Genomic DNA, 72089 nt, shown 5'->3' on the forward strand with positions numbered 1-72089 from the left:
TGATTTAGGGTTGAGATGAAGATGGTGAAGTTTAGGTTAGGTGAATGTGTGAGTGAGAGGAAAGTTCAGGAAACCTCAAGAAAAGAGCTGGTCACTAGCTTATATTTGTGTTAAAACACAATACCCCATCACACACGGGTATTTACCAGTTATCTGATATCTTTCGCACAAGATTAGGTAACCCCAACGAGGTCCAATTAAAATAAACAAACATGTTCTGGGACCCTTGTCACAAGCTGGTCACAACACAATTATAATAAAACACTAATAAAATAATTAAAATAAAAGCACTTAAGACTTGGCACAAACCCTAAGGGCAAAATAGTCCACTTACAACTAGCCCGGGTTTTGGTCTGTTACAAATCCACCCCCCTTAAGGAGATTCCGTCCTCGGAATCTAGTCTTGGTCAAACAAATGAGGGTAGCGGTTTCTCATCAACTCTTCCGTTTCCCACGTAAGATTAGAACCCAAACTGTGTTTCCACTCAATCAACACCATCGGTATCTCTTTATATCTCAACTTAGTCACCTTTCGGTCAACTACACGGACCGGCTCTTCCACCAATTTCTTATTCAAATCGACCCTTAAATCTTCTAAAGGAAGAAGTTGCGTTTCATCATCGACTTTACACTTACGAAGATAACACACGTTAAATGTATTATGAATACCGGCTAACTCTGGCGGAAGATCTAACACCACAGTCTGATCATTCAACACTTCACTGATCTGGAAAGGACCAATAAATCTCGGTGCTAACTTACCACGTTTACCGAATCTGATAACCCCTTTCCACGGCGAAACTTTCAGATACACTCGTTCACCCACATTAAAGGTTACCGGACGTCTACGCGGATCAGCATACATTTTCTGCCTATCTCTAGCGGCTTTCAACTTTTCTCTCGCAATTGCAACTTTTTCGGCTGTCATTTGAACAATTTCGGGACCTGCAAACTGTTTCTCCCCGGCTTCTAACCAACAAGTCGGAGTTCTGCAACGACGACCGTATAACATTTCATAGGGCGGCATCCCTATACTCGAATGATATGAATTATTATACGCGAATTCGACCAACGGTAAATGTATATCCCACGAACCACCGTATTCTAACACACAAGCCCTTAACATATCCTCCAAAGTCTGTATCGATCTTTCACTCTGACCATCTGTCTGAGGATGATAAGCTGTACTTAAATTCACACGTGTACCCAAATTCTGTTGAAGACTGTTCCAAAAATTCGACACAAATCTGGAATCTCTGTCTGAAACGATCGATAATGGCACGCCATGTCGACTAACTATTTCTTTAACATACAATTCGGCTAACTCACTTAACGAAGCTGTTTCACGAGTAGCAAGAAAATGAGCACTTTTAGTTAGACGATCCACTATTACCCAAATCATATCGTGTCGTTTCTGAGTTCTTGGTAGTTTGGTCACAAAATCCATCGTTATATGTTCCCATTTCCACTCTGGAATCTGTAACTGACGTAGCGAACCATAAGGTTTCTGATGTTCTGCCTTCACTTGAGCACATATATGACACTTTTCAACATATCGAGCGATATCTGTTTTCATTGTCGGCCACCAATACACTGCTTTCAAATCATGATACATCTTATTACTACCCGGATGTACTGTCAATCTGGATTTGTGAGCTTCCGTCATGATTAAATCCCTCAAATCTCCAAGCTTAGGCACCCAAACACGATTGTTTAAGGTCTTTAGTCCACGTGAGTCATCAATTAAGTCCACTTTTCGTTTGGTCATTTGTTCAGATTTAATATGTTCGTCCTCTAAAGCACAGGCCTGAATGGTTTTTAAGCTGTTAATCAAATCTGAAGTTATATTCAAACTAAGAAATTTCACATTTTCACTTGACTTTTTACGACTTAGCGCATCTGCAACCACATTTGCCTTACCCGGATGGTATTTAATTTCACAGTCGTAATCTTTGATCAACTCTTACCATCGTCTCTGACGCATATTCAATTCTTTCTGTGAGAAGATATACTGCAAACTCTTGTGATCTGTACATATAACACAATGGGTTCCATACAAATAGTGTCTCCACAGTTTCAAAGCAAACACTACTGCAGCCATTTCAAGATCATGCACTGGATAATTCTTCTCATGAACTTTCAACTGTCGCGAGGCATAGGCGATTACTTTATCTCTTTGCATTAATACACAACCCAACCCGGCATAGGATGCATCACAGTATACCACGAAGTCGTCTGAACCTTCTGGTAAAGCTAACACTGGTGCCTGACACAGTAGCTGTTTCAAAATCTGAAAAGCCTTTTCCTGTTCATCAGTCCATCGAAAGGCTACATCTTTACGAGTCAACTTAGTCAACGGACCCGCTAATTTAGAAAAATCTTTGATAAACCTGCGATAATACCCAGCCAATCCCAGAAAACTCTTAATCTCAGTCGGAGTCTTCGGAGAATTCCAATTCATTACCGCTTCTATCTTTGTCGGATCAACTTTTATACCCTCGGTACAAATCACATGACCCAAAAACTGCACTTCACGTAACCAAAATTCACACTTTGAAAATTTTGCAAATAGTTGCTCACGTTTTAACAAGTTCAAAACCAACCTCAGATGTTCAGCATGTTCACTCTCTGTTTTCGAATACACCAATATGTCATCAATAAACACAATCACAAACTTATCTAAGAATGGACGACACACTCTATTCATTAGATCCATGAAGACTGCTGGCGCATTCGTCAACCCAAAAGGCATGACAAGAAATTCATAATGACCATACCTTGTTCTGAACGCTGTTTTCGGTATATCTGATTCAGCAACACGAACCTGATGATATCCGGATCGTAAGTCTATCTTAGAAAAGAATGAAGCACCCTGTAACTGATCGAACAAATCATCTATTCGAGGTAACGGATACTTATTCTTCACTGTTCTTTTGTTCAATTCACGATAATCAATACACATACGCATTGACCCATCTTTCTTTTTAACAAACAATACTGGAGCACCCCACGGTGAAGAACTCGGTCGGATAAACCCACGATCTAATAGTTCTTGAATCTGTGACATCATTTCACGGATTTCAGATGGCGCTAATCGGTATGGAGCTTTTGCAACTGGAGTTGTTCCAGGAACCAACTCAATCTTATATTCGACTTCCCTTACCGGCGGCAGACCTGGTAACTCATCTGGGAACACTTCGGGAAATTCTGATACTACTGGAATATCGGCCACTGCTTTGTTTTCTTTCTTCGCATCAATCACATATGCAAGAAATGATTCACAACCCTTTGCCATCGACTTTTTCGCTTTCATCATGGTTATCAACGGAAAATTATACCCGCCCCGCTCCCCCCGGGCCACCACACGGGTTCCATCGATCAAACGAAAGGTAATCATTTTCCTATCGCACTTAATATTAGCCCTAAGCGAGCTCAACCAATCCATTCCTAGTACTACATCAAAGCTAGGAATAGGTAACACTAAACAAGTCACCGGGAACGACTTCCCTTCGATCTCTATACAAACCCCAGTCACATAGGTTGTGGCGGGTGTGGTCTTACCATCAGCTACTTCTACACTAACCGGCTTGGGTAACACAGTAGCTGGTAAATTCAACTTAGCACAGAAATCTAGGGACATAAAACACCTATTGGCACCACAATCAAACAATACGCAAGCAGGTATTGAGTTGATTAGAAACATACCGGTGATTACTTCGTCGGTTGCCACATCATTTTCCACCGACATCTGAAAAGCTCTAGCCTCTGCTGTTGGAGGGTTCTTCCTCTTCTGCCCACTCGAGGCAGTTGACCCTCCAGCTGATGCTGAACGCGCCCCTGACCCTGCCCCGGAACTACCACTTTTTGACGGATAACTAACTGCACGATGCCCTGGTTTGTGACAAGTCCAACACACACTATTCGGATACGGACATGCTGAAGACTCATGCCCAACAACACCACACTTTAAACATCTTCTTGTAGCCTCAGAACACTGACCACTATGAGAAGATCGACACGTGTGACACCAATTCCCTTTACCTGATCCAGACCCAGAACTACTCTGACCACTTTTACCCTTCAATTTAAACCCACTAGACTTCTTGAATTTAGATCCTGATTGACCAGATACTTGCCCACCTTGTTGTAGCACATTACCAAACATTCTATTTTTGGCTGCCTGAACATCACTTTCTACCATCTTAGCCATCACAACCACTTGAGACAACGACGTAGCCTTTCTAACAAAAGTTCGGTACTCTGGTAAAATGATATTAACAAAATGTTGTATACGAGACACTTCGTCTGGCACCCACTGTTGTACAAACCTTAGTTTATCCATATACTTTTCTACTACCTCATCGATCGTCATTTGAGGTGTCATCTTCATTTCAAGAAACTCAGTCTTGATTCGGTTCATATCAAACGGATTACAGTACTGTTCACACACCTTTCCATGAAACTGCTCCCAAGTGATCATACTCACTTGTTCTTTCGGTATACTGGAAATCAAGGAATCCCACCAAATCATAGCCCTACCTTTCAACATTCGACTAGCATATGTCACTTTCAGCTCGGGTTCACACTGGCACGCTTCAAATACCCTTTCAATTTCTCGCAACCAATTAAGAGTTACAGTCGGATCAGTACTTCCAGAAAACTCAGAGGGTTTGCAATCACGGAAGTTCTTATAAGTACATCTTTTGGGTGGTTGCATGTAAGGTTGTTGGAACATTTGCATTTGGTACGGGTTCATCATCATGGGATTTTGGTAAGTAAAAGTGTTTTGTGGTGGCATATAATATTGGTTAGGTATTTCATTCTGAAACTGGTTCTGGTGCACATTAGGTATCGTTTGGGATTGCGCGGTTGGGAATCCAGGTGGTGTATCTTCATTTCCAGAATGCCTTGCCAATTCAAGCTCATTAATTTTGTCCTCAGCCTCTTTTAGCTTACTTTCTAATTGAAGGATGTAACTACTCTGATCATCATCAGACTCAACACCCTCTTCTGGTGCTCTGAATGTTCCAGGGTTAGATGGGCCAGTTGCGTTTCTATCAGCCATACCTGTGCTACAAAACAGCTTATACAAAAGCTTAGTGGATAACAGTTAGTTCAATCACAACTAACACACGTATGTCCTATTTTCACTTAGCCCCCACTCCCACAGACATGTTTGACTTGCCTCAGGGTTTGGGAACAAAATACGCGCACGTATTTGCTGCCAAACCATGCTCTGATACCAACTTGTAACACCGGCCATTTTTTTTTATACACAGCGGAAGACTTTAATAATAAACACAATATAAGTCACGTCATTACGTTTAAGTTTACACAACGGTGTTACGTTATCACAAAACATTATTTATACAAAAGTCCACATCAGAGTTGGGTTGTCAAACATGTCTTCTGCAATAGCACCCTTCCCGACTAACAGTACCTAAACCTGCAAGGGAAGAATATGTGGGGGATTAGCGCACCGCTAAGTGAATGGAATCTATCTAACAGATATAGCTTAAGCCACACACAAGCTATATACTAACAACAACACTTGCTAACTACCAACTAGCATACAATAAGACAATACGAGGATCGGCGGCTTGTACGAGCACACGACTCCTAGCTGATCGGGCCTGAGTCTACCGATAGTCCCTGCTACTCAATTCACAGTATAGTTATCCAGATGCAGGGGGTGCATCGTTCACACTATACTCCACAATTAGTAGCCTATGGACCCAACCTCCCCTAGGCACGGTTGACCTCATACGGACTCTAACCTCTCCTAGGCACGGTCTCGAGTCCCCAGTCTCCCTAGGCCCGACTGGTGCCATTCACACAGTGTACACGTAATTCACATACAACATCAGGCATACTATATTATTCTAACATGGCAATTTCTACACTATGCATGGTAAAAGAGTCAACCACAGTAGCATGATATGCTACTTAAACTCTATCCGTAGATAGACCCACTCACCAATTACCAGCAACTGCTCAGTTATTATTTCTGAGCTTCTTCCTTGTCCTTATCTCCTGAGAACAGCAAAAACCAAGTTAGAATAGTGTTCCCATCAAGATTAGACACACTGACAGCGAATTATAGCAAATTCATAAAAAAAAATGCGTCCGCTAAAATTTTCAAAATTTACATCATGAACACTAAAATACAAACGGGCAGCATAACGGCTAGAATTCCACACTTAGTAAGAATTTCACTGCCTAAGACCATCGGTCGATGGTCCCATCCATCGGCCGATCGTCAACACACCATCGGTCGATGGTGTCTCCCAATCGGTCGATCGTCAAAATTACATCAGTTGGTCAGAAGTCATACACCATCGGTCGATGGTCCTATCCACCGGCCGATCGTCCCTCACCATCGGTCGATGGTCAACGACCATCGGCCGAAGGTAGTTCATCAGCTGCAACAGCAGCAAAGTGACGGGTTTCAACCCAAAATCACCAAATCTCGACTTTAGACACGTTTTTGACCTCAAAACTGAACACAACTCGTACACTAAACTTTTTGGAACATAAACCCACAACATTCAAACACAAACAACATCAATTTCTACCAATTTGACACAAAACCCCATTTTCATAAAACTTGACTAAAACACCCATTTTGACACTGATTTGATCACGAAATTAAACAAACTTTACCTTGTTAGAATCACAACAACACAAGGAACGATTTGACACTAAAATCAAGCTTCAATTCGAGATCAAATGATTTAGGGTTGAGATGAAGATGGTGAAGTTTAGGTTAGGTGAATGTGTGAGTGAGAGGAAAGTTCAGGAAACCTCAAGAAAAGAGCTGGTCACTAGCTTATATTTGTGTTAAAACACAATACCCCATCACACACGGGTATTTACCAGTTATCTGATATCTTTCGCACAAGATTAGGTAACCCCAACGAGGTCCAATTAAAATAAACAAACATGTTCTGGGACCCTTGTCACAAGCTGGTCACAACGCAATTATAATAAAACACTAATAAAATAATTAAAATAAAAGCACTTAAGACTTAGCACAAACCCTAAGGGCAAAATAGTCCACTTACAACTAGCCCGGGTTTCGGTCTGTTACACAAAGTTTTGAGAGTTCTCTAGCTTTCTTGAAGATGCCTTCTTTTCTGACGTGGAATGTTTTGTTGCGTTTTTTGTGATCTTTGATTGGTTCCATTGGTAGTCTTGCACGACCCATGTTTTTTTTTTTTTTGATGAAATTTAGAGAGAGTAAAAATAAAAAAGATGAATAATGAGTAGTTAATGAATGAATGAAGATATATGCTACTGTAGTACGTATATATAATGATATATACTCCGTATAAAATCGTATTGGGGTGAACACACTTAATGGGGGTTAGATGTTTTAAGATTTTGGAATTAGTTTTGGGCCAAACAGATTTTTGTGCCGTTGCCGTACTTGTGTATCAAGGCACAATATAATTAATTAAACGAGTAAAATGGCTAATATAATCAGATTTTAAGTTATGGAAAAATCTCAGTAGTGTATCGCTACTTTCTACTTTAATAAAATATCAGTATCTAATAATCGCTACTTATTTAGTTATTGATAAACCCAAAACTAATACTAAATCATAAAATTTCATTTGTTTAGAGTTTAATTGACTAATGTATTGACGAATTATTTTATATACTCCAAATTCTTACATTGATGAATCACCAAAGTCTTTTGGAAGGTAAAACCTCAAAGTTCTACTTTTTTTTTTTTTTTTTTTTTTTTTTAGCAAAACATTGGATATGACATTAAATCAACCTTCACCAAATCAGTGAAGAATTGATAAACAATTACAATATTATCAAAGTGGGCTTACAATGACTAAATCAACCTTAAAGTTCTACTTTATGAGACTTAAAATTGATTCATTAATGGAGATTTCGAAGCCTCACCCGTTAAGTTAGACATTGAATGTGTGTGTAGTTTGTCGTATGAGGAATTTGTGTTAAAAAAATAATGTGATATTCTATGTTTGTAATTAATAATAGATTGTCAAGTAAATTTTTGTGACTCAATAATTAAGTTTAATTTTGTGACCCAAACAATTTGAAATTTTGGCTCCGCTTCTGAATCAGATTGTGTTTTAAAAGATAAAATCATAATATTGGATTGGGAAAACAGTAATAAATAATTAATTAGTATAAATTTATTTAAAGGGGGGAAGAATTTGTCAAAATTTTAAAAAAAAGTCAAAGTTACAAATTATGTTAGTAGAGTATAGAAGTGCCATGAGCGAGGATTGAACATCGGTCACTTAGGCCGGTAAAAACATATGTTGATCTTTGAGAGTAAGTCAATATGTGAATCTGCATACGAGAAAATAGCAAGATGTCGTCGATATATAATTTTGGATTAGTATGTTTTGTGATTGCAGTCTTTGTACGGATCCGCTCACATCTGAAGACCACTTAGCTAGATTAAAATTTGAATTGAATCCTACCTGATATTTATATATATATATATATATATATATATATAGATATATTATGTTGATCCAATCCAACCAACAACATTTGGTTGAGTTTTCGCAAAATGTATCATTAAAATTAAAAATAAATATAAATATATACACTTATATTATCACATGAATAGTTAGTTATACATATTAATAGACCATATCTTTATATATTTTGTATCGGATATATTGTAAGAAACATTTAGCACGTTGTTAGCAAGTCAACTATTATAAATTAAATATGTGTATATTAGCCTAAAATAGAAGATAGTGGTTACTATGTATACTTTGTATCATCGGCTATATATGCCACAGATTATTTGAGAATAAAGCAACGATCATCATCTTTCATGATATCACCCTAATCTCACGATCCTATCCTTCTTCTTCTTCTCTACAAACCGCAATTTTTTCCTCTTCTCAAATTCAATTCCAATGGCAGAAACAAACAAGTTCCACTCTGTAATCACAGTCACAAATATCAAAAACACAATCCCTGTCACTCTAGACATGGACACCAGCAAATACATGTCTTGGGTAACCTTATTCAAAACCCATTGTCGTGTTTATCAGGTGCTTGATCATATCATCCCCAAATCACAAACCACTGAATCATCATCGACTACAATCAACACCACCCCTAATTCGATTGTCAACAAAGAGACGTGCGATCGATTGGACCCCATCGTGCTCCAATGGATCTACGGGACTATCTCAATTGACATGTTGGATAATATCTTAAAACTTGATAAGACGGCTCCAGATGCGGTTACCGCATCAAGTCAATTTTTGAAGACAACAAAAACTCTCATGATGTTCATCTTTGGCACAAAATTCTCCAATATTCGACTAGACAGCTATCCAAATGTGACTGCATATTGCCAAGCTCTCAAGACAATTGACGATGAACTAGCAGATGTTGGTCCCTCACTTGAAGAAGACCATATCATTTTGCAGCTTATCATTGGGTTAAATAACAACTATGATCATGTTGGTTCTCAAATCTCTAATACTAAACCCTTACCTTCGTTCTACGAAGCTCGCTCAACCCTAATCATGGAGGAATCATGCAAACAGCAACAAGTCGCCAACACACCCGTTACTCAAACAGATACTGTTCTTATGGTCAATTACTCGCAAAATTCATCTTCAATTAGCAACAATCGTAACCCCAATTCATTTAATCGGGGTCATGGTCGTGGATCATACAATGGTTCATCTCGTGGTAATAACCGAGGAAGAAATTCCAATTACAGAGGGAGAGGAAATCCTCGTCCCTATTTTGGTACTACAAATGGGCCTCCGCAATGGGCTTTTAAACCATGGACAGGTCAACTAACCCATTGGAGTCCATATCCCTGTCCCTATCTCACTACCACCATGAACAGGCCCAATGGAACTCAAGGCTCATATCACGGAATATTCGGCCCACATCCACAGTCTTCTTATGCTAATTCAGTGGCATCTACGCCTACTGACATTGACTCCGCCATGTATACTATGAGCTTGAGTCCTCCAGACAACAATTGGTATATGGACACTAGGGGTGTTCATTTTCGGATATCCGAAATTCGGATATCCGAATTTTTGGATATCCGAAAATTCGGATAGTGAAAAACCCCATCCGAAATTCGAATCCGAAATTTCGGATATCCGATTTTCGGGTATCCGAAATTTCGGATTCGGATATCGGATTATCCGAATATCCGATATTTTTGAAGAACTTCGAATATTTTCGGATAATTTTTCAGATATTCGGATAATTTTCGGATATTTCAGATATTTTTCGGATATTTTTCGAATATTTCGGATATTTTTCGGATTTTTTCGGATTTTTTAGAAATTTTCGGATATTCGGATATCCGAAAATTTTAAAAACTCCATCCGATATCCGAATCCGAAAAATCGGATATCCGATTTTCGGATATTTTCGGATTCGAATTTCGGATAATTAGGATTCGGATTTCGGATTCGGATATTTTGAACACCCCTAATGGACACGGGTGCTACATCACACATGTCGGGTTCTCAAGGTAAGCTCATGTCTTATTCTCAATCAAAGCTACCTCATTATATTATTGTTGGCAATTGAAATAAAATTCCAATTCATGATTTGGGTCATTCCCTTCTTCCATCAATCACTCGACCACTGTACTTGATTAATATTTTTTATTCACCCAACTTAATTAAAAATCTAATTTCTGTTAGACGCTTATCCATTGATAATCATATATCACTTGAATTTGACCTTTTTGGTTTTACTGTGAAGGACTTTCCAAAGGGGACCCCCATTTTGCGGTGTAATAGCTCAAGTGACCTCTACCCATTCAACGGCCCATTATTACAACAACATCTAAAGTAGCACTATGCTTTTTCTGCTATTTCTTCTGATTTATGACATCATCGTCTCGGTCATCCGGGAGATTCTATTCTTAAAAATCTTAGCAATAAACGTTACATTGAATGTAATTCGAAGATTAGTAATAAAATTTGTCAATCTTGTATTTTTGGCAAACAAGTAAAATTGTCGTTTTATCCATCTAGTTCTTTGACTTATGCACCATTTGATATTATCCATAGTTATTTATGGACTACTCCTATTGCTAGTGCACAAGGTCACAAATATTACATACTTGATGACCATACAAATTTGTTTTGGACGTACCCACTTGGTCACAAATCTAATGTCTATTCTACCTTTACCACCTTTCATGCTTACATTTCTACTCAATTTAAAACCAAAATCAAAACTTTTCAATGCGATGATGGAACCGAATATAATAATCACATTTTTCACAAATTTTGTAATCAAAATGGCATGGCTTTTCGGTTCTCTTGTCCTTATACATCTTCCCAAAATGGCAAAGACGAGCGTAAGATTCGCGCCATAAATAACATCATACGCACTTTAGTTGCTCATTCTCACGTTCCTCCAAAATTTTAGCATCATGCACTCGTGATGGCCACATATATCCTAAATATTCTACCAAATAAAAACTCTAAACACTTTTCTCCAACACAACTTCTTTATCATCGTACATCAACTTATCAACATTTACGGGTATTCGGATGTTTGTGCTATCCACTCATTTCGGCAACACAATGCAATAAACTTCAACCTCGATCACTTCCATGTGTTTTTTTTTTGGATATCCGTCAAACCATCGTGGCTACAAATGCTATGATCTATCTTCCAATAAAATTATTATTTTTCGTCATGTCATATTTAACGAAACCAAATTTCCTTTCTCCACTATCCACACTCCAAAAAATGATACCTACAAATTCCTAAATTCCCCCTTTAATCCTATATTTTTCTCGACTCAAAACTCGAATCCAACACACCAGCCCAACTCGTCATCCTCTACTATTGGGCCAAATTCATCCTCACCACCTAGCCCATCCCAAAACACTACAACTTCAGATAATCCTCCACATACAGTACATGAAAATCAACCAAATAATCCCAATACTTCAATTCTCCTTATGTTATTACACTTAACGTACCAACTTCTTCCACTACTAACCTAAATAGTCCTTGTCCTACTATCAATTAAACCATTGCTTCTGAACAATCCAATTCTCTCAACTCAAACACAAACTCACCCTCTCGGTCCACTACATCTAATAACTCTAATACATCTAATACACCTCCTTCCTCTCCTACTGTTGATTCCACTATTCCACGTCGAACCATGACGACTCGAGCTATGTCCGGCATTTACAAACCCAAAGCGCCTTTTAACTTATCCACTACAACCTCTATCTCTCCTATACCATCAAATCCTAAAATGGCCCTTAACGATGAAAATTAAAAAAATGCTATGTATGATGAGTATGTGGCTTTGATTGATAATAAGACTTGGACCTTTGTCCCACGAGAACCTAATATGCAGGTAATACGATCGATGTGGATTTTTTGGCACAAAATAAATTCCAATGATAAATGTGAACGGTACAAAGCACGATTAGTCGATGATGGACGCTCACAACAACTAGGTATCGATTGTAATGAGACATTTAGTCTGGTTGTTAAACTGACTATTATCCGTACCGTCCTTAGCATTGCTACTACCAAATCATGACCTATTCACCAACTTGATGTGAAAAACACCTTCTTGCATGGTAATCTTCAATAAACCGTCTACATGTACCAACCTTATGGTTTTCGGGATCCTCATCGTCCCGATCATGTATGTCGTTTGCAACGTTCGTTATATGGTTTAAAATAGGCACCACGAGCATGGTACCAATGTTTTGCGGATTTTGCAGCTCGCATTGGTTTTAAGCACAGTAAATGTGATCACTCACTATTTACTTACCATCATGACCTTCTACTATATGTTGATGACATTGTTCTCACCACCTCTAATGACAACCTACGAAAATCTATGATATCTCTCTTTGCAAAAGTATTCGCTATGAAGGATTTTGGTCCACTAAACTCTTTTTTGGGTATTGTCGTAACTCGAAACAAACAAGGTTTATTTCCTAGCCAACAGAATTATGCATTGGAAATTATTCAACGTGCCGGTCTTACTTCATGCAACCCAGTTGCCACACTTGTTGACACTCAAGGTAAACTAGGTGATTGTAATGACAAACCGGTCACCAACCCTACCAAGTTTTGTAGTCTCATGGGTGCTCTTCAATACCTTACATTCACACGTCTGGATATCACATATGTTGTTCAACAAGTGTGTTTACATATGCACGATCCTCGGGAAATGCATATGAATGCGATTAAGCGCATTATACGGTATTTGCAAGGGACAATTGATCTTGGTCTCCACATCTCTAAGAAATCCTCTCATAATTTAGTCTCCTACACTGACGCCGATTGGGCCGGGTGTCCCAATCCACGACGATCCACATCGGGTTATTGTGTATTTTTAGGAGACAATCTTCTATCTTGGTCCTCAAAACGCCAAGCCACTGTTTCTCGTTTTAGTTCTAAAGATGAATACCGGGGTGTAGCCAATGTAGTCGCTGAATCTTGTTGGTTGAGAAATCTTTTACTAGAACTCCAATGTCCCGTCTCTAAGGCTACTCTCGTTTTTTGTGACAATATCAGTGCTATATACCTTTCTGGAAATCCTGTACAACATCAACGAACGAAACACATCGAACTTGATATTCACTTTGTCCGAGAAAAGGTTGCTAAAGGTCAAGTGCTTGTACTACATGTCCCAACTCGCTATCAAATAGCAGACATTCACTAAAGGGCTACCGAGATTACTTTTCATAGACTTTCGTTCCAGTCTTTGCATTCATCCACCGATCGCTTCGATTGCAGGGGAGTAATAGACCATATCTTTATATATTTTGTATCGGATATATTGTAAACATTTAGCACATTGTTAGCAAGTCAACTATTGTAAATTAAAGATGTGTATCTTAGCCTAAAATAGAAGATAGTGGTTACTTTGTATACCTTGTAATTTGTATCATCGGCTATATATGCCACAGATTATTTGAGAATAAAGCAACGACATCTTTCACATCTTATATGTACTTATAGTTCTATTTATTATTACTTCATTACGCACTCTTTGTAGTGATTAGTTCACTATTAATAGAGTTTGACCAGTTAACTAAGACATGAAATGATTTTGTAGATTATTAAATAATAAAAAATATCATAGAATGACATTTATTTGTTGAACAGAATAATTGAAAAAAAAGGTCACGGTGTAAAAAAATTCCTTTTTGCTACTACATACAACCAGGCGAAAATTAGAAGGGACATGGCGACCCATCTCCAGATTTGTAATTTTTACTGCAAAAATTTTAGATTTTTTCGATTTTGCTCACTTAGATTTTTTTCAAAAGCCTTCATATTTTGCCAAAAAAATCTTCATATGTTGCCTAAAACCTTCAAATTTTGTCCAAAAACTTCCATATTTTGTCCAAAAAAAAGTTGTTACTGTTTTTTAAAAAAAAAATTCGTCTCCGGTGAAAACAAATTTTGCTCCCACCACAGCATACGACAATACAAGTTTACAATGTTAAATATGTTAAGCGATGGCTAAACTTGTCATCCAATGGACTCGGATCGTCTTACCTTGCCTTTATCCTTTTAATTGATCATATGCTCATAACTATGGGAATAAATAAGATAACGACCGATAAGTTTTTTATTTTTTTAAACATGTTATTCACGACAGGATTCGAACTAGGGATGGCAATGGATCAGATATGGAGCGGGTGATGCCACATCCATATCCATATCCATTTAGTTTTTGTTCATCCATATCCATACCCATATCCGTTTAGTTTCAAGTCATCCATCCATATCCATATCCAGTGGATTAAGCGGGTTATTGGATATCCAATGGATATTTAAAAAATGTTATGATATTTTCTAATATACGATTAAAATAAAAACGTAGTATAGCATAAATAAATATAACATGACATAATTAAATTCTATCCATAAGAATGTGTAATCTTTGTCGAAGATATAACAAAATTTGTTAAATTTTACTATAAAACATGGATTATGAAAAATTAAATATGAAATTTGTAAGTTTATTTTATTAGATATGCGTGTTGTGTTGTAATATACTATAGTTATTTCATTATAAAATTGAAAGCAAAATATAAATCTAATGATAAATGAACTTGTAATAGTAAATATGTAAGCATATATCTATATTTATGTATTTGTATATGTATTTCGAGTAGTAATGGATATATCCATGGATGAAACTTTCATCCATGTTCATATCCATATCCATTTAGGTTCATCCATATCCGTATCCATATCCATTTAGATTCGTCCATATTCATTACGAAGCGGGTGGATCGGATGGATATCCACCGGATCGGGTGGCCATTGCCATCCCTAATTCTAACTAATACTTTCAAAATTAATAAGACTAAAAAAAAGCCAGTTTGGTGATCATGACTGATAATTAACAACTGGTCACCAAAGACAACCAATTTCGAGACAAAAATTTAAACCATGAAAATCACACTTGTATTTCAAGAACAATAAGAAATACTCTATGACATTTATTTGGACCGTAAAACATCACTTTTCGTAAGTAAAATTTCAGTAATAACAACAACAAAATTGTTATAAATGATGACTTACTACTTTTAACTCTTCAATATTGCCCATTACACTCGGAGATAATCCGGTAGAATCCTATACACCATAGTATAAAAAATACGCCCATATTATTCACACAAAAAAAGTAGTACTAATATTAATTTATTCAAGGAAATAAAAACTGAACATGATTCACTACAGTTAAACTATATATATTAACAAAAAGTTAATCAAAATGATAAATTTTAATTCTGCCGCTTAACTATTAATTAACTAAAACATGAACTATCATAGTCAGTTAAACTAACACAACTTTCTTGCTCCTATACTCCCATCACTTCATGAAGAACCAAATTCGGACTTCAAGAAATCATTCAAATCCGATATCTCCGATTCGAGAAAAAATTCCGGAAACGAATCAGTTTCAAAATCGACATTGCCATAATCATCACCCATCAACTGTTCCATTGTAGAACAATTACTAGAATTTAGTAATTCATCCACATCAAAATTGCTAACATTGTCATGCATTGTCATCGAGCTGCCGTCATCATAATCATCATTCTTCACCATCGAATTCACGTTTACCAAATTAGGGTTTGAAAAATATTGCATATCGATCATGGGAATATTCTGAAACTGATCATACTGATTTTCACCATTATTCACGTTCACCAAATTAGGGTTCGAAAAATATTGCATATTGATCAAGGGATTATTCTGAAACTGATACTGATTTTCACCAATAAACCCTTCAGGAACCAAATCATAGTTGCTGCAATCGGTTCGACCCGGGTTATTGTTTTCTTGAATATTTTGAATCAATAATGTTTCTTTAATAGAATTAATTCTGTTTCTGACACAATTGATTTTATTGTCCAACTGATAAGCGAAAAGATTCAAACTTTGTGATGAAGCATCATTCAAGAAATCAAACCAAGAAGGGTACTTGATTTCAAGATTCTTTTTCTTGGTCTTTTCAAGTTGTTTTTTTCTGTCGTTAAAAAACCCAGATAAATCATACGATTTAATTTTGCCAGGATCAGTGGTTCGATACAATCGATAAAGATCAATGGAAGAGTTGAATTTATGAAGATCATCAGAAGGGAAAATTTGGGGTGTTTCTTGAGGGTGATTGTAGATGATCATGGTGACGCTGACGTCACAAAGTTTTGAGAGTTCTCTGGCTTTCTTGAAGATGCCTTCTTTTCTGACGTGGAATGTTTTGTTGCGTTTCTTGAGATCTTTGATTGGTTCCATTGGTAGTCTTGCACGACCCATGTTTTTTTTTTTTTATTGATGAAATTTAGAGAGAAAATAAAAAGATGAATAATGAGTAGTTAATGAATGAATGAAGATATATGCCACTGTAGTACGTATATATAATGATATATACTCCGTATAAAATCGTATTGGGGTGAACACACTTAATGGGGGGTTAGATGTGTTAAGATTTGGGAATTAGTTTTGGGCCAAACAGAATTTTGTGCCGTTGCCGTACTTGTGTATCAAGGCACAATATAATTAATTAAACGAGTAAAATGGCTAATATAATTTTAATCATGAGCCTTAATAAAACAACACACTAATTTTGTTAGGTTTGCTGTATATATACACTCATTAATAATGAAAAGGTTACTTAACTACAAATTATTAAATTAGTTTTAATAGTAAATAACCTACAGTACAATCATTAATAAATTACTCCGTATAAATAAATATAAACACTATCATATACGGAGTACTACTCCGTATTAAATTAATTAAAGTCAGAGCTATATTTTAAAATCTTTTCGAGTAGTCTAAGTAAAAAAATTTGATCATTTTCTTCGTTTAATTATACTAATCAAAGTAATTATATTAAAATTTGTTGGGTGGGAATGTAAGAATTCACCGTGAGATTTTCTTCCTGCGAGATGGTATGACTTGTTCGTTTCATTAAATGATCGGTGAGTGAATTTCGACATCACGTTCAGACACGTTGGTAACTCCTAACTTTCGTTTAATAAATTTTTTTTTATTGGTCTTATAAACCTAAAAAAAGTTTTAAGTCTAAGTTCGATTATAAACTATCACATTGTCCTTGTAAAATTATAAATCAAACTTAGTGTAATATTGTATGCTAATTCTATTTCTATTTCTATTTATTGGTCAAAATAACAATGTTTTATCTAATTTCATGAGAACAATGACTATTTTGGACCAATCTAACGGAGGGTCGTACTATTTCGTCAAACGAGGTGGCACTAACTGACGCTTTCTGACGCTGTTAACAGGGCGCCAATTTTCAACGGAAAAGTGGCGTTAGTCGGAGGACTGATGAAAAAAAAAGAGTCGACGTCAGGTGTCGCGATCTGATTGGTGGGAGCATGCTAGCCGTTTTCAAACGACTTTATAGCCGTTGGACTTCAAAAAAAAAGACATACAATTTTTATCTATAAATACCTATTATCATCATTCATTTTTACACACCAAAACATTTATTTTCTATCATTTTTACACATTATAACTAATATTTATATAATTATGGCATCGTATTTACATTGTCATGTCACAGGCCAATTTCACTTTTTGGCAAAAAAGTAGAGCGACTACCTGAGATATCACAGACATGATTAAAAATGGTCTTACACGCAATTCTAGCTCCTTGCATTCTCACTTTGAGGGTGAGAATGCAATGAGGTTTGTTTAGAAGAATTTTGTTTCTTATAGGGTTCTTTACGAAGAATTTATTGTGTCTGGTATTGTCTTGGTCCCTTGAGTTTATATATTCACTCACTACATTTACATGTTAATAAAAACTTACAATACAACTTGTTAATACATGGTCGATCCTGAGAATTTAGATGCCTAGAGCGAGGTGAAAAAAAAGACCCCTAAGCCCCCAACAACTAATATAAGCTATATAATAAATGATAACTTACGTCATATCATTAAACATAAAGAATATAACATTAGAATTACATACCGTAATAGCTAACATATAATTTTTGAAGCTCTCCTCGTATTCTTGGTAGCAAATTATTTAATCACTTCTTCACAGTTTATACTCTCTAAGATTTCATTCTCAATAGTCATCATCGCCAATCCACTCAGTCTTTGTTGGGACATTGTTGATCTTAGGTAATTTTTCAATAATTTCAACTTTGAAAAGCTCCTTTCTGCAGATGTCGTTGTAACTGGAATAGTCAATAATATTCTATATGCAATCATCGTGTTTGGAAAATTTTCTATAAGCCTCTTGTTCTTCAACATGTTCTTGCCCTCCTGCCTCTTCTACATTTACTTGTACATGCTCTTGCTCTTCAATAGTAGGTTTTTTTAAAAACTTATGTAGTGAACCAGCTTGAGACTTTTACATTTTTTCATCATCTATTTTTCTCATACGTTTTTCAGCACCGGATAAATGTTTGGGAGCCATCCCTAATCAATAACCATATAAAATTTAATTATAGATTCAAACAAGGAGTTTACAACAATCATAAAAAAATATAAATCATAAAAGTTAAAAAATAACATGAAGTAATTGATTGTCGATTTGCTGGTTTGTACGCAATGGAGTATTGGAGTAATGGAGTAATTGATTAAATCAAAATTCAAGACTTTATGGTTTGTAGGCTTCTGTTGGCTAAATCACGTTACAACAATGAACAATCACAATCACTTTATGGTTTGTAGGCTTCTGTTAAGCTAATAACTAATTAAATCAAAATGTTGCAAACTTCCAACAGACCACCACCACCAGTAGGATCGATACGTCATAATTCTTAAACTCATAATTCATTTAAAATTAACAAATCGAATTATCAAAATTCAAAATCAATAAGACAATATCACAATAAAGAAAAATAGAATTACCAATTGCAGTACGTATATGATCGGACTTCAGAGTTCGGAGTATCGAAATATCGGATATTCGTAAATTGTAATTGAAGAGTCAAGAGAGTGACGTACATATAGCGGTATAGGATAGGAATAGCGGAAGAAAAGGGTTAGGATACGTACACCTTATTTGGTAAATTGGGCTTATTTTTTGGGCCTAAGCAATAAACATATACAATTAACTAATTTTTTTTTTGCCCCTAATATTGATGGGCCCTGTGCAGCTGAGCAGTCTGCACAGTCATTGGGGCGGCCCTGTGTTAATATAAAAAAATAATAGATTTATTAATAAGTCATACACTATAACTTATTAATGCAATAATGTAATGAATTTATCAAAATTTAAAGTAAAAATGTCAAACTCCCATCCAATTAACTAGGGGAATGTGACGACCCGAAAAATTTCGACTAATTTTAGACCAAACTCTCGATACGATATTATATTTTTGACACGTTAAGAAAAGCCTGTTAGGTTGAGTCTCAAAATTTTTTGAACTGTTTTCATATATTCAATTATCATTCGACCATTCCCGATGATTCACGAACAACTATTTGTAAATAGATATGTGTGTATATAAATAATAATTGGACGTATAATTTGAAATATTAAATATTGTTATTAAAATTAATTATGTAAAATAAAATAAAAATACGATATTATGATAATTATTATTTAAAACATATCTATATAAATAAATAAAGTATATTAAATATATATTTTGTGATTTCGAATCTATTTAGTAAACGACGGTAATACTCAATTGTCATCCGAATAATATTAAGCAAGTTAAATTCAAACTTATGTGATTTTAAAATAAGCAGTGATCCGAAAAAGAGTTATATAAATTATAGGCTTATTAAAAGTATATTTAGGATCTAATTATTAAATTTTTTTAACACTTTTTATATTTTACATAGGATCGAGGGCGGACGGTTGATTTAATTTAATTAGTTAAACAATTAATAACCGTAATTATAAAATAATAATTAGAATAAATAAAGATATTTAATTTGGGACTTTTCCAAAGACTTTTATCTGCCACTGAATTATTCACGAAGCACGATTTAACACTCCGTAAAAATTGTCGGTAATGAACTTACAAAATCTCGATGGCTCCACTATTTACCACTGTATATGATTATTATTCTGATGGTACCATGTTTGATTATTATATAAACATACTGTTTTTGTTGTTACTAAGCCACTATCTATTTAGTTCCTTTATATATAACACTTATATTTATCATATTACAAACTAACAAAAATTTGTATTGAGTCACTATCTAGATTCACCTTTCTGTCCATCTTCTTTCAATCAATCTTCCACTGTTTTCAATTACCCAACAAAGAATCGAAATCATCGACCATTTTCAACCCACTCATTGCATCTTTTTCTATTTCTAGTCATCATCAATTATCACAATCTAATAATATCTATATATACCTTTACATTTACGTAACATTAATATTTGAAACCCATCATCTATTATATATACGTGCAAACTTATACATAAACCATAAAAACTTAACACATCTACATCGAGACACCAACCCATAATCCAATCAACCACTTCACTGTCGCGAAACCAATTGAACCATCACTATGCTATACGTTTACTGCGGCAGTATAAACACCATCGGAGAACCACCCTCTTTCTAGTCAAAAACCCAAACAACCACAGCCCACCTGCTATTTCTCAGCTCATGTGTCACGTCCTCCAGATAGGGCCTGGAAGAATAACGTGACTTAATATATCAATTCACAGTTGTATAAACGAGAACGACTCTACATGAGACGTTTTGTTGAGTTTTGCAGCGGAAGATAAATATGTCTTTAATTGATATGATATGTAATGAAGACTCCAAGCATAGCAAGCAATCATCATCAAAGCAGTAGATATACAGCGAAAGCAATATTTAAGTACCTGAGACAAAACATGCTAAAGTGTCAACCAAAAAGGTTGAGTGAAGTTCATAGGTTTAACAAAAAAGTTTGTCGTTGTTTTAGACCACAAGATTTAGTTTGTAAAGTTGATCTCCCGCAGGATCAACAAGTTATGCCAATGCGTGATATTTAGACTAAACGTTCAAGTTTGCCCCATGACAAGTTGTGTCTGTCCTTGTCGGTTTAATTTCATTATTAAGTAATACAATGACTTGGTCAAATGTATCGGGGACGTTACTCCTGATAGGCCTACCCCCAATAATCAAGCATGCCGCAGTAATTAAAAATATCACTGTAGGGACTTAGTCGGACATAGCCGGGTATAGCATAGTTTAACAGTTTGGTACTTGTGTCTAAATTGTAAAAAGTAAAAACAGCATGTGTCTCACCCCAAGTAAAGTAAGTAATTTTGCTAGCAATTAAAGAGGGGCTATGAATTCACCTTAGTAAGTAGAGAGAGAGAGTTATTCCTCGGAATAAAGAGTTGAACGAGTGAGCAGGAAAGTCAACATATTGACATTTAAGAGTAGTTAAGTGTTCTGCCCATGTTTAAGTTTAAGTATGTGTTTAAGTATAGTTTGTTTTACTAATTTTCTATTCCTAGTAAGTTACTATTTTTATAAAGTTTCCATTTTTAGAAAGTTTCTTATTTTACTAAGTTTCTATGACTAGAGAGTTTCTACTTTTATCAGTGTTTTCCATTTTAGGATACTTGCCGTATTAGATAAGCTTCCAATCACCCCTTTCCCTTCGAATGGCTAATTTAGATCTAGGGGCTTGAGCCATAGGACCCTTTAAATCGGAAATCCAAACCCTCTGCCTAGAATCTCATAGAAACCATTCGTCAAGAAAGTTCGAAGATCTATACATCTCTAATACATATCCCAAAATGTTTTTATGTTACAATATAAGTAGTAGGTTATAGGTGCTAGTAATAGTAATAGTATATACATGTTATTTATTTTATTTTTAATTGCATATAATTTATAACATTATTTACATGTTTCGGTAAAAATAATAACCGAAGTAAAAAGTAAAAAAGTAAAAAGTAAAAAGTAAAAAAAAGTAAGAAAAGTATACTTACTAGTAGTAATTCTTCAAAGAGAGAATGAGAGAAATTTTGGTGTGAGTTTGAATGAGAAATGAGGGGTATTTATACTTGAAAAAAATTAGGTAAAAAGAATAAAATAATTAAAAGAAAAAGAAATATTTTAATTTTTAATGGGATTTTAAAATTTAAAAGTATTAAATGTTAGGTCATGGGATAATGCACAAAATAAAATAATAAAAGTAGTTTTCCATTATAATTTTTAATTAAAAAGTAATTTATTTATTTATTTATTTATTTATTTTATTAAAAAAATCATTTATTTTAAGGATTTTTTTATATATATATTTTTTAAAATAAACAAATTGATTTACTACTTTTCCAAGAATATTTGTCAATATTTTTTTTTATTCATAATAACAATATTGATAATAAAGATATTAATTATTGATATCTTGTTTAAAAAGGATATTAATAATAAAAATATTAATATATCAAATTAATGCGTAATTACTTACAAATAATTATTCGTGAATCGTCGGAATTAGTCGAGGTTAAATGAAATCATATAAAGATTTTTGTTTAAATTTTGCCGAAAATTTACGGGTTGTCACAGTATCCCCCTGTTAATAGAAATTTCGTCCCGAAATTTAGTTGTTGCCATCAGTCGGCATTGTTTGTAAACAGGTGAGGATATTTTCGTTTTATTTGGTCTTCACGTTCCCAGGTATGCTCGGGGCCTTTCGTGAATTCCAGCTAATAGGATATTATTTTGTTTCCAGCGTTTAAATCTTTCGATCCATAAATTCTACGAAGTGCATTTTATTATTAATGCGGAGGTTATCTAAAGGATTTAACAAGAGTGTCATTGATTAGGTTTTCCTCAGAAAGAGATGATGACATTATACAAGCATTTCAATATACATGAAATGTGTGATGAATAATAGTGAGCTTATTTAAACCTTGAGCGTTTATGCCATAATATTAGGGTAGACAAAATAGAAAGGAGTTCATGAAAATCAAGGTCACGATACTTGATAGAGATAGTCATTGTTTTCAACAGGAATATCTTAATGATGAATATGAGTTGGGAAATAGAGTTTTACCAATATTGGGTAATATGGAATGATATGATTCGATTACAAGAAGAGTATAAACGAAGCTATCGTAAAAGATTGAAATGAGGAAATTAAATGTCCGCTTTAACTTTTGACTTAGTCACGATTGATTTTCGGAATTCAAGGGATTTAAAGAAATCTTCATAATCCTTATAAGATTTGATTCTCCGGTAATTACGGAAATTAGGATTTTCTTTAATTAAATGCGGTGAATTGCCTCGATTGCTGTGTCTGGAATTTTGCTATAAATTAGCTTCTTCCGTTTCATTATCTTCACCACTTCTATACTTTCTTTCCTCAATTCATATTTCCAAAAGATTTGTTAATATGCTCAATCCAGTTCTTGTTCTTGACCTTATATTGGTTATCGCCACAATCTTCCTTCTTTTCCAACTCCTACCAGAGGAGTCTGTTTACTTCTATTATGCTCTAGGATTTATTGTGTTTTTAGTTCTCCCGTGTCTTTATATTGCTATACGCATTGATATACACGGTTTGTAATTTCAGTGTTGTTATTGGGCTTTATATTTTCCCTTATATGTCGGAGCTTCATGATTTCGTAAAGCAAGTAACGGTCAAGAATTCGTAGGTATGAAGTTTCGAATGATCATAATATACAAAGCAGAAGGAAGGGTAATAGCACGATTTGATTTGTCAAATTACCAGAATATTCGGAAAGATAGAACTATCAAGAAAAATATTTTCTTGATATGTTTCAGAGTTTAAATGTAAGAGTCGTGTAACATAGCAAACGATGATTATAAAGTCTATGAATCATCATCTTCCATTAAAAATTTAGCATGACTTACTGTAATATAATCACGTTGGCCTGACGTCATTATATTATACTAACTCATGCTTCAATTCCCAACACTACTTCAAATCATTCATAATTTAAACTTGAATTTTACAGAATATAAAAACTAAAACAGTTTCCTTTATGATGTGATAAAGATATCACAAAGAGATAATTAATTGCTGACAAGAATCGTTATAAAGATATCTTCAGAAATATAGAGGACATTTATAATGAAGGATACGATGATATCTTAGAATTTCTAAGATCCAATGACGAGGAAAATTCTTTTGTTTCCTCTGCATTTAATGCTACCATATCTGAATCATTGGTTATCAATCCGAGATGGTTTCAAGAAATTTTATTTTTTAGATGATTAAACGCTGATTGTAATTGTTAACGGATCTAATGGTTAATGAATAGGTGTTAAAAGTAATGAATGATAATTTTGATGGTTTGATGTGATAATTCATTGCAGAATACAAATGAATATAATTCGTGAATGTAGTGATCTTTAGGAAGATAACACCTGCTAAAGCTTTACTTGAATTCTGATATGTTAATTTCAGAATGTGTAATTGATTTTGTATGAAGATGATTGTGTATCATTATGAAGGTAGTGCGTATAATTAATGATTTATGAATCCAAATTGAAGAATGTACAGTGTATTAATGTGAGATGTAAATATTTCTCGGGTATTACCTACCCGTTAAAATATTTTCACAATTAACAGTTTGTACAATAGAATTTACAATCTTTATGAAGATATACGTTCATATATGTATTCTTCAGATATAATCATGGATTTAATGAGTTAATATATATTAAACTCATCTGTTTTGCGGTTTGGAACGAGAGTAAATAATCTCCAAAACCTTAGAGATTTCATAATTGTCGCGAAATATTTCGCTAATGAAGTTATGAATCAATACATTCATCGTTACACTTGATTTATTATGAAATGGAGTTTATTGTGTTGAAGCAGTGATTAACAATTGTTAAGTCATTAACGAAGGGTGTACATCATAGCATATTAGTGATATGAATTAACCAAGTAGTACATACTGGTTGAGATTCACACGTAATTGCTTAGTACGACAAGATTTATTATTGTTCCAAATCATATATATATAAGGTATATATATATAATTCTTCACGAAGAATGAGTCAATACATCTTAGCTCATTATTACTAATATTCCTTGGTATCTATGGGCGTATGATGTTGATGTTTGAGATACTGAGTGTGATGTTGAGGCCTGGGATGCGGATGTTGTTATTGATGGTGATGATGGTACTGGTTATGCTGCTGGTGCAGCTGATGCTTGTAGATATCGCACCGTATTCTCTAGTGCCACCACTCGTGCGCGAAGCTCGTTGACTTCTTCTACTATTCTGGAATGATTGGCGGTTGGAACAAGGGAGTGAATAAGATCTAAAATCTTTGATATTATATATTCGTGACGGGATACCCTGAAAAGAAGAGAGAAAATTGTGTTTCGAACTGGTTCGCCGGTAAGCGCCTCAGGTTCTTCGTCAAGAGGTGAATTTGGTTGGTGGAAGGGATCACCTTCTTCTTGCCTCCATTGATTGAGTTGGCTACGAACCCATCCCCAATTTATCCAGAATAGATGATGGCTGATTGGTTCGTTTGTTCCGGTTACGCTGCCGTTGGAGCTCGAGGAGTTCGAGAAATTCATATTATGTGTTTGGAATAGGGTTTGATATGAAATGGGTATTAAATACTGAATGATATATTCGTCTCCTTGAATACGTATTTATAGCAAAAAGATTTCCGTAATTTACGGAGGAAATTTAGGAAAAGTGGTAGACAAGGTCTATTGGGATAGATATGATAAGATATGATTTGTCTATACTCCAATAATGGCAGTATGACGTGTCGAGATTATAAAACGATAAGTATGTAATCTAATAATCTTTCGATTAAAGACTTTCAATTCGTATACTGTGATAACCCAATGACATTTTCCGGTTCGCAAACCGATGCATAAAGGTATAAGGCATATAGGTACGTGATATAACAGGGAGTTATATACGTTTGAGTATGAATAGTAACAATTATATAAGTTTCAAAAATCATGGATAATATTTTATGTAATACATATGTAATACACAAAACCATGATAGATGACATAGGAATGTCAGGAATTTCAGAAATCAAGGTGTTGCATTTAAATGCGGTGGCATAATTGGATAATACTTAGGGGAATTAGCAGAGTTCTTAGATTAGCTCGACATTCTAAGATAAGTAAGTTCCTAAAGTATAGTGTAGCATTTAACAGTTAAAGGCAACAAGTAAAGGCACTACGGTCAAGGAAAGTTGTAGTCCTACATTACTAAGGTACCTAATTGTATAAGGCACACATAAAATGCAATCCTGGTTCTCTACAACAACCTGCTCTGATACCAATCTGTCACGTCCTCCAGATAGGGCCTGGAAGAATAACGTGACTTAATATATCAATTCACAGTTGTATAAACGAGAATGACTCTACATGAGACGTTTTGTTGAGTTTTGCAGCGGAAGATAAATATGTCTTTAATTGATATGATATGTAATGAAGACTCCAAGCATAGCAAGCAATCATCATCAAAGCAGTAGATATACAGCGGAAGCAATATTTAAGTACCTGAGATAAAACATGCTAAAGTTTCAACCAAAAAGGTTGAGTGAAGTTCATAGGTTTAACAAAAAAGTTTGTCGTTGTTTTAGACCACAAGATTTAGTTTGTAAAGTTGATCTCCCGCAGGATCAAAAAGTTATGCCAATGCGTGATATTTAGACTAAACGTTCAAGTTTGCCCCATGACAAGTTGTGTCTGTCCTTGTCGGTTTAATTTCATTATTAAGTAATACAATGACTTGGTCAAATGTATCGGGGACGTTACTCCCGATAGGCCTACCCCCAATAATTAAGCATACCGCAGCAATTAAAAATATCACTGTAGGGACTTAGTCGGACATAGCCGGGTATAGCATAGTTTAACAGTTTGGTACTTGTGTCTAAATTGTAAAAAGTAAAAATAGCATGTGTCTCACCCCAAGTAAAGTAAGTAAGTTTGCTAGCAATTAAAGAGGGGCTATGAATTCACCTTAGTAAGTAGAGAGAGAGAGTTATTCCTCGGAATAAAGAGTTGAACGAGTGAGCAGGAAAGTCAACCTATTGATATTTAAGAGTAGTTAAGTGTTTTGCCCATGTTTAAGTTTAAGTATGTGTTTAAGTATAGTTTGTTTTACTAATTTTCTATTCCTAGTAAGTTACTATTTTTATAAAGTTTCCATTTTTAGAAAGTTTCTTATTTTACTAAGTTTCTATGACTAGAGAGTTTCTACTTTTATCAGTGTTTTCCATTTTAGGATACTTGCCGTATTAGATAAGCTTCCAATCACCCCTTTCCCTTCGAATGGCTAATTTAGATCTAGGGGCTTGAGTCATAGGACCCTTTAAATCAGAAATCCAAACCCTCTGCCTAGAATCTCATAGAAACCATTCGTCAAGAAAGTTCGAAGATCTATACATCTCTAATACATATCCCAAAATATTTTTATGTTACAATATAAGTAGTAGGTTATAGGTGCTAGTAATAGTAATAGTGTATACATGTTATTTATTTTATTTTTAATTGCATATAATTTATAACATTATTTACATGTTTCGGTAAAAATAATAACCGAAGTAAAAAGTAAAAAAGTAAAAAGTAAAAAGTAAAAAAAATAAAAAGTAAAAAAAAATAAAAATAAAAAGTAAGAAATGTATACTTACTATTAGTAATTCTTCAAAGAGAGAATGAGAGAAATTTTGGTGTGAGTTTGAATGAGAAATGAGGGGTATTTATACTTGAAAAAAATTAGGTAAAAAGAATAAAATAATTAAAAGAAAAAGAAATATTTTAATTTTTAATGGAATTTTAAAATTTAAAAGTATTAAATGTTAGGTCATGGGATAATGCACAAAATAAAATAATAAAAGTAGTTTTCCATTATAATTTTTAATTAAAAAGTAATTTATTTATTTATTTATTTATTTATTTTATTAAAAAAATCATTTATTTTAAGGATTTTTTATATATGTATTTTTTTTAAAATAAACAAATTGATTTACTACTTTTCTAAGAATATTTGTCAATATTTTTTTTATTCATAATAACAATATTGATAATAAAGATATTAATTATTGATATCTTGTTTAAAAAGGATATTAATAATAAAAATATTAATATATCAAATTAATGCGTAATTACTTACAAATAATTGTTCGTGAATCGTCGGAATTAGTCGAGGTTAAATGAAATCATATAAAGATTTTTGTTTAAATTTTGTCGAAAATTTACAGGTTGTCACATCATGCTCCTGTTCGAACCAAACAAACCTCAAACACCCTTGTCACCTGCTGCTGTGTTCCCTGTTTTTCCAGAACCAAAACCACCCACAACCATCATTCACATCAGCGTTTACTATCTGCTGTTACTAGATCAATTCTGTCCAAAGTCGCCCAACCATAACCACTGCTACCATAGTTAATACTGCTGTTATAATTCTGTCCACCTTAAACCGTCACCATTATACTTTTCTTTATTTATTTTCTTCTTTTGTTCGAATACCAATCATCAAGAATAGAAGCATCCCTGGTTCGAGCTTGTACTAGCTTGGTTCTGTTGCTGCATTAAATCAAAAACCCAAGTTAATGAAAGATGCATTTGTTGGTCTCAAGTTTGACATGACTATTTACCTGATCCAATATCCTTTGTGCAGTTGATAAGCTAAAGATAACATGAGATTAATATATGATACCTCTTCAAACTGTAGCCATCAAGCTTCATCTCAATGTATGGTAAGATCCTATAATTAAGTAATTTAAAGTTTAAAACTTGTAAGCAAGCACTGAATAGTTACAACTTCAGATGAACGATGATATATTAATTTAAACCTCATATACTAATTCGATTAATTAAGTAACATGAAGATTAAAAATCATACTAATACCAACATCAAGTAACTGCAAACTAAAACCCATATTAACTTGAACAAAATCCTAATTTAAAAATGCCAAACCCATATGAAAAATATTAATTATACATCTATATCAACATACCTAAATATTATTAATTTTATGAAATTTCTCCTAATTCCACCACTGTAATCAATTTTAGGGTTAAGGATCTGAAATGAATCATTAAAAGCTAAACAGAAATTAAAACATGATTTATCAATTACTCACATAACGACTTCATAACCGATGGCTCCTCAAAGCGATGAACAACCGACTGTCCCTTCAAAGACAGTAAGACTGCAGTCCAGTTTTTGTTTTCACTCATGTTAAATAACGATGCTAATGAAGATTGATGATGACTCTAAACGATGATGATAATGAATTGATTCCCTATTAAACATTTATGATCTTTGGTTGATTGATCTGTTGAAAAATCGAAAAACCCTAAATCGTGATACGTTTTTCTCTGCATTTTTTTTTTACTTTTGTTTTCTTGATCTGGTTTGGAGCAGACATAATAAACCCCGTAATGGTTTTTATTAAGTATTATTATTATAATATATTATTATTATTATTATCATTATTATTATTATTATTAGTATTATTAAGATTTTCATATAAAGATTTCAAAATACATTACAAATTTTTATATTTAATACGTTAATATTATTTAAATTTGCATATAATATTATTAATAACATGTACATAATTATTTATATATTAACTAAATATATTCATATAAGATAAATTGTAATATATATTATAGAACATTAATTAGACATTATTATTATTAGTACTATCTTTATCATTAATATTAAAATTATCATTATTATTATTATTATTAGAATTACCATAATTTTTATCATAATTAGTATTATTTTATCATTATTATTATTAGTACTATTAATATATCAAATATAGATTTTCTATATAAAAATATATTTTTGACATAAAACCTAACCATATTAATACTTTTGTAATAAATGTTAATTATCTATATAAAGATAAATATATCTAATTATTATTAATAAAACACATGATATAAAATAACAAATAAAATCACTAATAAAATATATATTTGTTCGATTACCATTACATGTACTAATATACGTGGTTGAATAATATAGGTTCGTGAATTCGAGGCCAACTCTGCATTGTTCAATGTCGTCATATGTATTTTACTACAAAATACAGTATTGTGAGTTCATTTGCTCCCTTTTACTCTTTATATTTTTGGGACTGAGAATACATGCGCTGTTTTTACAACTGCTTTATTAAATGCTTTTGAAATATATTTTGAACTGCGAATACATGAAATACTTTTATAAATGTTTGACGAGATAGACACAAGCAAAACATTCCTCGAATGAATTATTATGCAGACAGAAGTTCTGCAGATTATTATTGAATTATGTGGACATGATAATTGCCACCAATTGATGTGAATATTTTCCCCATAATTATCATTGCTTGGTAACCTAAGAATTAGAATCGGGTATGACCCTAATTCACGCGAATCCTAAAGGTAGCTACCGGGTTTAACACCCCCACCCAGAATGTTCACTAGACGGAAGAGCTAGTGGGCGTGGTGTTTAGTACTTCGAAGTTTATATATTATACAGACGAGATATTCTGTTTTGGGGATATTATTGATGCACATTATGTTAAGGTCAGTTACCAAGCCAAGCGATGAAAGCAAAGTGAATGTTATGTATCGAGAGAATGATTTTATACACAGGTTATGTGTATGATATTTTGTACACGAGATATGTGTACAGTTACTAAGATTTATGAAAAATGATTTCGTACACGAGATAGGTGTACTGTATTTGAATCTTGTGGTCTATCAAAATGATGAATTTTATTGTTTACGATAAATTTATGAACTCACCAACCTTTTGATTGACACTTGAAAGCATGTTTATTCTCAGGTATTAAAGAAATCTTCCGCTGGGCATTTGCTCATTTTAGAGATATTACTTGGAGTCATTCATGACATATTTCAAAAGACGTTGCATTCGAGTCGTTGAGTTCATCAAGATTATTATTAAGTCAATTATAGTTGAATATATTATGAAATGGTATGCATGCCGTCAACTTTCGATGTAATAAAAGTTTGTCTTTTTAAAAACGAATGCAATGCTTGTAAAATGTATCATATAGAGGTCAAGTACCTCGCGATGTAACCAAATGTAATGTATTCGTCCAGATGGATTAGGACGGGTCATTAGAGTGAAATGATACTAACACACCATATTTTGATACATACACACCTAATTTACTATTATGTCCTTAACTACAATAATAGTGGTTCAACTCCCTAGATAAATTTAAGGATATAATTGTAAGTTTGATTTTTTAACTAGGAGTAGTGTTTTGAAAACATATTTAAGAAAAGCTTGTACGCCTAAAAGTATTTATAATTTCCTATTACTTATTATTATTATTATTATTATTATTATTATTATTATTATTATTATTATTATTATTATTATTATTATTATTATATATTTTTTTAAACGGTGATTTTGTTGGCATCAGTATATCATTTCTTTCAACGACCCTAATCATTTGCACGTAACACACACGTTCGGGCGGAAACCCGAACCCGATCAACGGTACCCGGGAACACATCCATTCAGACAGTGGTTTCGGGTAGAGGTCCGTGAACGAATCCGGGAAAACCTCCCTACATTTTTTAATGTTCATTGTTACTATTTTTAAAAAATATTAAACAACGTATAATAAATGGATTAACAAAAAAATGTTTAGAAAGAAGATACTATTAACTTATCCAAACAATGTCATACAAAAAAGATCTTAGAGTTATCCTAACTCAATTATTCAAATAACATAAGTAAAAAACCAATTATCGAATTAACGACAACAGAAAATTAACTCTAAACCTGAATTTATCCAAATGATAGCCCATGAGATAAATTATACGGAGTAGTTGTTCTAACATTAGGAACGATCGAGCTTATCATGGATTAAAAAAGAGCGTGGGTATTTTTTTTGTTTTTGAAACAGCAGTACGGGACTTAACCACCCACACGTTCATCTCATGCAGTTGCATAACTCGCTCCCAACTGCTGTCCAGGAGGAAACGCGACCAATCCGAGAGCATGAGCGGTAAAACCCACTCCCCCACTGTCCCCGCAATGTGATGTGCGGAAGGCACCCTTAAGTAGGATTCAAGAGTCTGCGTACTAATAGATAGCTTGCTTGTGATAACTTATTATTTATTTACTTCACAAAATAAATAAATATAAATAAAAAATTAATCTTTAAACTAATGAATTGCCTTGAAATATTACAATCGGAAAGTTCCAGAGGGCAATATAAACTACTCGAATGTTATGCGAGGAACTCCCATGTATTTATTACGGAGTATTAGATTTTAAAGTTCTTTTGTTAGTGAAAAAAAAAGATAATGGTAAATGATAAATATGTTTGAAACTACCCCATTTCTTTAAATAAGATTTCATAATACAACGGTCAGTTAAAAAGCTCTTGTAAGTTTTATGGTAAAAAGTGTGTATGGATCAAAAATTGATGTGTGAGTATCACCTCATTATCTCATTAACTAGATGTGTCTAGCTAGAAGGTTACCAAAATTTTATTGTAAAAATTAAATAGAATTAATTAGATCTATGTCTAGCTTGAAAATTACGAACCTATAAAAGCTTGTTATATAAAATAACATAGTATACTATGTCCACTAAGGCTAGTCCTAACGGTAAGGTCTTCTCACATGCCCACAGGTCCACCCAGGTGGACACCATTGGCAGCAAGGCGTCCAGGTACCCGCTCAAGGTGCCGCCCTCTATTTCGTCTGTTGCTTCATGTGTTTGTGAAATTTTCAGGACGGAAGAGATTGTATATTTATGTACTACTTTTTGCTTTTAAATTTGTACATTTAATTAATTATTGGAAGGAATGAGTGTCATTGTTGGGAGTGTTTAGTCCTGGAAAGAAAATGTTGATATGAGGCTGATGTGTCAACTAATCCTGAAAGACTTGAGTGCCACCATTAAGACCTCTGTAACTACATATCCTTGTAATATTGTTCATTTTCTCATTTATTATTCTTAAAAAGAGTTTCCTTGATGACCTCGCGCTCACCATTCTCACCATGTGATTGGAGGAGACCAGTGGCGCCATGGTGTCCTTCTCATCCCTTTATACTAGTTTCAACTATCACTTTTACATGAAGTCACATTAGACACTTTTTTATCATAAAGTATTTTTGACGTGACAAGATAATTATTTGATCTTTGTTAACTCAAAATGTCTAATTACATGTCAGATATTTATAGAGTTCACATGTTTTTTATTTTTCATATTATTATATGAAATCAGTACATTAGTTAATTAAATCTAATAATTTAATATTCATAAAAGTAAACATTCAAACTACTAAATTCAAACAAGAAGTACTTAAAATTGAAAATGCAATAATTAAACTACTGAACTATTCGGAGTCTTTGAACGAATCGTTGGATATCTACCCGATCTGATCCATCCAGGTGGATACGGATGATCTAATAAATGATAAGTGGATATGGATCGGGATATAGATGATGTAAAAAATTAGTGGATCAAATACGGATGACAATTTATTATTTATAGATATATCCATTTTATCACCCGATATATATATATATATATATATATATATATATATATATATATATATATATATATGAGTGTATAGATATTTACCAAAATATATGTATACATTTACATATACTTGTACATATACACTATAAACTATATATTGTAAATATTCAACTATGTAAATGTCATTAAATTAATATATATTTTACATATCTACATATATTATTATTTCAATTTTTTTTTTATTTTTTATTATCGACATCTAACGAATCAAAACGCATACATAAATCTTAATATATTTGTAAAAATATTTAGGAATGCGATAATATCCATTAAACCGCTTAATCCATGAATATGGATCGATGAAAGTGAAATTAAATGGAAATAGATATGAATTTTAAAAAGTAAATAGTAAATAGATACTAGTAAATAGATAAATTTATTTAAAAAAAATAAATTTTGTAGTAAAATTTTTGTGATGTATACTTGACATTTCCCATATGTTTATCGACGGTATTTTTAATTTTTTTCCTTATAAAAAATGCGGGAAAATTTCACTAGCATCTAAAAATGGTGTTTCCCGCGGAAAGCATTAGATCATGTCTTCAACTGCCCTCTAATTCCGCCATTGCGTCCGTTTTCATCCTAAGTTACTAACATATTGAACCTACTTCCGGCATCGATTTCCGATCAACCATCAGAACATGCCGTCAATTGCCGGAAGTAGATCGTCACCGATGTCAATATCCGCCGGCGATGTCTCATCACCTCAGAAACGGAGATTGAGATCCAATTCAGCTTCAATCGATGATCCTGTACCTACAACTCCGTCGAAATCATGTTCTCAAACGAAGACTAAATCACTTCGCAGATCTATTAACGATAGCCCTAATCGAATCCGAACAAATGTAAGTTGATCTTATCTAGGTTTTCAAATGATTATCTTCATCCAATTTGTAATGAATTATAAGTTTTATAATGATTATTTGCAGGCGAATGAAACAGTTGCCAGTGATAATGTAACTAATTTGATGACATCATCTAAAAATAAGTTATTAGACAGTTTTATAGATAAACCGATCTGGAATCCAACAGGTAATCTATAATGATCCAATCTGCAACTGTATCTAACTTTTTTTTAATCAAATACATATATAGTTTAATATTTGCAATGTAATTATAAGATGTGTTAATTTATGCTTAAATTGTGTAGATTCGGAACAATTAAGTGTGGTGAAGGAGGTTTTGCATGTATCAACAGCACCATCAACGATTGTGTGCCGTGAGGATGAACAGAAAAGGATAGTGGAGTTTTGTAAGGAATGTGTTGAGCAAGCACAGGGTGGTAGTTTGTATATTAGTGGGTGTCCAGGTACTGGGAAATCGCTTTCCATGGAGAATGTCAAGGGGTCGATAGCCGTTTGGGCTAAACAGGTGATTGATTGTTTTGATGTGTTATTGATGATTTGTAGTTTCCTAATTCAATGTATATGATATAACTTAGTTATGTAGTTTTTTTTAAGCTGTAGGCTTACAGTAATAGTACATTACATTAAAAAGCTAAACATTGATATCAGAGTAGTTTGCAAGTTCTTAGCTAGTTCTTATTGACGGTATCTTAAGCAAACATAAGAAATGTGGCCAGTGGCGTAACAAGAATTTTTTTTTCACCGGGGGCGAATTTGTTTTAAAAGCGTAAACTCTTTTGGAAAAATATGGAGGCTTTTGTACAAAATATGAAGGTTTCTGGTCAAAATATGAATGCTTTTGGGGCAAAATACAGAGACTTTTGGCCAAGGAAAACCGGGGCCAAAATGAAAAAATCTAAAAATTTTGCATTAAAAATTTGAAATTGACTGGGGGCATCTGCCCCTTCTGTCCCTACATACTTTCGCCACTGAATGTGGCGTTTATGATGTCAATATCTTACTCCGTATCTGTTTAGTTGGCTATATGAACATTTCCAACATATCAATACACATGTTTTTTTTTTCTGTTTTTTCATGAGTATTCTATGCTTATTTTCAGTCAGAGCTTATATAAATGTAATTGATTTTTTCCAGACAGGGCGTGAGTTCCCGGAAATTTTGGCGATTAACTGTACGTCTCTCTCAAGCACTTCAGAAATATTCAACAAGGTGAGAATTAATCACGATATCAATATTGATATTTAATTTTATAGGCTCATATGTGACGAACATAATGCTTGAAATGTTATGTTTTTGACAGATACGTGTAAAGAGTCAACCAAATAAAAAACCAAATGCTCGTTCTACACCTTTGCGACAACTTCAGCAATTATATTCTCATAAGCAGAAGTCAGATGATACGAAAATGATGTAAGATGCATCACTTACTTTACCAAGTAGTCATGATTGCATAAACGTGTACCTGTTAACTTTTGTAAAACAGACATGATCATGACCCATTTGAATTTCTAGCTACTTTCTGTTCACTGTTTTGTATGTATGGTTAGTCTAGACTACTGATACATTATTTGAAAATGGATCTTATGTTGACTGTATATGTGTGTGTGTGCGCGCACACGTGTGCGTGTAATTTTAAGTTGTTCATCATGTTGTGGGTGGTTTTAATACTTGAGTTATTGGCAGGTTGGTTATTGCTGATGAACTGGATTACTTGATTACCAAGGACCGTGTGGTGCTTCATGATCTATTTATGCTAACAACATTGCCCTTTTCGAAACTAATATTAATAGGTATGATTTAGCATAAAGTGTTTTAATTAAAACTTGTTCTTGATTTGTATTAGCTCTTTAGACCAGGAAACCACATGACCACATATTCTATTACAGGCACTGCTAATGCAATTGACTTGGCTGATCGTTTTCTTCCAAAACTACAATCCCTAAATTGTGAGTAATTGTTTCACTTCATGAAACTTTACATATGCTACTAATATGATGAAACAATCGCATGGATATGGTCTTTTTGGCATTATGATAATGTCTGGTTTTTGTCTTTGTCTAATATCAGGTAAGCCTGTGGTTGTGTCTTTTCGAGCCTACTCAATGAATCAGATCCTCATCATTCTTAAACAACGGTTGATGGTTACTATCCACTATCTTTCTCTTCAACATTTTCTAACATAATATTAGCAATATATGACCCCATCCCACACTTAACAAAAACTTAAACAAATGTTAAAATAAGAATAATCAACCACTCTTCATAGTTTTTAATAAACTATGAACGGAGATATTAATAATATTAATTTATTAATTTATCCTTTGCTTTGTGTTATTCATTTCCTGCAACATCCCTATATCGTGACTGTTTTGTTCAATCAGGAACTTCCTGTTGGGTGCAAACCCAATCCCACATTGGTTGGGGATAAATGTCAAGATCAACATATAAGCTCATGAGTGTCTCTCTCTACTACCAATTGGTTTTAGAGTAATTTGAGAGCTCATGGCTTATATGTTTGGTGCTTGTTGGGCTATAACCAGTCCTTTCACTTCCTTACACTGTCTTCCAGCCACAAGCAACTGTCTTCCAGCCACAAGCACTGGAACTATGTGCACGAGTGAGTATTGTTTTGCTTATATTTGATTGGCACTATTTTGGTGTTCTATATTTAGTCTCTATAAGTCAAATGTTATAGCAAATTTGATGTTGTTGTCAGTTATAAGACGCACATTTTGAATATTTGCAGAAAGTAGCTGCAGCATCTGGTGATATGAGGAAGGCTCTTGGTATCTGTAGGTTAGCATTTTTCTAATAAGTTTAAAAAAAAATCTCAGCTTACAAACTTGCAGGGTCTTTAATGCTAGAGTTCGATAATATGATGTGGTTATTAGTAATTGCTTTTTGAAGTTTAAAGGGTCTTAATGTTTAGATGTCAAATCTTGTCTTAATATTTTAGGGGTGCAATTGAAATGCTAGAATCTGAGCTTAGAGACTCGACCTGCACTTCAAATCTGACATCAATGGTAAGCTTTTTGCACTAGATAGTTTATCTGTTTCTAAACGATTATGAGACCATGAAGTATACAAAAACTTCCATTTTCACGGCGTCTCAATTTTACTGTATTTTATTTTTATTTTTAATTTAATTTTTAATTTTTATTTTACTTTTTTTAATAAAAGAATTTTTTCCTACTTTTTGGCCGGAGGTCCACTCGGAATCAATCTCTTTATCCGTCGAATAGAGAGAGGGATGACTTTCTCTACTTTTGAGAGTGGTCCACTCTGGGTGGAGAAACGACCTTTTTTTTATTCTCGGATAGGGGAAAGATTGTCTACATTTCACCTCCCCCATACACCACTCATGTGGTATTGGGTTTTGTTGTTGTTGTTGTTGAAGTATACATAAACTTCCACATATGAATTTGGTTTGATTATTCTGATTTTGATGATATCCTTTGTAAAATTTGTCTTACTTTTATTGACTGTTTACATAAATATGTTGCAGGTGAGGGTTGACCATATGGCTATTGCGTTGTCAAGGGCTTACAAATTGCCAATAGTTGACACTATTCAGTCCCTTCCCCAGCATCAACAGGTACAATTCAACCTTTTAAGCTAATGGTTGCAGGTTGAGTTTTTGGGTAACTGGTCAAAATGGGTTTGGATTGGATTCTCAGTATAGGTTAAAATGGCTCTGGTTGGGTCAGCTGGCCTGTGACCACTTTTCCATCCATTTTACAGACAATGGTATTACAATTGACCTGTTAGTTATATTTAAAGTAATTATCTAAATCTGTAACATAATTAACTATATAAAAGTTGGCATACATTTCACCTGCTAGCCATTTTGTATTTTAACTTGCCCTGTTGGGAATAAAATCTAACTCACTTGAACCTATTCACAAATTTATTTGTTGAAAATGCAACTGTAATTGATTATCTGTTCATTTTATATATTATTACAGCCTATCTTGCCTTTTTAATAGAAATTAACTAATCCTGTAGCCTATTTTGGTTTAGATTGTACTCTGTTCTGCTGTGAAGCTTTTTCGTAAGGGAAAGAAGGATACAACGATAGGAGAGGTATTGTTATAATAATTTCCACTACAAAATGACATTAAATAATTTTATTATTCAACCAACTTGATTATAAAAACTTTCTATTGATACAGTTGAACAAATCTTATATTGATGTCTGCAAATCAATGTTAATACCACCTGTTGGTATAATGGAACTTTCATGCATGTGTAGAGTGCTTGGTGATCAGGTAAGCTTCAGATTTTATTCATTGAATCTATTAAATGCAACGTTATTTCAATACGAATACTTAAACTTTGCTCTCATTTTGCAGGAAATTCTCAAACTTGGTCAATCTCGTGATGATAAATTAAGGCGAGTGACTTTGCAGGTTGATGAAGCAGACATCATTTTTGCACTGCAGGTACTAAAAAACAACTTTAAGCTTTCTAATTGTACTTATTTTCATTTCTCAGATGCGTGCTCACACAAGTCTCAACCAGAGGTGGCAATTTTGACCCATATAAGATAAATTAGTGGCTTTGGGTATACTCCATTTCCAACGGGACAAATGGATAATTAAAAACATCAGCTAAAATGAAGTATCAAAGTGGCTTTAAACTAGTCGATCAAGTTAAAGGTCAACCAAATGGTCTTTATTGGTCTGCCCAGCTTGTTTGGACAAGCATGAGACATGAAGTACTTGTTATAATCCTATTCACCTGTCAGGCTGTCGCCTAAATATTCCCACCTCTAATCACCTGGCATGTTTTTAACGTTCTTCAGGGCCGTCTCAAGAATTTAAAGGCCCTAGACAAAAAAAAAGGGCTCACATATACGTTAATTTTTTTTACTATGCATAAAAAATAATACTTTAATTTATCTATTTATTTACTTACATTATATTTAACTATTAAAAACAAGGTATATTAACTTTAATTGACAATTTTTTATTTGATATATTGAGAAAAATATTTACATATTCAAAAATTCTGGGCCCTTCTAAATTTTTGGGCCCTAGGCGGTTGATTATCTTGCCTCGAAGACACCTTTGACGTTCTTGTTTGTTACCTAATACAGGGTATATGTCTGTATCTCATTTACTTTTACTTCTAATATAATAATCATTTGATAATATTCTCTCAGGGCATCCGATTCTTCCGCAACTGTCTTCAGTAAAATTTGAGCATTGATAGCCGTGTTTTCTTCTGTCTGTAAAGATGACTGTTTCATGCCTGTGAACCACCTTCAAGTTGAAGTAAAGGTAAGGAAGCAGTCCTTCTAGTTCATCTTACGTTTTAGAAGCTAGCAATGTTGTGCAACTAAAAGCGCATAATATTATTGTCACACGTTATCGCTGTCTCGTGTCTTGTGATTAATCCGAAGGTTTCTGATTTGGTTCGTGAATAATGAACACATCAGCAGAAAAGCTCCAAATGTTTACATTAATTCTTTGAATTTCTTGTTATATAGATAGATATAGACTAGGTATTCTAGTGTTATACAAGTAGCAATGTAGTCCATAACAATTTGTATACTGATTATAGTTATTTAATTTATTTTTTCCTTATTTCTAAAGTGGGTTATTCGACTCTATATGTAATTTCTTTTACATGTGATTTAGACATAGATTATAAGCTGGGTCATCATGGGTATGCAAATTGATGTATTTTGTCTTGTCTAGCTTCTTGCTAGAAAGGTAGTGTTTTTAATTGAGCCTGGCAAATGTGTCGGGTTCGGCCGGATTAGGTCGAGACCCATATGACTTTGGGTCAAAACGGGTCATCAATTAACATCAGTCGGGTTTAAATCAGCTGGGCTGGATTTAATTAAGTAAGCCTACAACGTGGTTAAATTGATTGAGATAGATTTAGTTAAATAGCTTATATTACGTTTTTGTTTGTTAGGGGAAGGGTAATGATGAATCCACCACTCTTTTGATAAATTCACCACATACATGCATTAACAAGTTGTATAACATTAATGCATACATGTGGTGCATTTATAAAAAAAGGTGTTGAAAATACCCGTGGAAGACTTGACAGTTGACATCCCTTATTCCCTCCCCGTCTCAGTCATATAGATGATGCGTTTATATCTACAATATTCTTTCAAATTTCGTATAATGGATGAGTTTGTGTCCGAATATGCATCCTCATTACTTAAGTATATGGAAAATAATTATTATTCTTATTAAATTTCAAAATTAGAACATTCTTACGTGGATGTATATATCAATATATATTGAAAAAAAATTCTATACCATTACCATTACCATTACCAAAGAGTATAATATTATTACTATTAAACCTATAAAACATCATTATAGTAGTTATTGTTTTCCTAATTTTAGGAGTACCAATCAATCAATGTATCATCATCATACAAACATCATCCTTTTCGGCGTTCAACGCTCACCGCTTAACTCACCGTTCCAAGCTCACCGCTAAACGTTCATTGTTCAACGCTCACAATAAAAGAACACTGATTTTTTGAGCAACACAATTAATGTATCATCATCAAACCGATTTCATCCTTTGCATGACACAAACATCACTCAACGCTCAACGTTCACCGCTCAACTCTCACAATAAAAGAACACAAATTTTTTAACGCTCAACGCTCACAGACACTTATTTTTTAGCAATTCATTAAGTGGCTCGCAATAAAGGTCGTGAATTTTGTGCAACACAATCAGAAAATACGGAAAAGAATTAAATCAAACATAACCAATAGGACCCATACACGATTTCAAGGACCAACATATTGATACATTTCAGTTTTCAGTCATCTAATTAGGTAGAATCTACACTGACCTACTGTAGGGGGATGATTCTCACACACACTTTTTTGATCCTCACACACCAATTTAAAGAAATGGAGTATTATTAAAAGAGTAAAAAGTTAAAATAGGTGTGTGAGGATAAAAGAGAGTGTGTTAGAATATCCCCTAAATAAATAAACTACAGTATAAAATATAAAATTAAAATATACAAAGTAAAAAAGGAAATAAACCCTTAAACATCATCCCTCAATGCAGACTGACTGACTGACTGAGTGCACAATCAATGGAAACCCTAGCCATCTCCCACCGCCCTCTTCCACCGCACCTCCGTCGTTCCTCCGTTCACTCCGACGTTTCCGTCATCCCTCCTACCGTCAATTTCTCCACCACCTCTCGTTTCCTCACTCTCAAATGTTCCGCCGCTCAATCTCCAACCGCATCAGGTACATCACAACTTCCTCTAATTTCACATTAATTAAGATATTTCATCTACTCAGTTCAATTTTCGGATTCTGTATCGTGAAAACATTTGTTGCTGCATTGACAGTCGACCATTCCTCGAAGTTCAAAGAAGCTGCAAAGCATGGGAACTTAATTCCGTTATATAGGTCAATATTCTCTGATCATTTGACTCCAGTTCTAGCTTACCGGTGTTTAGTGAAAGAAGATGATCGTGATGCACCGAGTTTTTTGTTCGAGTCTGTTGAGCCAGGCTTAAAGGCTTCTAACGTTGTGAGCTCACTACTTATTTTGTTATTATCACTACTCATTTATCAATTGCTACTGCCTTTTAGTACTCTGTGTATTCTATTTCGTATATTTTGTTCACAGTGCTTGTTTTAGTATCCATTATGGTAATGTTTTTTTTTCATAAAGGATACATGACTAAGTGTTCGTATAACTGCCTTTTGCAAATTTAGTTTTTTGTTAAGTTGATTGATACGCCTTGTATAATTGTTGATGGTTTGTAGTTGCGTAACTGGTGGATTTGTTATGTTAGGGGCGGTACAGCGTGATAGGAGCTCAGCCGACAATGGAAGTTGTGGCAAAGGATAACATGGTTACAGTTATGGACCATCATGAAGGGCGGAAAACAGAGGAGTACGTGGAGGATCCCATGGTTGTTCCTAGGAGAATAATGGAGCAATGGATCCCTCAAAGAATTGATGAGCTTCCTGATGCATTTTGTGGTACGATTTTGATTAATCTTTTCATTCATCTTATTCATGTTCCAACACAGATCAATAGTTATTAAAGCACACATAGGTTTAGTAGCACACACACTGCTTTAGCCTGTTATCAATGTTCATGTATTGTTATCTGAAGTTCATGTTTTCTGTAATGTATTTAAAAGAAACAAACTTTATGCAGTTAAGATACATAAAATAGGTTACTTTTGATTTTTTTTTTTTTTTTTTTTGTTTTTTTGTTTAATAGCATGGTTAATACACTTAGGTTGTAGTAATTGAGTTTATGCACTTTTTTGTTTAATAACAGGAGGCTGGGTTGGTTATTTCTCATATGACACGGTGCGGTATGTAGAGAAAAAAAAGCTTCCCTTTTCAAAGGCACCAAAGGACGACAGGAACCTTCCAGATGTTCATCTTGGTCTTTATGATGATGTCATTGTGTTTGACCATGTCGAAAAGGTATCTCACCTTCTTTTTCTCAGCATACTAACTTTATGTTTAATAGACCATCTGATCTATAAAGTTTTGTACTTTTGTGGTTATTTAAAATCCTCAGAAAGCATATGTGATACATTGGGTGCGAATGGATCAATATTCTTCAGTTGACGAGGCTTTTAAAGATGGGACGGACCGTTTGGAGACTTTAGTGTCCAGAGTTCATGATATTGTTCCGTGAGTATTCCCGTTTGATTATTAAGTCAAAATGTAAATTTGTTTAGTGTCATTGATGGTTCTGATTAACTTCAAATACAGCCCAAAACTTTCTCCAGGGTCAATAAAGCTGTACACTAGTCTATTTGGCCCGTCTTTGAAGAATTCAAACATGACAACTGAGGCATACAAAGAAGCTGTGTTGCAGGCTAAAGAACATATTTTGGCTGGGGATATATTTCAAATTGTTTTAAGTCAGCGTTTTGAACGACGTACATTTGCTGACCCGTTTGAAGTTTACCGGGCCCTTAGAATCGTCAACCCCAGTCCATATATGACTTATTTACAGGTTCTTTCTTCTTCTGAAGCTTGTAATTGGTATTTTTTTATTTTTATTTTTTTGTTATTTTTATGACAAGTTGTTTGTTAAATGCACACAGGCTAGAGGGTCTATCCTTGTTGCTTCAAGTCCTGAAATTCTTACTCGTGTGAAGAAGGTAATTAGTCAGATCATTATCTACATATATGATTAGTTCCCAGTCGCCAATAACAAACATATAGTAATGCTTTTGTGCCCGTTTTGCCTACTTTGTATATATCGGGTCATATTTGCAGAGAAAGGTAACAAATAGACCCCTTGCTGGTACTATCAGAAGAGGGAAGACACCTAAAGAAGATTTAATGTTGGAAAATCAACTTCTTAATGATGAAAAGCAATGCGCAGAGCACATAATGCTGGTTGATTTGGGAAGAAACGATGTTGGAAAGGTGAGTTCATTCACCTTCAATTATAATTTCAGATTCTCCATATTTCATATGTGATGTTATGTGATTGTATACAGCCCTTTCTTGAAGGTGTTAAGTAGTTAAAGATGATATTTGAGAAAGCTATTTGTTTATACCACATCTTTATTTGGTTATATAACAATTATTAACTGTAACTAAACCATGTGACTGTTGCAGGTTTCTAAACCTGGTTCTGTTAATGTCGAGAAGCTGATGAATGTTGAACGGTATTCTCATGTCATGCATATCAGTTCCACGGTATATGCTTTTTCTCACACACAATTACATTATATTTCCTTCACGTGAGATTTTTTTAATATTTTTTTAATTGAAAACGTTCAAATTTGATGCGTGTAGGTTACTGGAGAGCTACTTGATGAGTTGAGTACATGGGATGCACTTCGTGCTGCATTACCCGTTGGAACAGTTAGTGGTGCTCCTAAGGTTTCTAATTTCTACTCTCATCTCTTATTCATATAAATCACGTTTTATATTATTAATTGCAATTTTTTTATTAAAACTCAACTTATTTGCGATAGGTGAAAGCTATGGAATTGATTGATGAGCTAGAAGTGACCAGGCGTGGGCCGTATAGTGGCGGATTTGGAGGAATCTCGTTCACTGGAGACATGGATATCGCGCTGGCGTTAAGAACAATCGTATTCCCTACAGCATCACGCTATGACACCATGTACTCGTACAGGGATACAAACAAGCGGCGAGATTGGGTGGCCCACCTTCAAGCCGGGGCGGGTATAGTTGCTGATAGTGATCCTGCTGATGAACAAAGAGAATGTGAGAACAAAGCTGCAGCCCTTGCTCGTGCTATCGATCTTGCCGAATCTTCCTTTGTCGATAAATGATCATTTTTTTTATTAATTTAAACAGTGATTTTTTAAAATTTTTGGTCTTGATGTTTCTGGGTAATATGGAGTTGGGAAATCAATTTTTCTTGCAACTTAAAAGAACGTTTGTGCTTTAAACAGAATACGAAGATTTCGTGTTGTTTATTTGTGACCCCTGTCACATGCATGCAGTGATTATGGGGATCTGGTTTAGTTGTTCCGAGTATAGTTGGTTGATTTTTATGACTAATATGATATGGATGAAAAAACTTCCATACATCTGGTAACTTTCTAATTATGTCAAATGTATACATTTGACCTACAAGTTTCACAAAATTTGTACGTAACTAAACCTAGCTGCATACGGTTCACCAAAATTGTAGTAGCCTGTTTTAAAAGTTGGGGCAATGACCTACCGACATTCATTCAAATGCTCAAATCTGTAACAACCACAGAGGCCCTTGTTTCATTTTCAGCAGCAATACACAAGTTTCTGTAGAGAAGTGCTAGCCATACACTCCCCCAACTTGTACAGCTCGCAACAGTATACTCTTCAAGGTTGAACAACAAATTCAACACGACCTCATAAGAGCTAGAATCGGCAAATAAATTGCTCACCAAGTAAAGCTAAAATGTACACACTAGCTCTTTGTTTGTAACCTCATGTATTTTCTTGTATCGTTGTATTATTTTGAAAAAATCAACTAAAGTGGCAATTTTTATTCTGCCACTTGCGACTACTTCTTCTACTTGAATCCTTATATAATAATAACAATTTTAACTCCAACCATACGAATATTGGTTAAACCATTCTTCAGAGACAACTAGTTCGTCTATAGGTAAACTCCATAAAACTTGAACATAACGATGGCTTCACCGACAGAAAAGTGAAAGGTGTGTGTTTTCAGACGCCACCTTTCAACCAATGCAGTAATTAATGTGTGATCCAACTTATGAAAACCGGTCGAGAAAACACCGGCAAGACCAGCTCGTCTAGTATAACGAAACATACGCTCGTCTATATGTTCATTCTGAAATAGATAAGGAATAAGAGAATGTATTATCTTATCGTATAAATGAAATAAACTTCTGTTTTTTTTTTTTTTCCAATGTAAATGTATCTATTTAACAAGAATTAAACTTATAAGAAATCTCAAACTACAAATAAAAAATGTCAAAAACAATTTTTTTCATGTAGATGTATATGTTTAACAAGTATCAAATTTATAAGAAACCTCAAACTACAATAACAAAAATGTCAAAACAAGACAGCAAATATAACTATACGTGATTTTTTACAAAGTTGTTTCAATTACCAAAAGTCAAAAACACGTCATATTACCAGCTCTTGAAATTGGATGATATATGTTTAACAAGTATCAAATTTATAAGAAACCTCAAACTACAATAACAAAAATGTCAAAACAAGACAGCAAATATTACGTGACTTTTTACAAAGTTGTTTCAATTACCAAAAGTCAAAAACACGTCATATTACCTGCTCTTGAAATTGGATGATTGAAATTGGATGATATTGAATCAGAAGCCATTGAAGATTTGCTTTATGAATCTTAATATACCTCATCTTTATGGGAATAGGATTATTGGACAACAAATATAGGATTTGCTTTATGAATCTTAATATACCTTCCGAATTTTCTTTTAACTTATAACTGAAATAAAATTCCACGCAAAGTTCCTTAATAACGTTATACTCCTCCGTACAACGAATCAATGCTAACCAACTATCATAAGAAAAATCGTCGTTTTCGTGTGTGTATTTTTGTCTCAACAAGCCCTGCCTTTACAGACTCGTATAACCCAATAAAATTCAACGGATCCCAGTCCACACGCCAAACACTCGCGAAGTTCAAACTCAAGATGAGGGTCAATAATGGATTGTTCGTGAATCATAAGCATACTGTTGTTGCTTTTTGCTGCTGATGATGGCTCGGTCTTCTCGGATATCTTATGTGCAAAACACATTTGAACAAAAACCAATATGTTAGTCAGTAACGGTAACGGTAACAATGATGATGATATACTACATATAGCCAACTTGTGTTTTAATACTTCAGTATTAGTTTTAATGATGATGATATACTACATATAGCCAATGGTAACGGTAACAATGATGATGATATACTACATTTAACAATAATAAATAAATAAATACTTCAGTTTAGTTTTAATACGGAGTATATAAAATGAAGAAATTAGGAACCAAAAAAAAAGAGACCAACTTGTGTTGTTTTTTATTCACCGCAGATTATTAACATTAACAATGATGATGATATACTACATATAGCCACCCAGCCACACTCAACCCAACAAATGAGCAATATAACAAACACATCTAACCTAAAATTAACATTAACATAGATAACCCAATTTTTTCAACTGACACTATTATTTATATTTAACTAACTAAATCATCATACTGTAACATATAACATAGAATTTACTTACTATATATATCAGAGATGAAGCACGTAGCCGTCCGCGGTGGTCAACAATCGGAACAATCCGAGCTTGTGGTGGTCGAGCACGAAAAATCGGAGATGAAGCAGCAGCATTATTAGTAGCATCACCACTGAAAGGACCCGTTCATATACATTATAAACGATTCACAATAGTTGATTTCATCGCGAGGTATTTGACCTCTATATGATACATTTTACAAACATTGCATTCGTTTCTAAAAGACAAACTTTCTTTACAACGAAAGTTGACGGCATGCATACCATTTCATAATACATCCAACTATAATTGACTTAATAATAATCTTGATGAATTTCAACGACTCGAATGCAACGTCTTTCAAATATGCCATGAATGACTCCAAGTAATATCTCTAAAATGAGCAAATGCACAGCGAAAGATTTCTTTAACACCTGAGAATAAACATGCTTTAAAGTGTCAACCAAAAGGTTGGTGAGTTCATTAGTTTATCATAATCATTCATTTCCATTATTTTAATAGACCACAAGAATTTCATTTCCAGTTCTCATAAATATACGTCTCATGCATAGAGACAAAAATCATTCATATGGTGAACACCTGGTAACCGACATTAACAAGATGCATATAAGAATATCCCCTATCATTCCGGAAAATCCTTCGGACATGATAAAAACGAATTCGAAGTACTAAAGCATCTGGTACTTTGGATGGGGTTCGTTAGGCCCAATAGATCTATCTTTAGGATTCGCGTCAATTAGTAGATCGGTTTACTAATTCTTAGGTTACCAAGCAAAAGGGGCATATTCGGCTTCGATCTTTCACCCATATAATGTAGTTTCAATTACTTGTGTCTATTTCGTAAAACATTTATAAAAATTGCGCATGTATTCTCAGCCCAAAAATATAAAGGGTAAAAAGGCAAATGAAACTCACCATACTGTATTTCGTAGTAAAAATACATATAACGTCATTGAACAAGTGCAAGGTTGGCCTCGGATTCACGAACCTAAATTAATTATATATATTTATGTGTTGGTCTAGGTGGCGCGCCGCGCCATCTGACTGTGACAGATTCTCCATTCTTTTAAATTAGATATTTGGAGGGTATTTTGGTAAAATCAATTGGAGGCCGGATTTAATGCTTGGGATCAGATGTTAGAGTATCATTTACTCAAAAACTCACCAACCTTATCCCTTTCAATTCAAGTTTAGAGAGAGAGTGATTGTAGAGTGAGAAAGCTCACTTTGAAGGAGAAGAAGCTCGTTTCGGGTTTAATCGCAAGCTTTAAAGTTGTGCATCTCGTCATTTGCTACATTTTGATAGTTGTGGTATGCCTTAACTTTCTTTTCTTAATTTGATTTTGTGTATGGGTTAGGGTTTGTGTTAAAGATGAACATTAAGACCCATTTTAAGTAAATTGGGTGTTCTTGGGTAATTTGGGTCATGTAGACTCAATTATGTGTAAGCTAGGGTTTTAAATGTATAAATTGTTGTTATGAAACCCTAATTGGCTAGTAATTTGTTAGAACACCTTGAGGAAGTGTAAATGGGTGTGATTTGGGCATAAATGACCCAAAATGGGTGTGTTGACTTTTATCGAGTCAAATGGGTCAAAATGGACCAAGATGGGTCAATATTAGTGTTTTGTGCTAAAACCTAGTGTTCTAATGTGCGTGAAGACCATGAGTGCCAAGTGTTAGGGTTTTTGGTGAAAACGACCCAATTTAGGGTTAGTTGTCAAAATGGGTCAAGATGACCTAGGATGGTGTGTGTTATGAGATTAGACCAAGTTGATTGATTAATTATGCTTGTGAAATAGGTACGTTACCTTGGAATTCAAGCTTGGTTTAATAATCACCGAAGGCATAAGGTGAGTGGAATAATTATGCGTATGTGTATATAATGTATTTATTTGTGTTGCACGAATGTGGTATTGTCGCGGTGTTTAAGACACCACATTCTAAGTAACGAGTAGCATTGTCGCGGTGTTTAAGACACTACTCATGGTATGATTGACTTGTGGTATTGTCGCGGTGTTTAAGACACCACAATGTCATGGGAGTGGAAGTGTCGCGGTGATTAAGACACCACTCATTGTATTGAATGAAGTGTGGATTCGTCGCGGTGTTTAAGACGCCACATTGTTGTAAGGGTGAGTTAGTCGCGGTGTTTAAGACATCACCCGGGGACTAGTGATTACGCGGTGTGTAAGTAACACTAGTGGACGTTATGAACTCCAACGGTCTTGTAAGTACCGCTTCCCGTGTTCGAATTGGTTAACCAAGGTTATGTGAATTATGTATTGGAAGTATTAATTTATGAATCGTATGCTATTGTACTATTAGCTACTTGTGGGATTGTGAATTATTGGTATATGCTTATTAATGTAGCATGCTTGATGAATTGTTAAACTCGAATATGATGTTATGTAAGTGATGCGAGTAAGTAGATTATATATGTGTATGTATAATTATTGTGCTCACTAAGCTTTGCTTACCCTCTCGTTGTTTACCTTTTTATAGGTTCGTGTGTGGATAAGGGTAAGGGCATTACCTTGGATTGAGTTTCCCGCTTCGATGATTAGGAAGCACTTTTGGGTTATGGCTTGGAGTTTGACCGAGACTTGGGTAGTTTAACCCCAAACACCATGCTCGTTGTGTCGTTTGGCAATTAAACTTTTTGTGGTCGAAACTCTAATTTGTATTAAACATTGTATTTTAAACTTAGTGGCGTTTTGGGCACGTGTGGGCCCCACCTTGTAAAACTTGTTCATACCTTAGTTATGTGCTAGTTTTACATATATGAATGTATGGTTAAAAGCGTTTTGGTTAAATATGCCGGGAACACGTTCATCTTTTTCGCATTTAAACTTTCCGGTAACAGCAGGGGTGTGGCGCGGCGCGCGGCCCTTTTGGCGCGGCGCGCCGATGGCCTGGAACAACAAAATTTTTTTTGTTTGAAATTTCGCCGTGTTTGGTCGGTTACGGTTTGGGTTGTTACAATATTTGTCTAACAAATTAGGTCAAGTCATAGTGTATCACAATCCTAAGGCTCGAGAATAATATGTAGAGGTCAACAAAAGTCAATTTGACTCACAATAATTTTCAAAATCTATACATGATTAATATATAGTTTAAATATCGTCGTTTTATATTTTTAAATATTTTTAAAAAATTTATTAGAGTAAATAATATAATTCATTTATTAATAAATAAAATTTTATATTAAAATTTATATAATAAAATATACTTTTATATATATTAAGTAATAAAATTTATAGAGTTCATTTAATATCATAAAGGTAATATGATAGGTATTATTAAAGTAATTTTATTACACGTAGTAAAATATGTTTGTATCACATATTTATTTGATAAAATAATATCTATAATAATAGTAAGTAAAAGTTATATTATTTTGTAATAATAATTATTATTATTCTATTAATAAAAATATCAATATTTATAATTACTAAAAATGACATTATGATAAAATGATAATTTTAATTATGATAACTTTAATATTTACGATACTTTTTAATATTAACTTTAAAATAATAATTCTATTTAAAATGATAATAATAATGATATTTTATAATAACAATGACATTTCTATTAAAATGATAATTTTTGTTAAAATGATAGTTTTTAATACTAACGATACTTTTAATAATAATAGTAATGATAAAAATAATAAGAACGATAATTTTATCTAAATCAATATCTTATAATATTTTAATTTCATCATGATACTCATACTCATTATTTCCTAATCGTTTCGTTTAATAGCTTTTAATCGTCTTTTATATCGTGTTCATAATAATGATAATAATAGTAATCAAAATAATTAGGTGTTACTAATATTAGTTTTGATTACAATAATACTAATAATGATAATTACTATGATATTATTAACGATAATACTAATAACTATTTTAATGATAATAATTAATAATAATAATAATAACAATAACAATAACCATTTTTAAATAATGATATATATATATTAATAATGATAATAATAATAATAATAATAATAATAATTAGATAATAATAATAATAATACTAATTATAACTTTAACGATAATAACGCTATTAATAATAATAAAAATAACAATTTTTAATGATAATTCCTTTTATTGATAATGATAATAGTAATAATAATATAAAATTAGAACGACGATAATAACGACGATAATAATAATCATTTTTAATAATAATACAAAAATTCAATTGACTATAACTTCAAACCGTTCATCGAAACCATTCGATATCTGAATGAAAAGTTCTTAATTTTTTTCTAGCTTTCCAACGACATGCATATCTTATACCTTATCTCAACCGCATACGTAACTAATTCATGATTCAACATATCCTATCTAATGGCAATATCAAAAGTACAAGCATGCATAATCCTATATTCTCGAGCACTAGTCAGGGATACACTATTAATATATAAAAATTATATTATGAGTACTCACGTATCAATATTGAAATTCAATATTGCAGAAAAAGTACGTAGACGCAACGGAGATGATAAACACTAGTTTGACTTACGAGCAATACTCCCGAACCATATCCATAACCTACATAGCTATAACCCATAATTTTCTTAGCTCTACCCCGCTCGAAAAACAATTTCGAAATCACTCGGACATCACTCCGTCGTAATATTTTATGTATACTAATAATATCTTGAAATAATACGGAGTAAATATATATATGTAAATCGATTGAGAGAGTTTAGAGAAATATTTTCAAGTTTCTATGAAATAATGAAACATATTGAATTCTATTTATAATAGATTTTTGAATTATTAAAGTGAATTATTAAAGTTAAAGTAAAGTAAAAATAAAGTAAAGGTAAAGTTTAAGTATAGTAAAAGTATAAAATTATGTACGTATAATACGCGTATAAATATATATAATATTAATTTAAATCGTTATATATACTTAGTAAAATAAAATATAAATATCGTTATCTTTATCATACTGGTTAAGTAATGAGTTGTTAAAAGTGGTTTAGATATTTATAAAAGTTATATACGTTTTAATAATAAAGTTCTTTTTAAACTGAAAACGTTTTTGTACGTTTGAAACTAAATCAAATAAATATGATAATTTTGTTTTCCAAAACTGAATATATTTAAGAATTATTTTGTTTAAAGGTTAAAATAATGAAAATCGTTATATCATAAAACGTTTTAGAAAAGTAGAATCATATATATTCATAATAGGTTTCAAGTTTTTAAATTACAGTCTGTTGGTGAAGCATGAGATAAAGTCCAAAGGTTAAATAAACGTATGAAATCATCTTAATGAAAAATGTTGAGTTACTTAACTTGTCGATATCCAACATCTAAGTTATTTACACTCCACGTTCTTACTTATAAATCACTTTACCATTTTTCGAATGTTGTCAAAAAGAATAGATTTCTTAAATCACAGTGGACCTCATAACATAGACCCGTAATCATATCACAATGTATATGATAAATCAGTCATTTGATATTATCTTATAATTCCGTTGATAACTATTAGAATATATTTTGAAACAAATACGTTTATATAAAGTATTATACGCCTAATACTTTGTTAATGTTTTCAAGTTATAATATATACACATATACATATATAATCATATTCGTTCAATTTAATGGTTCGTGAATCGTTGGAACTTGGTCGAGGTTTAAATGAATGTATGGACACAGTTTAAAATTCTTGAGATTCAACTTAACAAACTTTGCTTATCGTGTTAGAATAATATAAAGATAAAGTTTAAATTTGGTTGAAAATTTCGGGGTTGTCACAACCACCATCATCAAGGGTGGGGTCGGACCACGATTTTGAGGAGCTAAATTTTTTCCAAACAATATTTGCGTCAGTCCTCTTCCTCTTCAACGCATCAGCAGAATTCTTAGCACCCGACCATATGTAATCGCTTAAGTGCTGATGATCACCCCAATTCAAATATCATGCCTTCCGGATTTTCTTTTAACTTATAACTGGAATCAACCTCAGGATGAGGAGGAAGAGGAGGGACGATAATGGATTCTTCGTGAATCATATTGTTGTTGCTTTTTGCTTGCATCACACACATCTACAAAAACCAATATGTTAGTCACTCAGTGTTGTCAATAACCCCCAAAAAATTATTATTATTTAACCAAGATTGAGATTGAAATTGAAATGAAATATCGAATCATCATGTAATCACTCACTCACTCCAAAATGCCTTTCCATTTCTATGTATGTATGTACGTATAAGGTAATAAGTGTTGGAATCAAAAGGCTCAACAACTCATGAATCAACTTGCACCAAAGAATGTGAAAAAAAAAATTAATAATAAATAAATAAACACTTCAGTTTAGTTTTAATACGCAATATATAAAATGAAGAAATCGGGAACAAAAAAAAAAAAAAAAGACCAACTTGTGTTGTTTTTTAGACCACTCACATTGGAGCTTCTTTGGAGCGTGGTTGAGAGCTCCCTTTAAGGGCGCTGATGTTAGCAAGCTCCATTGGAGCTTCCTTGCAATGACCGTCCTTCGAAAAGTCAGTGTTGAGCATATTTAACCACGGAGCTAAGCATTATGAGGGGTACATTTTATTAATTAATTAATTTAAGTGGGTCCATTTGATGGTAAAGGAGTATGTCATGGATATTAGTGAGTGTGATGGGTTAAGTGAAAGAAAGAAACTGCTGAGGTGGCGCTGATGTGGCAACAATGTGGTTCCATGACAGATGTCATGGATAGGAGTGGTCTTATTCATAAGATTATTAACATTAACAATGATGATGATGATGATGATATACTACATATAGCCACCCAGCCACACCCAACAGATGAGCAATATAACACATCTAACCTAAAATCAACATTATTGGGTTAGATAATCCATTTTTTTCAACAATTTACTTACTATATCTATACTTCAAACTCAATGTCTACCCAACATACATCAATTAGAAAGCCTATTTAGCACAACTAACATGTCAATTTCGTCCCTACAACAATTTAACCCAAAACGCCTAAACCCTAATTCCCAAAATCATGAAATAATTCGCAAGTAAACATGGAAAGTATGAGATTAACATGATATAGTCCAATTATTCAGCATATAATCGGTTAGACATGAAAATTATGGAATATACAGGACCAATAACAATTATCAAGCATCAAGCACATAATATAATATAATCGGGTTCATGGAAAATCACAAAATAAAAAAATGTCAAAAACAATTTTTCATTTAAATGTATATATTTAACAAGACTTAAATTAATAAGAAACCTCGAACTACAATAAAAAAAATATCGAAACAGAAGAGCAAATATAACTATACGTGATTTTTACAAAGTTGTTTCAATTACCTGTCTTAAAGCTCAAAAACACGTCATATTACCAGCTCTTGTAATCGGATGATATTGAAGCGGAAGCCATTGAAAATTTGCTTTATGAGTCTTAATATACCTCATCTTTATGGAAATAGGATTATTGGACAACAAAAATAGGATTTGATTTATACCAGAATGTGCTTTATGTAACTCTAAATGATTTTAACAAAAAAACTCTAAATGATCTTAAATGATATATTTGAATTCACACGGTGACAGTTGAAACCGCCTTAAATGTATAAACCGGAAATGAAGACTGTAATATACCAATTAAACCGGAAATGAAGACTGTAATATACCAATTAAATGTATAAACCGGAAATGAAGACTGACACTATAAACCGGAAATGATCTTAGAGATTATGGTGATTTTAAATTTGGGAAGAGAGGAACATATAAAATGATGAATATTTGTGGAGAGAGACAAGTTTAAATGAACTGATTTTTTTAAGTATCGATGCTGACAAAGCTGACAAAAATACAGTATAAAGGAATGGAGTAAATTTGCATCGGTCTGTTGAAAAAGCTGACAAAAATACAGAACCCTAATTTATAAAGGCAGTAAAAACTGACAAAAGTAAAGAATTACATCATATAAGGTCACTCCTATCGTAACTAAATTATTCATCGTCTTAACTTTTCACATCAGCGTCACATCAACACCAATATCCTATAACTAACTCATTTATTTTTTATTTTTTTTGGCAAAAGAACAAATACGAATATAAAAACCGAGATACAAAAGTAACACCATGAGAAAGGCTCGAAGACATTAAACAATCCTAAAAGCTAACTAAAAACCGAGCCTTAACGTGAAAAACCAAAAACAACAACAAAGACAAACAAAACTAGAACTAAACCAAACTAAAAACGAAAGTGAGATCCCAATCACGTGCCATCTTCCGCGTTCGTCTTGAACTTAAAGGTAGACTCGATTCCAATCCCGTCCGAATTAAAACCACCATTCCTAAATTCGTCAAAAAAACCTACACCTTCAAACACTTTTCCCGCCCCCGCCCCAATCCGCGTCCCCTTTACACTTACGAAAGAATGAATATCTTTTTCACCTTCGGAATCCTCATCGACACTAGAATCCCTCAAACACAAACCACCACCCTTTACTCTCTTATCCTTAACCTTACCTTTCCCTTTTGCCATACTCTTCGAATCAAGCTTTTTAACCCCATTAACTCGAAACTTACTAGAATGGACGTGCCAACCCCTACAATGACCTTTGCAAAGTTTATTAGCACAAATGCAAAATTTTCGACCCTCACTATTCCCCGTAGCCACTTTCGCCAAGTTATCAAGCAATTCACAATTGAACTCATCACCCTCAACCGGTTTCGAGACGTCCTCAAATCTTCTCTTCTTAGAAACATGACTCGTACTTAACCCGTCAAGCTTTGAGCCTACCAAATCAAGCGAATATGAGCTAGTCCCCATATTAGCACAGCTCGAGTTGCCGTTGTCCAAAACCGAAATATCCCCCAAAGAATTCTTAACTGTTCCCTTATCCTGCACAAGTTGTTCCCTATTTAAAACATCATCGGCCACAGAAGCATCAAAGACCCCCAAAGCCCTCACAACCGCCTCGACCATCTCCTTCTCAACATCCAACCCGTTGTCAACCCTTTGTGAACCACCAGCAAACTCCGATCTGATCGCAGAAACATTCGACGAGGGCGAGCTATTTACTGAAATTAAAACCCGTCGAAAAGACCCAAACCTAATCACCTTATTGGCTTCTGCCAACAAATTTGTCGAGAAGCAATTATCAACAAACTCGCTAACATTACTCGAATAACCCACTTCGTTAACCCAAACCTGAAACGTGGACCCTCCAACATCATCCTGTCTAGCGGTAACTAATTCGTGGATATGTTTCACGCGTTTAGAACTAACGAAAGCAAAAAGCGAACCAATGTTACCTAGTTGTGAGGAAGAATTAAACACATACAATATCTCCCCAAACAAACTCGCCACTTTATGTATGTTCTGGTTCGACACAAACATAGCCGGAACACTCCTGATTTCGATCCAACTCATAACTAAACACTCCCTATCATAGTTAAAATAATACTCCTCTTAATATACAACGTACAAGCAATAAAGCATCAAGTCCGACAATAAAAAGCCATTGGGACCCACAATTCCTATAACTAACCAACTCTTCCATTAAATCCATGGTGAGTGCGGGTAACTAATGCGAGTAACTAAGCCGTGCCTATGGTTCAATACGAGTAACTACGGGTAATGAGCGGGTAACGAACCATAGGGAGTGGTCTAATTCACTTTTTTGCAAATAACGAGCTTTTGTTGGTCCAACTAAAGTTACTTTGGTCCAAACCACATAACCCAGTTGTATATATGTAAATTGATGACTTATTGTTGGGTGGCAGGTTTCGTTGCCGGGTTGTAATAAAGCCTCATAAGTTACGAGATTTGTGATCGGAATTGAGATATTAAAGTACTTTTTTTTTTTTTTTTTCAAAAAAACGAAGCTTATATAAAGTAAATGAACTTTCATAAAAATAAAAATAAACACTATCAAAACAAAGAAACCAAAGGTACCTCATCATAATATCAAGGTAGACCGTAGACGACAAGCGTTTTGTGATAAAAACTGATGGAAGTATAATTTACCTTAGGGAAGAGTGTTGCTACGGATAGGCTCTATACTCGGTTCAATCAAATTAATCGAGGTGTTGGGGATATGGCCTATGGGCTATCCATAACTACTATTTTTTATTTATTTTTTTGAATGACGTTATCGATATTTTACAACGCAAATCATGTCATTTAATCAAAAGTAATCATTCCATAACTACTATACAAACCAGCGTAAGTAAAACAAGACATCTAGTAAAACAAGACATCTAGGCTCGCTACAATAGATCAGAGTGAGAGGTGACACACAGAACACTCACAACATAAAACATCTCAACGTGCAGAGAAGAAAATGTTGGAGATTAACACAAAGGTAAGTGAATGAAAAATCCAACATATAGCATTAAACAATCCAAGCACAACACATCCAACAAGTATAGAGATAATCCGATCATTACAAGAGGACCGGTGACCCAGCATTGTCTGCAACCCTAATTAATCATACTAGAGTTTACCGATAGCTCTTTGCTTTCGGCACACTGTACATTCCTCCCGACGCAACACATACGTCGCTTGAACTTATAATGTCCATCACAATAGCAATTGAACCTAGCATGTCCATCAACGTTGAGCCCTTCTGTCTCCACCCCGCACGGACGGTACAACATATAGTGCAATATCAAATAACATCAAATCAATCATGCCAAAAACTTTCTAAAATTCTAATTATGAGATGAAGTAAAATTAACAAAATAATGAGATGAAGTAAAATTAAATGTGAAAATAGAACTATGAATCTTAGAGATAAACTAATGATAAATTAAACAGACTACTAACAAGAAGCAAAAGTACAATAACAACACAAGCTCAAAACAACATGTTAAAATATCAAATCTAAAAACAAGAAACCAAAGTAGTTACAAATCTAAAACAATAGCAACTTGTGCCCTCCAATTAACCAGTTATCAACACTTGACATTCATCGTCTTTGTGATATATCTCGGCGGTCTTCATCCTTCCTTTGGTGGTCACGAGAATCGTATTCTCGATCCTTTCTTTGATAAGATTCTTCACGATATTCTCTTCGATAGGATCCTGAATCACGTTTCGAACTTTTTTCCATCCTTCGATCATGATCTTCAGGATCAAACCTGGGTGGTTTTTTCACATTCCCTTTTAAATCCTCGCCTTTCTTGTCCACTTTAAATCTGCTTCTCGTGTCTTCATCTCTTGAACTTCTTGAATCTGGGACCCGATTTGAGGGGCCTTGTCCCCTTGGTGGACCTTTATACTTGTCATTCTCCCATCTTGAGTTTTCAGCATCTTTCGCACCCCACCCAGTGTTTGCAGCTCTCTGATTTCAAATTCAAAATCATTAATTAATTATTATATAAGTTAAATGCATATAATGAAATACTCTGTATATTGTATCACCTTGTTAAAGTTTTATGATTAACTTACTTGCTCATTATGAGAGAATTTGCATCCAGCTCCATACGTACAATTACCTCTTTGAAAAGCACGACAGACACCTCGTGCCTCCCTTTTCTCCTGCTCTGCCTCTTCATCTTCTTCTTCTTTCTTTTTGTATTTATCAACATGATCAACTCTTATTGTACGACCCAAAACTTGTGCACCGTTCAGATTATCTGTAACAATCAACACTTTATTTAGTTCCCGAGTTATCACATGGAGAAAACCGTAGCAGCAACAACCCAAACACTTGTAAACGGGTCAATTCGGATTACATCAAATCTATAATAGATCAAATGGGTTCAAAAAGCCTTAAAAGAAAATGGGTCAAATTGATATTGACAGGTCAAAATTTGCCCACTGCCTAGCCTCCTAAATAATGTTATTCAAATAGTTATTTTGTTGTTAAAATAATATAGAGATAAAAAATTTGTATTTGTGTTAGAATCGAAAGGCTTTTGGGTCAACCCAACAGGACCCGTTTGACTCGTTACCCGACCCAACCATTTAGCCACCAAGTACAATAAACTGATCTAGATAATAAGAACTCAGATAGATAAAGACACTAACCAACTGCAAGAATAGTACTTCTCTGATCCTCATATGCAACAAAGGCAAAGCCTTTTGATTTACCCGTGCCTTTATCTCTAACCAGGTTGACATCAACAATCTCACCATACCTAAATGTTCAAAAGTTCGTATTGAATTACAATTATAATCTACTTTCATAATGTTTTAAATTTAAACTAGCAAGCACAATAAACTAATGTAATACCGTCTACAATGCAACACATGCTTCTATTCATCAAATCAAAATAAAAAATTATATTATAACACTAAGTTATAAAAACGGGTCTATGCATACAAGCGTCTATAAAAGATTAGTGCATTCGTTAGCTTAGGCTTATATTCTTATTCTCCTTGAAGAAAAACAACATCGACATTACGAATTTACAAGCCACAAACAACTGTATGGAGAATCCCCATATCACAACAGCATATTTGATTTAAAACAACAAAATTCCACATTCACACATGAAGAGTAACAAGTAACAACTGAATACATGGGGCATAATGTATTATTGAATCAGTTTAGTTTCATCAAGATTTGAACTAAGAATTGCTAATTTCACTAAAAATTAATTGTTTACTTAATTAATTTATTCAACTATTACACTGTTACTATTGTATGTATTGTACATTTTTAGTGTTTATATATAACCAATTCATAATCTTATTCAACCCTATTATCAAACTCATACCCTAGTTTATTTTAACACAGAGAAACAAACTCCCCCTTAATCTTGAAATAACAGGTTTGCCCTAATTCGGGATGTGGGTGATCAACATAATTGACATCAATAACAAGATAACAATAAAAATCACAACTTTACATGAACAAATCAAGAAACTAATAATAATATGATTAAATTAATAAGGAAGAGTAGAGTAAAGTGGAGTTACTGTGCAAAAACAGCAAGAAGGTCGCCTTCAGTAAGATCAAAAGGGATACCACCAACATAAACATAAGCAGAATCTTTGTATTTAGCATGCCATGAAGCATCTTCTGAAATACCTAATGATGCTTCTTTTGAATTTATGTTTTGTATTCGTTTCACTAATGTCAATGGATTCATTCTTGATTGTTCAACAAGTCGCTCCCTGATCGATTGATTTTATAAAACCCTAAAAACCTCGGTTTTGTTTTGGGGAAAAAGAATACTCCGTTATAAGCCAAGTCAACTGACCCAATGTAAAATTGTTGTAACTAGTTTTCGACCCTCGTTTCGTGTCCGGGTTCGGTTTTCAATATATTTTATTACGTTTAGTTTGTAAAATTATTTCGTGGCTGATGATGTCATTGTAGTGACCCGAACTTTTCCATGTTTATATATATTAATTGAGATTGATGTTTACATGATTAAATGTTTCCAACATGTTAAGCAATCAAACTTGTTAAGACTTGATTAATTGAAATAGGTTTCATATAGACAATTGACCACCCAAGTTGACCGGTGATTCACGAACGTTAAAACTTGTAAAAAAACTATATGATGACATATATATGGTTATATATATAGTTAACATGATATTATGATAAGTAAACATATCATTAATTATATTAACAATGAACTACATATGTAAAAACAAGACTACTAACTTAATGATTTTGAAACGAGACATATATGTAACGTTTATCGTTGTAACGACATTTAATGTATATATATCATATTAAGAGATATTCGTACATCATAATATCATGATAATATAATAATTTAAAATCTCTTTTGTTATTATAAACATTGGGTTAACAACATTTAACAAGATCGTTAACCTAAAGGTTTCAAAACAACACTTACATGTAACGACTAACGATGACTTAACGACTCAGTTAAAATGTATATACATGTAGTGTTTTAATATGTATTTATACACTTTTGAAAGACTTCAATACACTTATCAAAATACTTCTACTTAACAAAAATGCTTACAATTACATTCTCGTTCAGTTTCATCAACAATTCTACTCGTATGCACCCGTATTCGTACTCGTACAATACACAGCTTTTAGATGTATGTACTATTGGTATATACACTCCAATGATCAGCTCTTAGCAGCCCATGTGAGTCACCTAACACATGTGGGAACCATCATTTGGCAACTAGCATGAAATATCTCATAAGATTACAAAAATATGAGTAATCATTCATGACTTATTTACATGAAAACAAAATTACATATCCTTTATATCTAATCCATACACCAACGACCAAAAACACCTACAAACACTTTCATTCTTCAATTTTATTCATCTAATTGAACTCTCTCAAGTTCTATCTTCAAGTTCTAAGTGTTCTTCATAAATTCCAAAAGTTCTAGTTTCATAAAATCAAGAATACTTTCAAGTTTGCTAGCTCACTTCCAATCTTGTAAGGTGATCATCCAACCTCAAGAAATCTTTGTTTCTTACAGTAGGTTATCATTCTAATACAAGGTAATAATCATATTCAAACTTTGGTTCAATTTCTATAACTATAACAATCTTATTTCAAGTGATGATCTTACTTGAACTTGTTTTCGTGTCATGATTTTGCTTCAAGAACTTTGAGCCATCCAAGGATCCATTGAAGCTAGATCCATTTTTCTCTTTTCCAGTAGGTTCATCCAAGGAACTTAAGGTAGTAATGATGTTCATAACATCATTCGATTCATACATATAAAGCTATCTTATTCGAAGGTTTAAACTTGTAATCACTAGAACATAGTTTAGTTAATTCTAAACTTGTTCGCAAACAAAAGTTAATCCTTCTAACTTGACTTTTAAAATCAACTAAACACATGTTCTATATCTATATGATATGCTAACTTAATGATTTAAAACCTGGAAACACGAAAAACACCGTAAAACCGGATTTACGCCGTCGTAGTAACACCGCGGGCTGTTTTGGGTTAGTTAATTAAAAACTATGATAAACTTTGATTTAAAAGTTGTTATTCTGAGAAAATGATTTTTATTATGAACATGAAACTATATCCAAAAATTATGGTTAAACTCAAAGTGGAAGTATGTTTTCTAAAATGGTCATCTAGACGTCGTTCTTTCGACTGAAATGACTACCTTTACAAAAACGACTTGTAACTTATTTTTCCGACTAGAAACCTATACTTTTTTTGTTTAGATTCATAAAATAGAGTTCAATATGAAACCATAGCAATTTGATTCACTCAAAACGGATTTAAAATGAAGAAGTTATGGGTAAAACAAGATTGGATAATTTTTCTCATTTTAGCTACGTGAAAATTGGTAACAAATCTATTCCAACCATAACTTAATCAACTTGTATTATATATTATGTAATCTTGAGATACCATAGACACGTATACAATGTTTCGACCTATCATGTCGACACATCTATATATATTTCGGAACAACCATAGACACTCTATATGTGAATGTTGGAGTTAGCTATACAGGGTTGAGGTTGATTCCAAAATATATATAGTTTGAGTTGTGATCAATACTGAGATACGTATACACTGGGTCGTGGATTGATTCAAGATAATATTTATCGATTTATTTCTGTACATCTAACTGTGGACAACTAGTTGTAGGTTACTAACGAGGACAGCTGACTTAATAAACTTAAAACATCAAAATATATTAAAAGTGTTGTAAATATATTTTGAACATACTTTGATATATATGTATATATTGTTATAGGTTCGTGAATCAACCAGTGGCCAAGTCTTACTTCCCGACGAAGTAAAAATTTGTGAAAGTGAGTTATAGTCCCACTTTTAAAATCTAATATTTTTGGGATGAGAATACATGCAGGTTTTATAAATGATTTACAAAATAGACACAAGTACGTGAAACTACATTCTATGGTTGAATTATCGAAATCGAATATGCCCCTTTTTATTAAGTCTGGTAATCTAAGAATTAGGGAACAGACACCCTAATTGACGCTAATCCTAAAGATAGATCTATTGGGCCTAACAAACCCCATCCAAAGTACCGGATGCTTTAGTACTTCGAAATTCATATCATATCCGAAGGGTGTCCCGGAATGATGGGGATATTCTTATATATGCATCTTGTTATTGTCGGTTACCAGGTGTTCACCATATGAATGATTTTTATCTCTATGTATGGGATGTGTATTGAAATATGAAATCTTGTGGTCTATTGTTACGATTTGATATATATAGGTTAAACCTATAACTCACCAACATTTTTGTTGACGTTTTAAGCATGTTTATTCTCAGGTGATTATTAAGAGCTTCCGCTGTCGCATACTTAAATAAGGACAAGATTTGGAGTCCATGCTTGTATGATATTGTGTAAAAACTGCATTCAAGAAACTTATTTTGTTGTAACATATTTGTATTGTAAACCATTATGTAATGGTCGTGTGTAAACAGGATATATTAGATTATCATTATTTGATAATCTACGTAAAGCTTTTTAAACCTTTATTGATGAAATAAAGGTTATGGTTTGTTTAAAAATGAATGCAGTCTTTGAAAAACGTCTCATATAGAGGTCAAAACCTCGCAACGAAATCAATTAATATGGAACGTTTTTAATCAATAAGAACGGGACATTTCAGTTGGTATCCGAGCGTTGGTCTTAGAGAACCAGAAAATTTGCATTAGTGTGTCTTATCGAGTTTGTTAGGATGCATTAGTGAGTCTGGACTTCGACCGTGTTTTCTTTAAAAATGATTGCTTAACATTTTTGTTGGAAACTATATATTTTTAACATATGAATATTATGTGATATATTAATCTCTTAACGTGTTTGATATTATGTGATAGATGTCTACCTCTAGAACAAGTCCCATTGACTCACCTAATAATAATGAAGAGTCAAATGTAAATTGGAATAATTTGTGGACTGATTCACAAGTTCCCGAAGAGGAACCGGAAGAAGAGTCGGAACCGGAAGAAGAATCGGAACCGGAAGAAGAATCGGAACCGGATGAAGAAATAGAACCGGTGGGGGAAATAATAAAACGGTTAAGTAAAAGAAAATCCTCAACCAACCGACCAAAGTTAATTATGGTCAATGGTGTTTCCGCCAAGGAAGCAAAATATTGGGAGGATTACCAATTCTCCGATGAATCGGATTCCGAAGAGAATTCCGATGATGTTATAGAAATTACCCCAACTGAATTTAAAAAGGCAAAAGAAAATAATAAGGGAAAGGGCATAAAAATAGAGAAATCTAATTCCAACCCCGATGAACTTTATATGTATCGTCAACCCCCGAAGTCCTTAAGTTGTAACAATGACCCGGGAACCTCTAAACCACCAGGTTTTTCTAAACCAATGTGGACAACGACGGTTCGTATTAGGGGAACATCATATATCCCTAGAAACTTGGCAAAACGAACCAAAACCGAAGAAGAAGAAACGAGCGAGTCGGAATAAGATAGTTGTATTCGTGTGGTGTAATATATGGAATATAGTGTTCTTATGCTTTATGATATATGTAAAAATTGCTTGTATTAATAAGTATTTTTTTTTATGAATCTAACTCTTGTCTATTTTACAGTTTAAAAATACAAAATGGATAGACAACCCAATATTTTAAGAGACCTACCCGGAGACATGATTGATGAAATCTTGTCTAGAGTCGGCCAGAATTCTTCGGCACAACTATTTAAGGCGAGATCAGTTTGTAAGACATTCGAAGAACGTTCCAAGAATGTCTTGGTTTATAAGAGACTTTCGTTTGAAAGATGGGGGATATCACATTGGGAAACCCATAAGTTACGATGTGTTTACTTTGACGCATATATTGCGGGGAACCCAAATGCTATTTTACGCAACGGGTTAAGAAATTATTTTGACTCAATATATCCGAATATTGGACTTCGTGATTTAGAAAAAGCGGCTAACATGCAACATAAAGAAGCATGTTATGCTTACGGATTAGTAATGTTCGCTTCTCACCAAAGTGAGAACAAGAACATCGGGCTACAACTATTAAACAAAACGTTTCCACAAGTGACGGAGTCGGTAATTGGGGTAAGAAATGAGGTTTTTAGATTATTACGGGACTGTTGGACATTACGTAACCCTCGTCCCTTTGATGACGTTACAACACGCTGTCTTATCAACGGCCATAACGGTTATGTTGCACAAGACCAAGGATGGGAAGTAGTCCTAGTAAAACCAGAATGCATGACTTGTTTCTGGACGTATGAATTACGTGTATTTATTGCCTTTGCTGAACGACTTGTGTACTAGCTAGAATTGTCTTCACAACTATCTTGTATCAAAGTTATTGTGTGCTATATTTCATGCTTTATGTAAAATAAGCGGTATTGTAAGTTTGTAAAATATTGTATAAAAGTTTGAACGCGAAATATTATTATAATCAGTTTTTCATATAGAATTGTAGTAGTTGAATTGTATATTAGCTACTAAGTATGAACTTAACGGGTAGGTACTACCCGAATTTAAACTTATAAAACGCTAATATGAAGAAAAAGCTTTTATAAATGAGTTCATATTATGCTACGAAATACTATTAACTACTCTTAATATTCTGTATGATTAACTTGTTCCATTTAACTATTTTGAAGGAAATGGCACCGACTACTCGACACACCGTGAATATGAATGAAGAGGAATTCCGTACTTTTCTAGCTTCAAACATAGCCGCAGTACAGGCTGCGCTACATACCAACAATAACCTTGGATCTAGCAGTACAGGAAATCGTGTAGGATGCACCTACAAAGAATTCACTGCCTGCAAACCTTTGGAATTTGATGGAACCGAAGGACCGATCGGATTGAAACGGTGGACCGAGAAGGTTGAATCGGTGTTTGCCATAAGTAAGTGTACTGAAGAGGACAAAGTGAAGTACGCTACGCATACCTTCACAGGTTCTGCGTTAACATGGTGGAATACCTATCTAGAGCAAGTGGGACAAGATGATGCGTACGCACTACCGTGGTCAGCATTCAAGCACTTGATGAACGAGAAGTACCGTCCCAGAACCGAGGTTAATAAGCTCAAGACAGAACTTAGAGGGTTACGAACCCAAGGATTTGATATTACCACGTACGAAAGACGATTCACAGAATTGTGCCTATTGTGTCCGGGAGCATTCGAAGATGAGGAAGAGAAGATCGACGCGTTTGTGAAAGGATTACCGGAAAGAATCCAAGAAGATATAAGTTCACACGAGCCCGCCTCCATACAACAGGCATGTAGAATGGCTCACAAACTAGTGAACCAGATTGAAGAAAGAATTAAAGAACAGACTGCTGAAGAGGCCAATGTGAAGCAAGTCAAAAGAAAGTGGGAGGAAAACGGTGATAAGAATCACCAATACAACAACAACAGCAATTACAACAATAATCGCAACAATTATCCCAACAATCGCAACATCAATCGCAACTACAACAAACGGCCCAACAACAACAACAACAACAACAACAACAACAGCAGCAACTACAACAATCATCCCAACAACAATAATAACCGCAACAACAACAACAATCAGAAGCAACTATGCCAAAGGTGTGAAAAGAATCACTCGGGGTTCTGCACCAAATTTTGCAACAAGTGTAAAAGAAATGGTCATAGCGCGGCGAAGTGTGAGGTCTACGGACCAGGGGTTAATAGAACGAAAGGAACAAATGGTGTCGGAACGAGTAATGGCGGAGCAAGTAGTGTCGGAGCAAGTTATGCCAATGTAGTTTGTTATAAATGTGGAAAACCAGGCCACATTATTAGAAATTGCCCGAACCAGGAGAACACGAATGGACAAGGCCGTGGAAGAGTTTTCAATATTAATGCGGTAGAGGCACAGGAAGACCCGGAGCTTGTTACGGGTACGTTTCTTATTGACAATAAATCTGCTTACGTTTTATTTGATTCGGGTGCGGATAGAAGCTATATGAGTAGAGATTTTTGTGCTAAATTAAGTTGTCCATTGACGCCTTTGGATAGTAAATTTTTACTCGAATTAGCAAATGGTAAATTAATTTCAGCAGATAATATATGTCGGAATCGAGAAATTAAACTGGTTAGCGAAACATTTAAGATTGATTTGATACCAGTAGAGTTAGGGAGTTTTGATGTGATAATCGGTATGGACTGGTTGAAAGAAGTGAAAGCGGAGATCGTTTGTTACAAAAATGCAATTCGCATTATACGAGAAAAAGGAAAACCCTTAATGGTGTACGGAGAAAAGGGCAACACGAAGCTACATCTTATTAGTAATTTGAAGGCACAAAAACTAATAAGAAAAGGTTGCTATGCTGTTCTAGCACACGTCGAGAAAGTACAAACTGAAGAAAAGAGCATCAATGATGTTCCCATTGCAAAAGAATTTCCCGATGTATTTCCGAAAGAATTACCGGGATTACCCCCACATCGATCCGTTGAATTTCAAATAGATCTTGTACCAGGAGCTGCACCAATAGCTCGTGCTCCTTACAGACTCGCACCCAGCGAGATGAAAGAACTACAAAGCCAATTACAAGAACTTTTAGAGCGTGGTTTCATTCGACCAAGCACATCACCGTGGGGAGCTCCTGTTTTGTTTGTCAAGAAGAAAGATGGTACATTCAGGTTGTGTATCGACTACCGAGAGTTGAACAAACTTACCATCAAGAACCGCTACCCACTACCGAGAATCGACGACTTATTTGATCAACTACAAGGCTCGTCTGTTTATTCAAAGATTGACTTACGTTCCGGGTATCATCAAATGCGGGTGAAAGAAGATGATATTCCAAAGACTGCTTTCAGAACACGTTACGGTCATTACGAGTTTATGGTCATGCCGTTTGGTTTAACTAATGCACCAGCTGTGTTCATGGACCTTATGAACCGAGTGTGTGGACCATACCTTGACAAGTTTGTCATTGTTTTCATTGATGACATACTTATTTACTCAAAGAATGACCAAGAACACGGTGAACATTTGAGAAAAGTGTTAGAAGTATTGAGGAAGGAAGAATTGTACGCTAAGTTTTCAAAGTGTGCATTTTGGTTGGAAGAAGTTCAATTCCTCGGTCACATAGTGAACAAAGAAGGTATTAAGGTGGATCCGGCAAAGATAGAAACTGTTGAAAAGTGGGAAACCCCGAAAACTCCGAAACACATACGCCAGTTTTTAGGACTAGCTGGTTACTACAGAAGGTTCATCCAAGACTTTTCCAGAATAGCAAAACCCTTGACTGCATTAACGCATAAAGGGAAGAAATTTGAATGGAATGATGAACAAGAGAAAGCGTTTCAGTTATTGAAGAAAAAGCTAACTACGGCACGTATATTGTCATTGCCTGAAGGGAATGATGATTTTGTGATTTATTGTGACGCATCAAAGCAAGGTCTCGGTTGTGTATTAATGCAACGAACGAAGGTGATTGCTTATGCGTCTAGACAATTGAAGATTCACGAACAAAATTATACGACGCATGATTTGGAATTAGGCGCGGTTGTTTTTGCATTAAAGACTTGGAGGCACTACTTATATGGGGTCAAAAGTATTATATATACCGACCACAAAAGTCTTCAACACATATTTAATCAGAAACAACTGAATATGAGGCAGCGTAGGTGGATTGAATTATTGAATGATTACGATTTTGAGATTCGTTACCACCCGGGGAAGGCAAATGTGGTAGCCGATGCCTTGAGCAGGAAGGATAGAGAACCCATTCGAGTAAAATCTATGAATATAATGATTCATAATAACATTACTACTCAAATAAAGGAGGCGCAACAAGGAGTTTTAAAAGAGGGAAATTTAAAGGATGAAATACCCAAAGGATCGGAAAAACATCTTAATATTCGGGAAGACGGAACCCGGTATAGGGCTGAAAGGATTTGGGTACCAAAATTTGGAGATATGAGAGAAATGGTACTTAGAGAAGCTCATAAAACCAGATACTCAATACATCCTGGAACGGGGAAGATGTACAAGGATCTCAAGAAACATTTTTGGTGGCCGGGTATGAAAGCCGATGTTGCTAAATACGTAGGAGAATGTTTGACGTGTTCTAAGGTCAAAGCTGAGCATCAGAAACCATCAGGTCTACTTCAACAACCCGAAATCCCGGAATGGAAATGGGAAAACATTACCATGGATTTCATCACTAAATTGCCAAGGACTGCAAGTGGTTTTGATACTATTTGGGTAATAGTTGATCGTCTCACCAAATCAGCACACTTCCTACCAATAAGAGAAGATGACAAGATGGAGAAGTTAGCACGACTGTATTTGAAGGAAGTCGTCTCCAGACATGGAATACCAATCTCTATTATCTCTGATAGGGATGGCAGATTTATTTCAAGATTCTGGCAGACATTACAGCAAGCATTAGGAACTCGTCTAGACATGAGTACTGCCTATCATCCACAAACTGATGGGCAGAGCGAAAGGACGATACAAACGCTTGAAGACATGCTACGAGCATGTGTTATTGATTTCGGAAACAGTTGGGATCGACATCTACCGTTAGTAGAATTTTCCTACAACAACAGCTACCATTCAAGCATTGAGATGGCGCCGTTTGAAGCACTTTATGGTAGAAAGTGCAGGTCTCCGATTTGTTGGAGTGAGGTGGGGGATAGACAGATTACGGGTCCGGAGATTATACAAGAAACTACCGAGAAGATCATCCAAATTCAACAACGGTTGAAAACCGCCCAAAGTCGACAAAAGAGCTACGCTGACATTAAAAGAAAAGATATAGAATTTGAAATTGGAGAGATGGTCATGCTTAAAGTTTCACCTTGGAAAGGCGTTGTTCGATTTGGTAAACGAGGGAAATTAAATCCAAGGTATATTGGACCATTCAAGATTATTGATCGTGTCGGACCAGTAGCTTACCGACTTGAGTTACCTCAACAACTCGCGGCTGTACATAACACTTTCCACGTCTCGAATTTGAAGAAATGTTTTGCTAAAGAAGATCTCCCTATTCCGTTAGATGAAATCCAAATCAACGAAAAACTCCAATTCATCGAAGAACCCGTCGAAATAATGGATCGTGAGGTTAAAAGACTTAAGCAAAACAAGATACCAATTGTTAAGGTTCGATGGAATGCTCGTAGAGGACCCGAGTTCACCTGGGAGCGTGAAGATCAGATGAAGAAGAAATACCCGCATCTATTTCCAGAAGATTCGTCAACACCTTCAACAGCTTAAAATTTCGGGACGAAATTTATTTAACGGGTAGGTACTGTAGTGACCCGAACTTTTCCATGTTTATATATATTAATTGAGATTGATGTTTACATGATTAAATGTTTCCAACATGTTAAGCAATCAAACTTGTTAAGACTTGATTAATTGAAATAGGTTTCATATAGACAATTGACCACCCAAGTTGACCGGTGATTCACGAACGTTAAAACTTGTAAAAAAACTATATGATGACATATATATGGTTATATATATAGTTAACATGATATTATGATAAGTAAACATATCATTAATTATATTAACAATGAACTACATATGTAAAAACAAGACTACTAACTTAATGATTTTGAAACGAGACATATATGTAACGTTTATCGTTGTAACGACATTTAATGTATATATATCATATTAAGAGATATTCGTACATCATAATATCATGATAATATAATAATTTAAAATCTCTTTTGTTATTATAAACATTGGGTTAACAACATTTAACAAGATCGTTAACCTAAAGGTTTCAAAACAACACTTACATGTAACGACTAACGATGACTTAACGACTCAGTTAAAATGTATATACATGTAGTGTTTTAATATGTATTTATACACTTTTGAAAGACTTCAATACACTTATCAAAATACTTCTACTTAACAAAAATGCTTACAATTACATTCTCGTTCAGTTTCATCAACAATTCTACTCGTATGCACCCGTATTCGTACTCGTACAATACACAGCTTTTAGATGTATGTACTATTGGTATATACACTCCAATGATCAGCTCTTAGCAGCCCATGTGAGTCACCTAACACATGTGGGAACCATCATTTGGCAACTAGCATGAAATATCTCATAAGATTACAAAAATATGAGTAATCATTCATGACTTATTTACATGAAAACAAAATTACATATCCTTTATATCTAATCCATACACCAACGACCAAAAACACCTACAAACACTTTCATTCTTCAATTTTATTCATCTAATTGAACTCTCTCAAGTTCTATCTTCAAGTTCTAAGTGTTCTTCATAAATTCCAAAAGTTCTAGTTTCATAAAATCAAGAATACTTTCAAGTTTGCTAGCTCACTTCCAATCTTGTAAGGTGATCATCCAACCTCAAGAAATCTTTGTTTCTTACAGTAGGTTATCATTCTAATACAAGGTAATAATCATATTCAAACTTTGGTTCAATTTCTATAACTATAACAATCTTATTTCAAGTGATGATCTTACTTGAACTTGTTTTCGTGTCATGATTTTGCTTCAAGAACTTTGAGCCATCCAAGGAT

The 72089-nt window shown here is 34.0% G+C and overlaps 6 protein-coding genes across 6 annotated transcripts; 4 read left to right on the plus strand and 2 right to left on the minus strand.

Moving 5' to 3' along the window:
• Positions 1-8915: 8915 nt before the first annotated feature.
• Positions 8916-10784, plus strand: LOC139902340 (uncharacterized). Its single transcript, XM_071884979.1, has 2 exons — positions 8916-10026; positions 10750-10784. Exons 1-2 carry the CDS (start codon positions 8916-8918, stop codon positions 10782-10784), a joined length of 1146 nt encoding a protein of 381 aa, XP_071741080.1.
• A 1520-nt stretch (positions 10785-12304) lies between these two features.
• On the plus strand, positions 12305-13702 carry LOC139902341 (uncharacterized mitochondrial protein AtMg00810-like). Its single transcript, XM_071884980.1, has 2 exons — positions 12305-12376; positions 12713-13702. The coding sequence occupies exons 1-2, from the start codon at positions 12305-12307 to the stop codon at positions 13700-13702; spliced, it is 1062 nt and encodes a 353-aa protein (XP_071741081.1).
• Positions 13703-34577: 20875 nt separating this feature from the next.
• On the plus strand, positions 34578-40421 carry LOC139899013 (cell division control protein 6 homolog B-like). Its single transcript, XM_071881821.1, has 16 exons — positions 34578-34866; positions 34951-35053; positions 35172-35392; positions 36022-36096; positions 36188-36297; positions 36571-36677; positions 36774-36833; positions 36955-37029; positions 37434-37504; positions 37634-37683; positions 37844-37910; positions 38393-38482; positions 38908-38970; positions 39060-39155; positions 39240-39329; positions 40052-40421. The coding sequence occupies exons 1-16, from the start codon at positions 34663-34665 to the stop codon at positions 40082-40084; spliced, it is 1515 nt and encodes a 504-aa protein (XP_071737922.1). The 5' UTR covers positions 34578-34662; the 3' UTR covers positions 40085-40421.
• A 1510-nt stretch (positions 40422-41931) lies between these two features.
• LOC139899014 (anthranilate synthase alpha subunit 2, chloroplastic-like) lies at positions 41932-45388 on the plus strand. The gene is made up of 11 exons (XM_071881822.1): positions 41932-42133; positions 42238-42422; positions 42691-42880; positions 43188-43339; positions 43437-43552; positions 43634-43880; positions 43972-44028; positions 44147-44299; positions 44495-44575; positions 44675-44761; positions 44857-45388. Exons 1-11 carry the CDS (start codon positions 41974-41976, stop codon positions 45178-45180), a joined length of 1752 nt encoding a protein of 583 aa, XP_071737923.1. The 5' UTR covers positions 41932-41973; the 3' UTR covers positions 45181-45388.
• A 10525-nt stretch (positions 45389-55913) lies between these two features.
• Positions 55914-57083, minus strand: LOC139902342 (uncharacterized). The gene is made up of 2 exons (XM_071884981.1): positions 56066-57083; positions 55914-56017 (listed from the first exon to the last, which is right to left on the minus strand). The coding sequence occupies exons 1-2, from the start codon at positions 57072-57074 to the stop codon at positions 55914-55916; spliced, it is 1113 nt and encodes a 370-aa protein (XP_071741082.1). The 5' UTR covers positions 57075-57083.
• A 1316-nt stretch (positions 57084-58399) lies between these two features.
• LOC139899015 (zinc finger CCCH domain-containing protein 25) lies at positions 58400-60801 on the minus strand. Its single transcript, XM_071881823.1, has 4 exons — positions 60573-60801; positions 59679-59788; positions 59097-59284; positions 58400-58989 (listed from the first exon to the last, which is right to left on the minus strand). Exons 1-4 carry the CDS (start codon positions 60743-60745, stop codon positions 58615-58617), a joined length of 846 nt encoding a protein of 281 aa, XP_071737924.1. The 5' UTR covers positions 60746-60801; the 3' UTR covers positions 58400-58614.
• Positions 60802-72089: the final 11288 nt, after the last annotated feature.

Source organism: Rutidosis leptorrhynchoides, chromosome 3 (genome assembly GCF_046630445.1).
Source record: "Rutidosis leptorrhynchoides isolate AG116_Rl617_1_P2 chromosome 3, CSIRO_AGI_Rlap_v1, whole genome shotgun sequence".
Lineage (NCBI taxonomy): Eukaryota > Viridiplantae > Streptophyta > Magnoliopsida > Asterales > Asteraceae > Rutidosis > Rutidosis leptorrhynchoides.

What these genes read in the sequence shown, in the direction of transcription:
- LOC139902340 (XM_071884979.1), top strand. Translation starts at nt 8,916, where the DNA reads ATGGCAGAAACAAACAAGTTCCACTCTGTAATCACAGTCACAAATATC. An exon ending in TTGGTATATGGACACTAGGG is followed by an intron (nt 10,027 to 10,749) that starts GTGTTCATTTTC and finishes TTTACTGTGAAG; the next exon opens with GACTTTCCAAAGGGGACCCC.
- LOC139902341 (XM_071884980.1), top strand. Translation starts at nt 12,305, where the DNA reads ATGTATGATGAGTATGTGGCTTTGATTGATAATAAGACTTGGACCTTT. An exon ending in CACGAGAACCTAATATGCAG is followed by an intron (nt 12,377 to 12,712) that starts GTAATACGATCG and finishes GGTTTAAAATAG; the next exon opens with GCACCACGAGCATGGTACCA.
- LOC139899013 (XM_071881821.1), top strand. Translation starts at nt 34,663, where the DNA reads ATGCCGTCAATTGCCGGAAGTAGATCGTCACCGATGTCAATATCCGCC. An exon ending in CCCTTCCCCAGCATCAACAG is followed by an intron (nt 38,483 to 38,907) that starts GTACAATTCAAC and finishes ATTTTGGTTTAG; the next exon opens with ATTGTACTCTGTTCTGCTGT. An exon ending in GTAGAGTGCTTGGTGATCAG is followed by an intron (nt 39,156 to 39,239) that starts GTAAGCTTCAGA and finishes CTCATTTTGCAG; the next exon opens with GAAATTCTCAAACTTGGTCA.
- LOC139899014 (XM_071881822.1), top strand. Translation starts at nt 41,974, where the DNA reads ATGGAAACCCTAGCCATCTCCCACCGCCCTCTTCCACCGCACCTCCGT. An exon ending in GCTTAAAGGCTTCTAACGTT is followed by an intron (nt 42,423 to 42,690) that starts GTGAGCTCACTA and finishes TTGTTATGTTAG; the next exon opens with GGGCGGTACAGCGTGATAGG. An exon ending in CAGTTAGTGGTGCTCCTAAG is followed by an intron (nt 44,762 to 44,856) that starts GTTTCTAATTTC and finishes TATTTGCGATAG; the next exon opens with GTGAAAGCTATGGAATTGAT.
- LOC139902342 (XM_071884981.1), bottom strand. Translation starts at nt 57,074, where the DNA reads ATGAGTTGGATCGAAATCAGGAGTGTTCCGGCTATGTTTGTGTCGAAC. An exon ending in AGATATTCATTCTTTCGTAA is followed by an intron (nt 56,018 to 56,065) that starts GTGTAAAGGGGA and finishes AAGTGTTTGAAG; the next exon opens with GTGTAGGTTTTTTTGACGAA.
- LOC139899015 (XM_071881823.1), bottom strand. Translation starts at nt 60,745, where the DNA reads ATGAATCCATTGACATTAGTGAAACGAATACAAAACATAAATTCAAAA. An exon ending in AAGTACTATTCTTGCAGTTG is followed by an intron (nt 59,285 to 59,678) that starts GTTAGTGTCTTT and finishes TGATTGTTACAG; the next exon opens with ATAATCTGAACGGTGCACAA. An exon ending in AATTCTCTCATAATGAGCAA is followed by an intron (nt 58,990 to 59,096) that starts GTAAGTTAATCA and finishes ATTTGAAATCAG; the next exon opens with AGAGCTGCAAACACTGGGTG.